The sequence below is a fragment of the Dendrobates tinctorius genome, unplaced genomic scaffold (genome assembly GCF_039654945.1).
Source record: "Dendrobates tinctorius isolate UK_male_01 unplaced genomic scaffold, ASM3965494v1 ptg000028l, whole genome shotgun sequence".
NCBI classification, from domain to species: Eukaryota; Metazoa; Chordata; class Amphibia; order Anura; family Dendrobatidae; genus Dendrobates; species Dendrobates tinctorius.
Window position 1 is genome coordinate 50038512 of NW_027361696.1, and position 72089 is coordinate 50110600.

At 45.2% G+C, this 72089-nt stretch overlaps 3 protein-coding genes across 7 annotated transcripts; 2 read left to right on the plus strand and 1 right to left on the minus strand.

Annotated features, from left to right (window-relative positions):
- Positions 1–3822: 3822 nt before the first annotated feature.
- On the minus strand, positions 3823–12149 carry LOC141085369 (interferon-inducible GTPase 5-like). Of its 3 annotated transcripts, none has more exons than XM_073570664.1 (3): positions 11996–12149; positions 8786–9435; positions 3823–7459 (listed from the first exon to the last, which is right to left on the minus strand). In XM_073570664.1, the coding sequence occupies exons 2-3, from the start codon at positions 9430–9432 to the stop codon at positions 6346–6348; spliced, it is 1761 nt and encodes a 586-aa protein (XP_073426765.1). In that variant the 5' UTR covers positions 9433–9435; positions 11996–12149; the 3' UTR covers positions 3823–6345. The 3 variants fall into 3 exon arrangements, with proteins under 3 accessions (XP_073426765.1, XP_073426764.1, XP_073426766.1); XM_073570663.1 differs by lacking the exon at positions 11996–12149 and adding an exon at positions 10077–10195; XM_073570665.1 differs by lacking the exon at positions 11996–12149 and adding an exon at positions 9593–9734.
- Positions 10252–16637, plus strand: LOC141085368 (uncharacterized). 2 transcript variants are annotated; one of them, XM_073570662.1, is made up of 4 exons: positions 10252–10480; positions 12151–12255; positions 12726–13371; positions 14369–16637. In XM_073570662.1, exons 3-4 carry the CDS (start codon positions 12728–12730, stop codon positions 15411–15413), a joined length of 1689 nt encoding a protein of 562 aa, XP_073426763.1. In that variant the 5' UTR covers positions 10252–10480; positions 12151–12255; positions 12726–12727; the 3' UTR covers positions 15414–16637. The 2 variants fall into 2 exon arrangements, with proteins under 2 accessions (XP_073426763.1, XP_073426762.1); XM_073570661.1 differs by lacking the exon at positions 10252–10480 and adding an exon at positions 10534–10682.
- A 5079-nt stretch (positions 16638–21716) lies between these two features.
- On the plus strand, positions 21717–46660 carry LOC141085370 (uncharacterized). Of its 2 annotated transcripts, none has more exons than XM_073570666.1 (3): positions 21717–21855; positions 43874–43963; positions 45344–46660. In XM_073570666.1, the coding sequence occupies exon 3, from the start codon at positions 45373–45375 to the stop codon at positions 46312–46314; it is 942 nt and encodes a 313-aa protein (XP_073426767.1). In that variant the 5' UTR covers positions 21717–21855; positions 43874–43963; positions 45344–45372; the 3' UTR covers positions 46315–46660. The 2 variants fall into 2 exon arrangements, with proteins under 2 accessions (XP_073426767.1, XP_073426768.1); XM_073570667.1 differs by lacking the exon at positions 21717–21855 and adding an exon at positions 21893–22103.
- Positions 46661–72089: the final 25429 nt, after the last annotated feature.

The window sequence follows — 72089 nt, forward strand, 5'->3', positions numbered from 1 at the left end:
CCCAACCGCTATGTCCAGCTATCGCCCAATATCGCTGCTCCCATTCGCTTCCAAACTCCTGGAGCTGCACCTCCATGCTGAACTTTCTTCCCACCTCTCATCTAAAGCCCCTTCTCACATAGCGAGATCGCCAGCGATCTCGCTAAAGCGTCACCGATTTTGTGACGCAACAGCGATCTCGCTAGCGATCTCGCTACATGTGACACGTACCTGCGACCGCCCCCCCCCCGCTGGATATCGCTGATCACGCTCGAAGGTCCTGGGCCATTTCTTCCTCGTTGGCGTCCCCCTGGCACCAACTAGCGACGCATGGATGCAGGCGGAAGTCATCATTGCTGCCGTGTGACAGGTAAGAGCGACCGCCGTTGGATCTCTTATGCTGCTGCGTCGCTGGTGAGATCTACCTGTTTGTCAGCTCACTAGCGACCATTTAGCGATGCACCAGTGATCCTGACCGGGTCGTATCGTTGTCGGGATCGCTGTTGCATCACTAAATGTAACGGGACCCTAACTTGCTCTTTGGAGATTGTCAATCTGGTTTCTACCCCCATCACTCCACTGAGACAGCCCTGACCAAAATTACTAACGACCTACTTACAGCCAAAGCAAAAAGACATTACTCTATAGTCCTGCTTCTAGACCTGTCCTCTGCTTTTGGCACAGGACCACTACCTCCTACTATAGATCCTCTCCTCCTTTGGCATCAAAGACCTCGCCCTTTCCTGAATCTCCTCATACCTTTCCAACTGCACAGTCAGCGTCTCCCACTCCCACACTACCTCATCATCCCACCCTCTCTCTGTTGGAGTCCCCCAAAGCTCTGTTCTAGGACCCCTACTCTTCTCAATCTATACACTTGGCCTGGGGCAACTCAAAGTCCTACGGATTCCAGTACTACCTTTATGCTGATGACACTCAAATCTACCTCTCTGGCCAAGACATCACCTCTCTGCTGTCCAGAATCCTGGAGTGTATATCAGCCATATCCTCCTTCTCCTCTCGCTTCCTCAAGCTCAGTGTGGACAAATCTGAACTCATCATCTTTCCTTCATCTCACAGATCTTCCTTACCGATCTATCACAATTAACGACATCACGCTTTCCCCCATACCGGAAGTCCGCTGCCTCGGAGTAACCTTTGACTCTGCCCTGTCCTTCAAACCGCACATCCAAGCTCTTTCTACCTCCTGTCGCCTCCAGCTCAAAAATATTTCCAGAATCTGTCCTTTTGTCAACCCTCATTCTACTAAAATGCTTGTGCATGCCCTCATCATCTCCCACCTCGACCACTGCAACATCCTTTTCTGTGGCCTCCCTGCTAACACCCTCGCACCTCTCCAGTTCATCCTTAACTCTGCTGCCCGACTAATTCATCGCTATTCCTCCGCTTCTCCCCTCTGCAAATCTCTTCACTGGCTCCCATTCCCTCAGTGTATCCAGTTCAAATTACTAATACTGACCTACAAGGCCATCTATAACTTGTCTCCCCCATATGTCTCTGAACTAATCTCCCGATACCTTCCCTCACCTAATCTCCGGTCCTCCCAAGACCTCCTTCTCTCCTCCACACTTAGTCGCTCCTCACCCAACCGCCTCCAAGACTTCTTCTGAATATCCCCCATCCTCTGGAATTCTTTGCCCCAACATGTCCGAATATCAACTACATTTGGATCCTTCAGACGGAACCTGAAAACCCACCTCTTCAAGAAAGCTTACAGCCTGCAATGACACCGCTACATCCTCACCACTACCGGAGATGCAGCCTCAACCAACACTAGAACTGCTGCAACCCACCAACGTACTGTCTTCTTCCCCACCATCCTGTAGAAAGCCCAAAAGGGCATAGTCCTCTCCCCTCTGTATCAGTCTGTCATTGTAAGTTTGTTTACTGTAAGTGATATCTGTAATTTGTATGTAACCCCTTCTCATGTACAGCACCATGGAATCAATGGTGCTATATAAATAAATAATAATGTTTATGATTAGAATAATCCATTATCGGTTCTTTCAATTTTCTTATTGACATCCGAAGCACTTACCCTAATATTCATAGGTGACGGCAGTGTGTAAGGCTGATGGGTGGCACCACTTGTGTCTCAGCGATTGTGGAAATTTAGGGTAATCACTCTTGCAAAATAGAAGGGGGGATTAGAGTATGGATCCCATTGGCGGAATTGGGGATGGTGCTTGGCTGTTTTGGTAACTCCCAATTACGTCTCCGAGGCTAAGGTTTATCCAAAGTCTCTGTCCCACTACTGCTACCTTAATGTGGTGTCAATTTGCCCAGGTAAACGTCGAGGATTATGTCCAGTATAGCTAAAGGGGAATTGTCTTTTAAGGTTAAGCTACAGATTAGCAAAACATTCGAAATACTCTAGTCCGGTGGGCGATTTGTCCTTCATGGCAGCAACTCCAGGACTTTCATGCCCACAATCCTCTGCCCGGCATCCAGGGTTCCTTTATCGCTTATTTGGCCTTACATAATGTCATAATTTGGTGGGCGGCCTAATAAGCATCAGAAACACTCAGAATGCCAGGCAGAGGATTACCGGATCAGAAATCAACAGTGCCCTAATCCAGTTGCCACAGATGACTAAAAGGCATGACGAGGTAGCAGAGTTTTGGTAATTTCTAGATTAAACCTTTTTGGCTCCGGTTCCTATTCATTTAGATTGCTTATCGTCCTTGTTCCTAAATTCTGGACAATCATGTATTGTTCCCTGGTGATACTCTAGGTCCTGACACTCTAAACTTCATTTCTGTCTGACACCTTGACTCTTCATCTGACGACAATCACTTCAAAAATTTGAGTCTATTCTGGGGATTACAATCTGGGAATCCTCTGGTAGAACTTCTCAACGGGGTTAAGGGTTAAGTACAGAGGAAGTTTTACACTCCTCATCCAGTCTAGCCTGAATAGTGGTTTGTTTTCCATGTCAAAAAAAGGATTGGGAGTAGAAATTCAACATGTCCCATACAGATTATACCAGAGGAGATTTGAGATGCCCTCATACACATAGCCAACCAAATTCTATCAAAAATTGCAGGTTCGGCCAACCTTGCTCTTAAAAATAAGCTCCTAGGAAACTACTTCCTGTCAGCCATATTATCTCGGTCACCAATGGAGCCCACAAATCAGTGTCTTTATGCCTGTACAAAGTGACCATGTTGGCAAATGTAAAAATAATAAAAGGGTTATCCAAAGTGGTCATTTGCGTCAGCAATATGGAGCTCAGTCACCAATGGTGCCCACAAATCTGTCTTTATGACTGTACAAAATGACCATGTTGACAAATGTGAAAAGGGTCATCCAAAAGCATTCATTTGCTTTACTACTCCAAGCATTTCTGAAGGCGCTTATTTATCCAGTACCCAAACCTGCCCCCATATCCTCCTAAACAGCTCAATTTTGCAAATAGCCTGCCCTCTTACGGCCATGGTGTCTTTGGAAATCCAGGATAGCTATTGGCAACTTGGAGTGGTGATGTCAACTTTATGGCACGCAACCATTGTGGCAATCGGTTACGTAAATACAGCATGTTCACAAAGACCAGAGAGGTTCCCAAAGATTAGCCTGTTTTTTTGGAACGGTCTATAACACATAAAGGGTCCCAATCTGATATTTCTCTCGGTTTTCCACCCCTTTGCAGTCGGAGAGATGAAACTCTCCGCAATCTACAAGACGCTATTTATGGCATCCTGTTTTCTGTAATTAGATGACACCACTCCTTCCCAATTGCAGTTCCTTTGCAGCCCACTAGGTGATCGAGTAAATTAAAGGTGAACGGTGCTGACAACAGTGAGAAACAACCAAAACTCAGACTTCGTTCCATGTTCTTTTATTTTACAAGATCAGATAAATTAAAACAGTTGCTTGCAGACATGCAGTTAGAATTTCCCAACAGAAAGCTGCTGTAGGACAAAGGCTCGACCACCCAATTTCACCGTCTCAGCGGAAACAGCAGGTGGCGCTGGACGTCACAAATATAGCGCAAGTCATAAGCTGCATTTTTAATTAATTAGCGGATACTATACTTCCATCCATTTAATGAAGTGCATTTCTATTACCATTTTAATTACTTTGTACATTTGGGATCTCGGCTACTCGGCATAGAGCTGCGGTATATGGCAACAAATTCCATGTAGTATAATACATTAATAATTATGGCTACGTGGCTTCTCTCCGGTCCTGCGGATGCAATGTAATAAAGCAAGCCTCGTCATGAAGGTGCCCGATTATTAACAGATTATAAACCATGAGAACAAGTTTCGCAAATCCATACAAAGGCGATGAGCGAGGTCTGGCGATATAGTGAATGTATTGGACATTATATAGGGAGGGTCATTGGACGGTATAGCGGCTGATCATGGTGCCCATAAGGTAACCATATAGATTATATAGGGGGGTGTATAGACAAAAATCCGCTGCATATTACAAATCAATGTTAAGTTTGGTCAAAGAAAACCTAAAAGTGCTTAAACAATATGGACACCTTTGTGCATTTTTTTTACTTAAATGCAAGTATTTTAGGCTAAAAATAATTTTTGCAAATAAATTTCATTACAAATTTTGCACCATTTGGTTTTTACAGAATCATAAATTTGTTGAACAATCCTGGTTGCAGAATGAGTTAACTGAGAATCTGTTAGGGATAGGGGCATAATGCTCGTGTTCACAAAGGATGCAACCGCAACAAGGCCAGTACAGGTGGGGGGGCTCGCCAACACCAGCACCAATTTCACCTGGATCCAGCTGATATGTTGCGGTACAGAGACACACTGCCGGCCAGTCAACCATGACGGGCCGCAAATGGCACTGATGACACCACACATTGTGGGAGCAGAGCACAGTAAGAATAATTGTTTGCTTCTTTATAAGATGTGCTGGAGAAGACAGGCAGGGTCCAGGATGGGGGCATTATACCAGGGAGAGGCCCATGATGGGAGACATTGTGAGTGGGGCCCAGATGAGGGGCATTATTACTTGAAGTTACCCAGGATGGAGAGCATTATTATAAGTAGGGGCCTAGGGTGGAGGACATTATTCCTGGGAAGGATACTAAGACTAGGGAAATTATTACATGGGGGAGCAAACTCTCATGTCTTTATAGGGTCTAGAACACTACAAAAGCCCATACATCTGACCAACATGCAGGCGGGGGCTGAGGTCCAAATTTTGCATCGGGGTCCATCGGACTCTAGTTAAACCACTGGTTAGGGAATCTGAATATTTTTTTATCGTTCCCCTCCCGAGCTCCTTTTTACTGATTTAGGACGGCATCAAAGTTCAGCGCAACCTTGATGTGGCCAGTGGTCATAAATCAGCACAACACAGATAGAAGAGCTACAAACCCTCCTGTCGGAACAGCTAGATGGTGGATTCTCTGTGATGTTATTCAAAGAAACAAAGAACCTTCAAAAGCCAATATTTTTAATGAAACCCAATTGTAAAAAAAAAAAAAAATGCACAAAATACATGCATTTAAAAAAAAAAAAAAATGCCAAAAAGTGTATGCATCCTGGTTCCAGATTTCACAATGCAAGCTGCCCACATTATTAACTAGATCTCTGATAATGCTGGCATACTTAAATACTTACTTGGAAAATCTGTCAGAATGATTGTATAATTTTCTTGACATTAAGCTCTGGCTTGGCTTATGAATGCTCATCTTAATATCAAACAAGAACACTTAAAAATAAAAGGAATAAACAAACATTCTAAATTTGATCCCAAAGTAAGTACACCAGTCTCATCAGGTCCAAAATGTATGCAGTTTATATTATAAAATCTGATGTCAGATCCGCTTTAATTTAACAAAATTAGGCTCCTCGTGAAATACTATATACTGGTTAGAAAGATGAAGGAATAGATAAAAGAAAACCTCTCATATCTGTGGGCAGTATTTTATAGAGCAGGAGACGTTGAGCAGATCAATATATAGTTTAGTGGGAAAATATTTAGTATAAGTTGCATTTTGTTCCACAAAAGTGAGGAGTCCAGTAGGCGGTTCTGCTTAGTTTTTAAACAGTCACAGAGGATCACTGATTAGGACCACCCACTGGACTCCCAAGCATAAAAAGAGCAGGTATTTAAAGGGATAGATACCAAGTCATACTAAATTTTTCCCCACAAAATTATATATCAATCTGCTCAGCTCCTCCTGCAGATCGGACACCATGATCAATGTGACAGGTTCCCTGGTCATCTTGCGCCTTTCATCTCACAATATCGTGACACACTACAACCTACATCTATCAGAGCTGCACCTGTGACATTATGAGAAGAAGTGAGCAGCAGTATTTATCATATGCTGTAGCAATAAGCACCATCACAGTAACTTCGGGTCTAAGCAGGTGACTGTGCTCTTGATAGTACTCTCTGGGCATCCACCGCCATAGCCTCTAAACATCGGCTCAGCACCAGGTAGCTAGCATGAAAAGCGATCCCTCCAGTGGCTAAGGGACCTAGAAGAGGAAATTTATGCAAAAAAACTCCTGCCACTTCCAACCCAATTCCTGTAGCTGAACCTAATAATTTCTGAACGAGCTCACGCGTCACTCCCTTTCCTGCAGGACTCTGGATCTCTAACATGAACTTTGGAACCGGCACCCCTGACTTATGGGAAAGGTTGGCCAGCGAATCACCATCCAGACCCAGTTCTTGGCGATAAGTGTCCAGACGGGCAGTGAGCAAGGATACATCGCATGCAATGGCAACTCCAGGGATAGGAACGCTAGCCACCAAGCTGGAGAGAAGTGCCACCTTCCAGACTTCTTGAGAAAGTGCTTCCTTTTTCTTCTCAATGACTTCAGCTGACAGATTTGGGAGAGAGAGCATGAACGCTCGCAATTTGTGACTGGGCAGATTCTTCTCCAGATAACCCAATAATCTATGAAATTCTGGCCCTGGTAGTTTAGCTGGAGATAGTACAAAAACTTCGTTTTCTCTTGGTTCTGGTGGCATCTCATCATCTTCACAATCTTGGATGAAGACGTTCTTCTTCCCTTCCTTCTTTAGCTCGAGAACAAGAGACCTGTAACTACTGGAAGCCTCCTGCCATGGTGTGAGGAACAGCAGAGTGAAGTCGTATCGACTCATGTGAACGCTCTCCAGATACTTTTTTGGCTGAGACTCAAGACTTTCCATTCCAGGAAGATCCCACAAGCTGGCTTTGGGATATTTAAGACTGGCATACTCAATTGGGTTTTCTGGATTTCCACCGTGAGCCGAACCATCCTCTCCATCCTTCAGGCCACGAAAGGAATTCAAGATAGAGTGACGGAAGCCGGGGTTGCCCCCCATTAACGCCAGATCAAAACGGGTGTCCAAAAGGGAGTCCAAACTGCTCTGGATAAATCTGACCATCTCGGAGATCCCTCCTCGTTCTAGTGCAGACTGTAGTTCAGCTATTTCTTCATAGCCGATCACTTCATAACCCTGCTGTGCAAGACACAAGGCTCTGTAGGAAAAGAACATGACATGATAAACTAAGACACCAGATGTGTGTTTCTGCTCATTGTAGTTCCTGTTACAGTATTGTTTCTACACTGTACCAACTAATGGATGTCATCTCCATAAGGCAGAAATCACATATCCACAATTGGATTCAAGGGGAATTGGACATACCGTACAAGGGACAGATTTATATTTCTGTAGGATAAACTTCAGGTTTGGGCTAAAACAGCTGCATCAAAAACTGGTCTTGTGATTTCAGCCCTGTAGGGGTATTCTCAAGTTTGGAAGTTATCCTTTATCTGTAGAAAAGAGGATATCTTCATGATCGCTGAGATCCCAAGTGATCAAGAGACCCAGTGCTCTGAAGTACCCAGTGTGAGAATAGAGCAGTGGTCGATCATGAGCATCCATTATTAATAGGACCAACGGAAATAGCCGAGAGCTGCGGGCAGCTGATCTTTGGCAGTGGGCATGATCGACCACTGTTCCGTTCACATGGGATACTTTAGAGCCCTGGTTCTGAAATGAAGGGAAGTTATGGATAGGGGATAACTTGGGAATAAAGAGCAACAATTTTTATTTTTTTTTTTAATATGCTCTCCCTTCATTACACATCATTTAGCCCTGCAAACCTCCTCCTATCTGCCAGCATCCACCGCATCTCTTCTGATTAGAAAGCGCAGCGTGATGTCATGTGAGAGTTGTGCTGCAGGACCTACTAATCAGAAGAGGCTCCAAGAATACAGCAGATATGAGGAGGTTCGCAGAGCTCTGGTCCACCAGACACAGACTTCCAGAAAATAATTTTTGCTCCTCTCTTCTAAACACAGATATAAAAACAAAAAAAAATGACAAAAAAATTCCATCCATTCCTCCCCTACTAGCCTTCATATCTTTGATATTTTTTGTCTCATTTTACAAACAAAAATGAGAAATCTAGAAATAAAATGTTCTCTGTGTGTCAAAGGAACTCAGTCATGCCCCCCGTTATCCTCCAGTTATGTGTGTGACTGTAATGAAGCTGGCTCCACTAGGAGAGGAAATGGTAAAGCCTCTCCCCCTGTTAAAGCCAGTTACTATCCAAGACAGTAAATGAGTAAATGATGAAAAAGTGGCAAGAGCATCCAAAATGGAAAGTGCCAAGTCTGCCAATAAATGAGCTCAGCGTTGCATACAATAACAGACACAAGGAGCAGTATCAGAGACTCGGCGCTCCCCTTACCAAAGTTTTTTTTCTCATGTTTTCCCATTTGAGTTTTCTATAGAGGTTTCCATTAAACCGCGGTCTACTCCTACATTGTTTGTGCTCAAAGGCCAAGTTTCTACCCACCTGCCAAGTTCTTTTGAGGTCTTTTCTATTTTGGCCTTCAACGATGGCGCATCTAGTTTGTATGGCTCGAAACCAGACATCAGGAAAAGTGGTAAAGCTTCTTTCTTTGCAACATCATTAAATGGCATGAGGACAACCTTCCGCAATGCTGACAATACTTCTACCCTGGAGTACTCTTCCTTCATCCTCCTCCTTAAGGTGTGCAAATCGCAGTCTACCTTGGTGCGCACCAAGCAGAGTCTTTTCCCCTGAGAAAGGGCACTGAGAGCCAAGTCAACATGGGCTTGCGTGAACTGAGCATCAGTGACCAAAAGCAGAAGGTCGGCCTCGGTTATCCACTTTTCCGGAGATCCATCATCTAGTGGGAGCTCCCAGAAGGTTAGACCAGGGTGGGAAGGGTGAAGGTACAGCAATGGACCATCAGGCTTATTAGGATGGAGAAATGCTGCTCTCGAATTTTGGCTATTCTCATTGAAGCCAAGAAGTGCCTGTATCAAAACTGTTTTGCCAACACCTGGTCCTCCTGCAATGGCCACGGAAAAGTCCCAACAGTCTTCAGGAGGAGGATCCTCATGGTGTCCTTCATTTTCATCTTCCAGTTGCTTGAATTCAACCTCCTTCAGGCTCAACTCACTAAATGTCTCCATAACCTGCAAAAGATGGAAAAATTGCAAAATATGAAGAATTATGGCCCGACTAGTTATAGCATAATTTTTTGGTCTAGTTTTTAGGCCTTTTTTGGCTGTTTTTCCTCATTCTTATTTTCATTTGTATGCTTTTTTTTTAATCTATGTTATACGTGTTCACCTGTTTTAGGTTAATTATTATTGACAAGGTTTCTCCATCTTGTCCATTTTTTCAGTGAGCAGAAATCAGACTGCACTCAAATGACATCTGAGTACAGTCCAATGTTTCCAACGGACTCACTGACTTGCATGGTTGAGTGCGATCCGAATATTGAATCAAACTGGGGCATGCAGAGATTTGTCCTATGGACCCTGAGACCAACTTTGGTTTGAGCGCAATCTAATGTTTTGTTTGATTGCACTAGGACCGAAATTCCTCTTGTGTACACCTGCCCTTAAAGGGGTATTCTGGTCAAAGCAAGTTATCACTAATTCAGTTGGCTGGCGATATCAGCTGAATAGGTATGCATACAACCACTGGGACCTCCACTGATGCCATCAGTTCTCTCATAATCACAACACTACAGCCAGGAGGGGGTCGAACCTCAAGCCTGGACAAGCCCTTTAAGAGGCACACACCTCTTAATGAAAATGGTGCATCTTACCCCAGCACACTTCATCTAGATCAGCGATTCCTAAACTCCAGTCCTCACGGCCCCTAACAGATCATGTTTTGAGGATTACCCCAGTATTGGACAAGTGAGAGAACCTGCAGCAATTTCTCATGCCTTGATAATAATTCCATCACCTGTGCAATTCTAAGGAAATCCTGAAAACATGATCCTTTGGGTCATCGTGAGGACTAGCGATTTGGAAACGCTGACCTAGATCTAGTCCCATCGAGGATCCCTGCACTCTTCCAGAGAAGGCCACCGATACACTAAAGGTTTACATAAACTTTGCCCCTTTCAACCAAGAAGTCCCAGAAAATGCACGACAGTTGGCAACTTTAGAAACCACGGTCCGTCTACAGACTGAAATGTGGACTTATGAGCCCGGCCTCATTAAGGTGAAGCACAACTCCCCAGCTGTTAAAAACTACAGCTCTTATCATGCTCCGACAGCTATGGGATGCTAGGTGTTGTAGTCCTTCAACAACTGAAGGGGCCAGAGGCTATTAGGCCATGCTGAATTCAGCAGCTGGAGCGCCACAGATTGGCGATCATTCAAGGGGCACATTTCATTGATGCAGCCGAAAAGGAACCCAAAGAGTAAGGGGGTCCATTTCTACCTCTAAAACAGGTGGAATTGTGCATTTTAGTGAGCTACAGGACTGCAAGGGGCCCATATATTGTTCTTACACAGGGGCCCTTTTTTGTCTGTGTCCACCAGTGCAATCATTACAACTAGTGATGAGCTGTGCGATAAGGCGTTAACTGAGCATGCTCGGGTGTTAACTGGGTGTCTTTGGAGTGCTCGAATAATATGTTCGAGTCCCCGCGGCTGCATGTCTCACGCCTGTTCAATAGTCGTAACACATGCAGAGATTGTCTATTTGTTAGGCAGCCCCCGCATGTGTTGTGGCTGTTGAACAGCCAAGAGGCATGCAGCAACGGGGACTCCAACATATTAGTCGAGCATGCCAAAGACACTCAGCCAGCACATGAGCATGCTCGGATAACACCTTATCCAACCACGTTCGCTCTTCACTAATTACAACAGGGAATATAAAGAGAGGTAGCAGACCTTAGGTCGTGTTCACACAGAGTAAATGCTGCATTTTTTTTCCGCTGCATTTATTAGTTCAAGCACCTCAGATGTGATTTCACGAAAACTCGTGAACTGTGGTATAAAGACTGTCTTTTTTGCTATGTATTTTTCCTCTATTGTAGAACAAAAGGCGTATAAAAAAAAGCATAATTGCGTTAAGTGCAGAATCAAAGATAAACCTGCACTAGTGATGAGCGCGCATCCCTGAAGTGTTATCCGAGCACGCTCATGTCCTAATCGAGTATTTTCGGCGTGCTAAAAAAAACGCTCGAGTCCCCGTGGCTGCATGTCTCGCGGCTGTTCGACAGGCAATTCCTGCTTGTGTTGCAGCAGTCGAACAACCGCGAGACATGCAGCCGTGGGGACTCGAGCACCCTGAAAATACTTGATTAGGACACGAGCGTGCTTGGATAACACCTCATCAGAGACGCCCGCTCATCACTGATCTCTACCAAAAATGCATCAAATAAAGAGGAAAACACTTAAATGCAGCAAAACCACAGAGATTGATTTTTAGTATTTTGGAGCAAAATCAAAACGCAGTCGAAATAGAAAACCCCGCAGCATTTATGCTACATGTGCATAATAATCCAAATCTAGGGATAGGAAAGGAGGCAGTGCAGGGATTAGGTCAGGATCAGATGGGAAGTGGGGAAGAAATGGAAACCATGTTACAAAAGGAGGGTGGAAGGAAACAATGTATTTCTGTAAATATTTGTGGTTACAGTGTATCGCATCGGGGGACATAATGGTCATCAGACAAATGTGGCATGCAGGGGGGATAGAGATGGGGTTGGGGGTCTCCTTTGCTCACTGGTTTCAGGTGCAGCAGATCTCCTGGTGGAAGGAGCCAGCCAGTGGATGTCAGGGCCTGGCCTTGCTCTATCAGCAGCTGATTCAGGGTGTATATATGTATCTCTCCTCCTCCTTCCTCTCACATGTCCCTGTTTTCCTTCCTCCTCTCTGCAGTGACGCTGCTATATCCCCTCCCTGTCCAGCGCTGTATACAGCACAGCGGCCTGCCAGCTGTCATCTACTACTCCCCCTGTCTATTGTGTAGCATCCATACACCAGGCAAGTATATATTTATGCGTCCTTTCAGCCTACCCTTTTGCCCGCCATCCTGACCCTCTGTGTGTAGTTCTGCCCCTTTGTCGTGCAACCCCATTGTTGCCTCGTATTGTTGTCATGTTTGCATTTTGCTATGGCCTAGAAGTGAAGCTGGCAGCAACGCTGGGGTGGCAGCAGGGGCACAAACGCATGATACCATCAGATAGGATAGCCCGAAATTAATCCTATACTAAAGCACATGACAAGTTTTGCCAGGGCATATTTGCAGAAAGTAGAGAATTGCCACTTTGCCACAGCAGATATCCCCTTCCCCGTGTCTCTCAACGACCGCTTTAGCAAAAGTCCTTATAAATCTTTCATGCGATGCTATTTTAGAGATATGTATGTCAGTGCTTTCTCGTGGTGCTTACTCGTTGGGATCTTTTGTTCATTTTTTCAATCTCTTGTTTTAACCTCTTTTGCAAAAAAAACAGAAATGGCCGACGTTGAGATACCTGAAGACGTGGCATCCGGACCACCTGCACTTGAGACACCACCTCCAGAATCTCTACACTTCACCATTGCCATCATCGGACCAAGAGGTTCTGGAAAGACCACACTAGTCCGATCTCTTTGTAACCACACGGAACAATTCGGTCCTGGTTTCCTAGACTCCTACTTTAGGGATGAGAGTGAAGAACATGGGGTTGAGCGGCACACTTATCCATCTTTACCTAATGTTACTCTCCTTGATTGCCCGGGGTATAAACCTGGTGACTCTGCTACGGTATATGTAGACAGCATCAAGCCAGACATGGTGCACTGCCTGGTGGTAACGTTTGGGGAGACCATCACTGATGCAGACTTGCAGATACTGGGGGCCATAAAACACTTAGGGAAGCCCGTCTGTATGGTGCAAACGCATATAGACCTCACTATGCACACAGAAAAGAGACAGCAGGGGAAGGGTTACTGGAGAGGGCAAACACTGATGGGCATGAGGGGTAAAGTGCAGGAACAGCTGGGTGGGCATGGGATGCCAGGGTCCAGTATATTTCTGGTGTCGGGTCTAGAACCACAAAACTACGACTTCCAAGGAATGGTGGATTATATTGAGAAGGAAATTCTGCAATGGAAGAGGTGAGAGATGGCGATCGATGCGACACTTTACATTTGGAGACTGTATATAAAGTTAGAATCTTATAGCCATTAACCCTTTGTAAATTGAAGCCGACCTCTGTGATTGAGATATATGTTGTATGAGGGGGTTCACCATGTAATTCATGGACTCGTGAGCCGGAGTCACCCTCAATCACATCCATATGGCCTGTTTGAAATTTTGGCATGCAGAGAAGCAGGAGGTTAAACTAAAGGTACACTTATCCCGACAGTGGCTGTATTATATCATTCCCTTTAGGGTTAGTGTAAGGCCGGGGTAATACTTGCAAGTGCAATGCGAGAAACTTCCCTCAATTCCCAGCACTGCCGCCGGCACTCGAGATCGGAGTGTGCTGCTGCATGTCGCAGCTGAATGCTCCTGTCCGAACCGCCGGTGGTAGTGCCAGGTATTGAGGCAAGAGACTTGCACTCGCAAGTGTGACCCCAGCCTATGGCAAAAATACGCCATTGCTTCATGGCGCAGGCGCGGACCTCCATCCACACAGCAGGGGTGCCAGCTGTGTTATACATCTGGCACCGAAGAGTGACCGTAATCTTTCACTGTATACTGCCATACTGAAGTATCATAATATAGAGAGCAAGCGACCAAACTCAACTAAAAAAATGAAATGTAGAAAAAAAATACATAGAAAATTTGAATCTCCTTTTTTTGTAGATAATATTAAAAAAAAATTTTGGTATTGCCGTCTCTGTAAAACATGACTACTTTCTCCCGGAAACACACCTGTTCATAGGTTGTGAGTGGTATTGCAGATCACGTTTTAATAATGTCTAATTATGAACAGGGTAAATAGGACATCATTTTGAGGGGCAGAAAGTGGGAAAGTCTTGTTTGTCTTTATATGAATGTGAATTACCCACTGGATACAATCCAATCGATTCCTCTTTATAAAATGCAGTCTGATAAAGCGCCAATGAGACCCCGGCCTTAAAGTAACTTGTCTATTTTTGTTTTCAGGCCCGTCCCTTTTACTACTGAACCTCACTGTCAAGAACTAGTGTCAGTATTTGAGGTCCAATGTGACCAAGAAGGACTTTCAGAGTTCTGCTCTCTCCTCAGCATCTTCTTAGATAACCCCCCGCCTGTGTCCGCCGTGGTGGGTGTGACTGGCAGCGATAAAGAAGCGACGGTCTCCGCTCTCTGTGAGCCCCCACTTTCTGGTCTTGTAGTGAAGCCGCTCCCTGGGCCAGGGACACCCCCCATGTCTGTGGAGCAGTATCTACAGAACTTGCAGTCGGAGGCCTGTGATGTCTACCTGATTCTAGGCTCGGGGATGGACAACAGCTCCCGCGCTATACTGGTTGAAGCCTTGGTGGCAGCTGGCAAACACTGTATGCTGATCGGCGGAGAGGGAGATAGGAGACACAAACATGATGCCAATGGGCAAGAGGGGGGCAGTAAAAAATGCCATGCTGGCACTGACCTACCTGGACTTAGGGTAGCATTAGAGAAGGGAGCTCCACAGTTGGTCAGGGAAAGGCTCCTGCATGCCATTCCCACCATAATTGTCCAGCTGGTAAGAAGAGAGCGGAGAAGACTTATGATGGGCATATATGATGTCTCTTTAGATGTATGTGCCAAGTCAAGTCAAGGGCATTTGCAAGATGCCCTGGCCACCCTTTCCTCCAAGTTGTCGTCGTTACGCGCCCGCTTTGGTTTGGATGAAGATTCCCTGACTCTAATATCACAAGTGACAGGGTGCAGTCCTGAGGACTTGCGTGCGGAAATTCAGTGCCCCCTGACACAGGATCCAACCGAGGACCAACTGCTTCAACTGACGTCGCAACCACTTTCTCTGACGGAGCTCGTCTGGAGTTACGTACCCCGCTGGGGCGGAGGAGAAGAGTCTTCCTCTAAACTGTCTGCAGACCGTACCTACCATCTACTGGTGGAGGCCGTATGGGGCATGGCGGAGGATGCGGAGAGGGTACTGCTACATGGCTGTACGAATCAAAAGGTGGCAAAAGAAAGGACTGCCTTCTGCCACTGGCCTTGCGTGTGATTGTTGTCATGTAGAGCTGTGGCCCCCTAAATACATATTTATGCTTTGATGTATCTCTATCTGGGCGGCAAGCTTGGCATCGCCCTTAAATCTTGTAAGAGCAAAACCTACCAGAGAAACAATCTGTGCACCAAGTATTAGCATAGACGAGGAACAAACCAATCTAGTGCACTGTCTGTTGTCGGCTTTCTCCATATGTCGCTTGCCCTACCGTATACCTGGGCATTAGCCGTTTCTGATATCTAATGTATTATACATGCATGGAGTTTCTTCTGCGTACATGCCAATGTGATACCCGGGTGTTGTGTAATAAAGCAGTAATGTGTATGCCAAACTCCGTATCATCCTATAAGCATGGATGATATGATAATAGGATGGTGAATGGGAACAGCTGATGGCAGCAGTGTCCTGTGATGTCATGTTTAATAGGGGGACCCCATAAAACAATTTCTGTTTGTCAAGAAACCTGTTTGTTGCCTAAAGATCACGTAGAATAACCACACAATATGCCGTATCGTAGTACCAATGTGCCACTCACTAATGTTCTTGCAGCATAATTAGAGATGAGCATTAAGATTCACTCTACCCTTTACCGGCAGCCACTTCTGTGCTCCATTGTAGCCGGACCAAGGCACTATGAACTTCTTTGCCTGGCACTTGAATGCCGGGAACCTTGCAATGACTACACTCCCGTGACTTTCATAATATTGTGGGGGTATAGTAATTGCAAGAGGCGTCAAGAATGCCAATATTCGAGTGCCGGGCAAGGAAGACTGCACTGCCACAGTGACTGCCCCCATTTCCCCCCACCTTTTTGGAGAAGGCATTTGACTTTTAGATATGCTGCAACGGGACGACTCAGAAATAAATCGCACGCACTTTTGGGCAATCTAATATATGTATTCCTCTGGTACACAAGCAGGAGAATGACAACTTGTTTGCACTGATTGATTGGAAATTGCATTGTGCGATAGTAAATAGCTGCAATTTGCATATGTGCATTAGCACTATGACTGCCATAGTTTCTATCGGCTCATCAGAATAACGACTTCTCCACAGTTGCGTGGAAAAAAAAAAAAAAAAAAAAAAGCATGTTATAACAGCGTGTCATCCGGAGTGCTCACAACAGGTGTGAACAGGTGTAAGCTCTTATCGACATGTCTGATTACCATCTCGTGTCTTGTTTTCATGACTTGGCTAATAAACGGGTTGTTGTCGCACAAATTCTCATCATGTTCTTTTACTTTCTGCGCGGCTGGGACATGCGGGTGTTGATCCGGTGATCACACATGTCATTGTTATGGAGCTTATAGATTTTTACGCAGCACAGCAAAATACGCTTTCCCATGCAGAAGGCCACCACAAAAACCACCTAAGGGTATGTGCACACGCTGCGGATTCTGCTGCGTTTCCGCAGCGTTTTTGGCCGCTGCGGACCCGCAGCAGTTTTAGCTGCGGTGTACAGTACCATTCAAATGAGTGGTAAAAAAAAACGCTGTGTAGACGTTGCGGAAAAATCCGCGCGGATTTGCTGCGGTTTTGAAACCGCAGAAAGAAGTGACATGTCAATTCTTTCTGCGGAAACCGCAGCGGGTTCCTATCTCCACCATTGTGGAGATGGTGAATCCGCAGGACCAAACCGCAGGCAAAACCGCAGATAATCCGCAGGTCTTTTGACCTGCGGTTTATCTGCGGTTTTTGCAAAATCCGAGCGGATTAATCCGCAGCGGATTCCACAGCGTCTGCACACACCCTAACCGGTTTTACAACGGCGGCCCTATGGTCATCCAGACTTTTTGACGTCTTCCTTATGAGTGAACCACTGACCACTACTTATCTCAATCGCAAAGGTCTACCAAAACCCAGTTGGTACTATTGTAAGTCTAAGGTCAGGTGCACACCACATTTTCTGTCTGAATGCGATCCGGCAAAACATTGGACACCCAGACCAATGCTATTCTATGGTGCCGATTTTTAATCTTTTTTCCTTAAACTGAGCTGGCCCGAGTTTGATCCAATTATCGACCATGCAAGTCAATGAGTATGTGGGAAACATCGGACTGCACTTGTATGACAACTGAGTGCAGACCGATTTTTGCTCACTGACACAATGAAGAAGATGGAAATTTTGTTCTCCATCTTCTCACACTTTGCTCCAATTCTCTCATCCTAGAGCAGTGTTCCCCAACTCCAGTCCTCAAGAACTACCAACATGTCATGTTTTCAGGATCATGCACAGGTAATGGAATTCTTGCCTGTCCTAATGATGCAATTATCACCTGGGCAATACTAAGGAAATCCTCAAAACATGACCTGTTGGTGGCTTTTGAGGATCGTAATTGGGGAACATTGTCCTAGAGAATCAGATCATACCATACTGACACTCATATCAGAGTTTTATCAGGCTATCATTTGCATCATCAGCCCAATTTTCTTATCTGAATCTATGGCCGTCTAATCCTACCCTATTGTTGCCAGGGCGGACATCTCCCCTATTGTGCACCCTTACAAATCATCCACATCGCCTTCTAGTTTCTCCTACACAGCTTCATGCACATGGCTCAACTAAGAATCTCTACTGTTTGGCAATAGAGATGAGCGGACCAGAACTTTATAATAATGAGTTTATTTCTATAGCGCCGACATATTCCGCAGCACTTTACATTTTAGAGGGGACTTGTACATACAATGGACGTTACAGTGTAACAATAAACACATAGATCAAAACAGATACCAAGAGGAATGAGGGGAGACACGAAAGGTAGATGGTAACAATTGCTTTCGTTGTTCTTACCAGCCAAAGTGTAAGAATCGGGTGTTCATGTAATGCTGCATTAACCAGTTATCAGCCTAAGGCCGGTCTCACACAGCCAGATAATTCCGGTACTGGAGCTATCCGTGTCCGTGTGGACATGTCGTACCTCAGTGTGGCACACGTGTGGCAACCGTGTGCCGCACGTGAGCAGCATCAGGACCACATGGACGGCGCCGGGAAGAAGCGCTACAGTAAGCCCTGTTCCCGGCGGCTGGTGCTGATTACGGCTGTCATTCTTCTCTCCTGCTCTGCCGGCAACAGCAAGCAGGAGAGAAAGAATGAATGAAAACTCGACGTGGGGTCCCCCTTAGTTTATGAACCAACCAGACGAAACTTATAGCTGGGGGCAGAGCAGGAGAGCAGAATGACAGCCGCGATCAGCACCAGCCGCAGGGGAACAGGGCTTACAGTAACGCTTCGTCCCGGCGGCCACAGTGAGCACGGACGAAAGTGTGAACTGTTCTCCGTGTACACGTGTTCAGCATTTTTGCGGACAGTGCGCTCCCACGAACACTGACATGTCTCCGTGTTTTTGTCAAGGACCGTGTGTCCGTGACAATACGCTGACATGTGCATTCATTTTAATGTGTCTACGTGTGTCAGTGTCTCCGGTACGTGAGGAAACTGTCACTACACATATCGGAGCCACTGATGTGTGAAACCGGCCTTAGTATGTAACAATACATACGCAGAGGGCTTTTAAATGCATAAAGTGTGTGAGAACATAATACGAGGAACCTGGATATGGTAAAAATTTTGAATGGGCAACACAGGGATAGTTAGGTTAATGCGTTGAGAAGGTAGGCAAGTCTGAACAAATGCGTTTTTAGGCCATGCTTAAACCTGTGGGGATTGGGGATTAATCGTATTAACCTCGGTAGTGCATTCCAAAGAATTGGCGCAGCACGTGAAAAGTCTTGGAGACGGAATGGGAGGTTCTGATTATTGAGGATGTTAACCTCAGGTCATCAGCAGAACGGAGGGCACGGGTAGGGAGGTAGACTGAGACAAGGGAGGAGATGTAGGGTGGCTGAGCCATGGCGTTCATACCAGACACTTAGTGTCTGGTGTAGTGTCCGATGCTGAACTCTGAACATGGACTTCTCCCAAACTTTTCAGCGTTCCAGGGGAAAGTTGAGAGAGAGAAAATTTTCAAGCTCCAAAGTTGGAGTCCCCATACATTTCAATGGGGTACAGGTTCATGTTCAAGTTTGGGTAAAGTAATGATACCTGACTGAACTTAAGACCTAAAGTTCGGTCGTGTAACAGAAGAACCTGAACTTCCACCAGGCCGTTCATCCCTACTTGGCAACTGTTCACAATTTTCCAGGAATCCTGGGCATTTGTTAAACCCTGACCAAAAGTGGGCATTTTGGAGAGGACCCCCATATGACCAGAAGCAGGGTTGGTTAAAATTGCAAAGTGCTAACAATAACAAGCAGCTTTGCAACTTATTTGTTACTGAAAATCTTCAAGAACGGTGAAGTTTTTAAATTTATTGCGTACTACTTGTTGCCTAGGTTGCTGACCACCTCTGGAGTCTACAAGAGGTGGCTGGTCTCCTAGTCAAGGATGGCAGTGCTTACAAAATCTTTCCAATAAAGCAGGTTGGGATCACTGAATCCAGCCAGCTCCAATGCAACTGCAAATATCCTATACTACTGAGGCAAAGCAGCCTCCGCTTGCAAAATCGAAGCGCGCAGTTTACACTAGCGACGTGACCAAGGTGCTGGTTCGTACTGTCATGTGTCAGGAATGCACTCCCTCTAGCAAGGCGCTCTTGTTTGAGATCATGAAACAACCCCTTTAAACGTCACCAACCCTAATACTCGTAATTGCCAACTTTTAGGGGTGCAGCCGAAACTTTTCCCATATAGCCTCGCTCCCTTTTAGAGGCCAACCCAGTCTGTGCCTATGTAAAGCGCCTTTCACGCCTCCTTCACCTCTCCTGAAAATGCGTTTGGACAAAGTGCTTTGTAGAACAACAGACCGTCCTAGGGTCACATATCAAAAAACTTTCCAACTTTGCCAACTTTTTTGGGAGCCCAGTTCTCATATTTTTTCCAGAAGATCGTAATATGGACCCCCATGGTAACTGTGATTATACCCCATTTTCTTTGCTTACGGATTCTGCGTCAAGTCATGTCGCATATCTTCTCGAAGCACTGCTGGTGGAGCGGAATTTGGGGCGTCAGAGAGTCATCAAATAGCGGCACGTGAATTGCGTTGAAGTGTCCAATATGGACTCTGCGTGTCCTCATCCAGGGCCTGCGCAAACATTTTAAAACCCTTCGGACCATAAAAATGAATTCCTAATCTAGAAGTCACTGACACAAAACATGTAAAAAACAATAACAAACATGAAAAACTAAAACTTTGGCTCATTTGGTTCATCATTTTCAGTTTTTCCCCCATGTCATTTTGGTTTTTGTTTTTGACTTTTTCCTTTTGCACTGGCAGATTTTGCATCCAATACATCAAAATGGTGCACAATGTTTGACAAATTTGTCACCGATCCCCAAAGATGTTTTATTTTTGCTTTTTGGCGGCCTTTTTACGGTGTGTGCACACGCTGCGGATTCTGCGGTGGATCCGCAGCAGTTTTTGTTGCGGTGTATAGTACCATAATATCCTATGGATATCAAAAACCGCTGTGCAGACGGTGCGGATTTTTCCGCGCGGATTTGCTGCGGTTTCTAAACTGCAGAAAGAATTGACACGTCAATTCTTTCTGCGGATTTCGCTGCGGTTTGCCTTCTCCATTGTAGAGATGATAAACTGCAGGGCAAAACCGTAGGTAAAAACCGCAGGTCTTTTGACCTGCAGATTTACCTGTGGATTTTACAAAATCCGCGCAGCCAAATCCGCAGAGCATTCCGCAGTGTGTGCACGTACCCTTAGAGTAAAATGTCACAGAACCGAAATGTCTCACGTTAGTAAAAATTTTTGAGAGATTTCTTAAAAGTTTGAAATGCATGCAGTACATGATGTGCCGGGTCGCGGTAACAACAGCGTAGCTGGAAAACCCGTGCTAAAAATTGCTACGGAACATGAAACCGTGGCACACGGCAACGAATGTAACAAGGGGCAACGTCGCAGTGTACGGTATATTCACAGGTAACGGCTGCGGCCATGTTTTACAACTGCAAAGTGCGGTTGTAAAACATGGCCACAACCGTTACCTGTGAATATACTGTTCACTACGACGTTGCCCCTTTTACGTAACACGTCAAAATCTGCGGTGAAAGTGGTCAATATCGCACAACGTTTAATCATACATTGATATTTATTAGTAGATTTGTATTGGGCATAGTGTTCCAGTCATAAAATGGAAGCAAAAACATATTTCTACATTTTGCAACTTTAACCTTATAGGATATAGAAATTATTTTGACCTTTTTTTTTTTTTGTGTGTAATGCCTCCTGCAAGATGGCCGCTGCAGAGGGACGATCACATGACGGGACCGTCTTCCTGTTTTCGGCAACCGGTGACGTCACAGGCAGCATAACGTGCTCCTCCCATTGGTTGAGCATCATCTGTGCGGGATCTTTTTTTTCCTCTTCTACTTGGTTGTGATGGAAACGGCGTTGAGGCGCTGACCTCTGAGGTTTGCCCGGAGGGACGAGGTGAGGAGTGAGGTCATGTGACCAGAATGGTGGTGGGAGATGGTGGACTGTGACGTGTGACACTAGGGACCGGTTCTGGTGAGGGTCGAGCTGTGCTGCTTAGGGGACGGAGACCACCCAGTCACGTGACGTCTGCAAACAGGAGACTGTGCAGATACTGCACATAGAGGAACCTCCCATCCACTTCAATTGGGGAGTGACCAGGCTTAAAGGGATTGTCCAGGATGGGGGGGGGGGGAATTTCACTGGTGAGTGTTATTGTTTATTTTTTTTTTTTTGCATTATTTACATTTATTATTATTTACCTTTCTTTAACCCCTTAATGATCAGGCCAAATCTCACAATTCTGACCACTGTCACTTTGAGGTAATAACTCTGGAATGCTTCCATGGATCCAGGGCCGGTTTTAGGCAAAATGGGGCCCTAGACAAAGTTTAAAATGGAGCCCCAAATGCTAACATATTACACATCACACAGAAGCATTTCGGTTGTAGTTACATGCGCTGAGTTCAGGCCGCTAAATGAGTGTGATCGACAATATTGAAATCGTTCAACACTTGTTTCCCGGCCTCTTTATGCCATCTGAGAAAGAATGATGGGAACAGAACGATCACTAATGGATCAATCTGTCCCCATACAGTATCATATTATCAGCAGCACATCTACAGTTTACACCCCATAGTCCTCCATATAGTATAATACACTCCTCAGTCCTCCATATAGTATAATACACTTCTCATAGCCATCCATATGTTAAAATACACTCAGTCCTCCATATAATATAATACACTCCTCCATATATTAAAATACACTGCTCAGTCCTCCATATAGTATAATACACTCCTCATAGTGCTCCATATAGTATAACACACTGCCAGTCATCCATGTAGTACAATTCACTTCCCATAGTATAATGCACAATATAGTTCTTCATATAGTATAATGTATTCCCCATAGTCCTCGATACAATATAATGCAGCCCACATATAGTATAATGCAGCCCCGCCATACAATATAATGTAGCCCCCATAGAATATAATGCAGCCCCCTCTTATAGTGTAATGAAGCTACCTCTTAGAGCATATTGCAGCCACCAGACGGAATATAATGTAACCCCGAATAGAATACAGCCTACCTCCCCATAGAATATAATGTAGCCCCCATATTATATAACACAACCTCCCCCATAGAATATAATATATAATGTACCCCACATAGTATATAACATAGCCCACATGGTATACAGCACAGCACCACATGGTATACCAGACAGCACCACGTGGTATATAGCACAACCCCACATGGTATATAGCACAGCCTCACATGGTATACAGCACAGCTCCACATGGTATACAGCACAGCACCATAGTGTACAGCACAACCCCACATGGTATACAGCACAGCACCATGGTATGCAGCACAGCACCATGTTATATAGCACAGCCCGCATCTCTCTCCCCCCCCCCCCCCCCCAGAGAATGGCCCCACAGTCCAGTACTCATTGTTACATTAAAAAAAATACACACACTCCTCACCTTCTCCTCGTGCCTGCGCTGCTCCCAGCTCCTGTCTCAGCCTGCTCTGCCTGGCACACAGTGAGTGCGCGATGACATCATCGCGCACCCGCAGTGTCAGAGGCAGAGCGGGGAATGATGGGAGAGGGAGCGTCAGCTTACACTCTCTCCTCCATCATTGCTTTGAACTGACGCCGGTATAGTTCAATGCGGGAGAAGGGGCAGTCGACGCTGGCGGCAGGCGGGCCCCCCTGCCTCACAGGCCGCATAGCAGCTGCGTGATGTGCCGCTAGCTGGGGGCTACTGGGGGAGCGGGGGCCCTAGGCAACTGCCTGCCCCTAAGGCTATGTGCACACGTTGTGGATTTTGCTGCAGATCCACAGCATTTCTGGCCCTGCGGGTCCGCAGCAGAATCTGCTGCATTGTACAGTACCATTTTACTCTATGTAAAATGGAAACCGCTATGCAGACGCTGCGGAATTTTCCGCGCGGTTTTGCTGCGGTTTCAAATCCGTAGAAAGAAATGACATGTCACTTCTTTTCTGCGGATTCCGCTGCAGTTTGCCATCTCCTCCATTGTTGAGGTGATAAACCGCAGGGCAAAACCGCAGCCTAATCCGCAGGTAAACCGCAGGTCTTTTGACCTGAAATTTACCTGCGGATTTTTACAAAATCTGCGGGGACAAATCCGCAGCACCAAAAAATACGTGTGCACATACCCTAAAGCCGGCCCTGCATGGATCCTGGTGATTCTGAGATTGTTTTTTCGTGACATATTGTACTTCATGATACTGGTAAAATTTCTTTGATCTGACTTGCGTTTATTTCTGAAAAAAAAAAAAAATTTGGAAAATTTTGAAATTTTCAAACTTTTAATTCTTATGCAATTAAATCGGAGAGATATGTCACACAAGTAACATTTCCCATATGTCCACTTTACATCAGCACAATTTTGGAAACAGAATTGTTTTTTTTGTTAGGAAGTGTGAGGGATCTCGCAGGGGAAGGGGGGGGGTCGACTTTGCTCACCTCGAGGGGAGGGGAGAGAAGGACCTAGTAGGAGTCGGCTCTATGACGCCACCACGCCCCAGGTCAGTCAGGGAACGGCATCAAGGGCAAATAGTCGCCGGAAAGGCTTCCCTTATAAGTACGAGTTGGGCTAGGTTCAGATTTGCGAATGTCAGAGCTGTGGAGGGCTGCGTAGTTCTTCCATTCAGCTCCGCCTATGTCTGCATGCGGCCTGCGTACCTATCTTTAACGTTGGGTACGCAGGCCGTGCAGATGTATGCTGATGCGTCCACATGCATCGTTTTGACGCTTCGGCGACTGCAACAAAATGCAACATGTTGCGTTCGACGCAGGTCGCTGCAGCATCAAAACGATGCATGTGGACGCATCAGCATACATCTGCACGGCCTGCGTACCCAACGTTAAAGATAGGTACGCAGGCCGCATGCAGACATAGGCAGAGCTGAACAGAGGAGTTGTGACAGTGGGCGGAGCTTCATGGAGGAACTACGCAGCCCTCCACAGCTCTGACATCTGCAAATCTGAACCTAGCCTTAGTGAGACACTCCCAGTGGGGGGGGGAGATATACATCACCAGTCCAGGCTGGGGATATATATATATGTATAAACCCCCCGGCCGTCACTGTCAGGGCTCCTCACTAACACAATACGGTATTCTGCCACCAGTTCCTCGTTTGAAATAAGCCCCGACTGACAACAGGCTTATATCGGGTCAGGAACCAACCCGGTAGCGTATCATATAACCAGCCGAGCGTACAGACGTGGGGATTCGTGGATCGAGATAAAAGAGCAGCCCAATATTAATTTTATATTTAATCGCCTAAAAGGCGCACTAGAAATATACAAGCATATATTTACAGAACAATATACAAGTATGCAGTCAGGGGAGTAGTACAAGGATAGGGTATAGATAGGTTGCAATTACTGTGTTATGTAGCATGTGACCACAGGGAGGCGCTGATGGATCACAGGTCCAAAATTTATTTACAGGCTTTCCTGGCTCTGTCTGATAACGGGTCCTCCAGCCAGAAGAAAGCTGGGCCTGGGCTCCAAAATGAGGTGCTGACACTTATCTCCTTGGCTGCTCCTCCCGCGCTCTGCACCCACCCCTGGGCTTGTGCAGCCTCTCTCCTCCCATCTCTGAGAGTATGATTTCCAGTCCAGAACCGTGAATGGTCCACAACTTTCTGCGTGAAGCTCTGAATGGATTGGCAGCAGTGCCACTGGATTTGGCTCGATTTTATCTGCGCAGAAAGTCCAAATATGCCTACCGTATGTAATTCCGGGTGGCTAAGCTTTATAACTCCCTAGCGCAGAGTGCTACCATTGGCTGCCGGGCACCTACGTATGGGGAAAGGAACGCCAATTCGGGTGATGTGCTCGGCTCTGCTCAGAGATATTGCATTCTGTTATTATAGGTCATTTTCCAGATTTAATACCTCATAGCCTTGCTGTGATTTGTTGTATGATGAGGCATATCCATGTGTTTCAAGTAGGGCAAAAGTCTTCAGTTTGCCTGTAAGGGTACCGTTACACTTAGCGATGCACCAGCGATCCCGACAACGATATGGATCACTGGTGCATCGCTAAGTGGTCGCTAGTGAGCTGCCACACAGGCAGATCTCACCAGCGACATAGCAGGGGTCGCTACTTACCTGTCAGACGCAGCGATCCTGATGTCCTCCCGCCCGCCTCCACGCGTCGCTCGTCGACGCCACAGGAAGCACCCGGCGAGAAATGGTCCAGGACGTTCTCGCGCGACCAGCGATGATCAGCGGGGGAGCCGGTCGGAGGTAAGTATCAGACACAGCGATATCGCTAGCAATATCGCTATAACGTCACAAAAACCAGTGACGTTATAGCGATATTGCTAGCGATATCGCTATGTGTAACGGACCCCTAACTTGCAGGGGATTTCGTGCCTTTGTGTTATGAGCTTCAAAGGATTTGTTCTTGGTTTTTAATTAAAGATGATCACTGCATTGCTTTTTATGGCCTTGGGGGATGCCAGGGTGGGGGCACATTTCAGGAGTGGAGAGAATTGTACTTCGTCCTTCACATGATGTTATAAGGGTTAAAAGTTGACCAGCGATTTCTCATTTTTCCAACAAAATTTACAAAACCATTTTTTTAGGGACCACCTCACATTTCAAGACCCAATACCCAAAAGTGCCACCATTCTAAAAACTGCCCCCCTCAAGGTGCTTAAAACCAAACTCAAGAAGCTTATTAACCCTTCTGGTGCTTCACAGGAATGTGGAATGAAAAAATAAACATTTAACTTTTTTCATAAATTTTTTTTTTTTACTTTAGACCCAAACATTTTTATTTTCACAAGGGTGCCAAGGTAAACTTGACCCATAAAATTTGTTGTGCAATTTGTCTTGAATACGCTGATATCCCATATGTGGGGGAAATCCACTGTTTGGGCGCACAGCAGAGCTCGGAAGTGAAGGAGCGCCATTTGAACGCAAAATTGGCTGGAATCGAGAGCGGACGCCATGTTGCACTTGGAGAGCCCCTAATGTGCCTAAACAGTGGAAACCCCCCACAAGTGACACCATTTTGGAAACCACACCCCTCAAGTATTTTATCCTGGGGTATAGTGAGCATTTTGAACCCACAGGTACGACACAGAATTTGAGAACATTAGGTGTACATATTGAATACACTGTCATTAGCATTGAGCGCAAGTCCTGGCCACACCAGTTTGCATCGGGTGCTCGGGTATGCACCGAATATCGCGGGTGCTCGTGTGACAAGCCCGAGTTCATGCCCCACATGTTTCGTTGCTGTTGTACATCCCCCCCAATAAATTTGTAGATCCGCGATACTCCGTGCATACCCAAGTAGCGAACACTTGCGCTCAGCACTAGCTGCCATATTGTCATCTTTTTTTTTTTTTTTTTTCTACCTATTTACAACAATTTAAAACAACAAATCTAACTGCAAAAAATGGAAAAAAAATATATTTTTTAAATTTTTATAATTTTTATTTAACTAAGGAGGTGATAATGAGGGATTTGATTTACTATTTTTTTTAATCACTGTGATAGTGTTTAATCACAGTGATTAAAAGGAACCAATAGGAAAAATTTTGCCGGGTAGCGGCCATCAGACCTCGGCAGGCACACTGGATATGCACCCGTTTTTTCAGAATTTGACGTGGAGGACCGAGGGACAGAGCAGGAGGGTCCGGGGATGGTGCAGGTATCGAGAAGGCATGGAGGACTCCATTTCTCTTCTCTCTGATATGCTAGATCATATTAGAGGAGAGAGAAATTATTTTTTTTTTTGTGATTGTCGTTATTCTATTCTGTGATCACGTGATAGGAGATCATAAAAACCACCTGCTTCCCTGGGAGCTGAGATCCCGGAGATTTTCCGACGCTGGGGGGCGCTATACCCTTATTTCTCAGCACCATTAAAAAGCAGTGCTGAGGAGTAAGTACCCTAATTACCGTCATTTAAAGGCGTACCTGCGTTCGGTAAGGGGTTAATCCTGTTATTTTGGGATTCAGAGCCTTTGAAGAGATTTATTATTGGGTTCTTTTGTGTTTTTTTTTTTTTTTTTTTTTTTTCTCATGTTTTCATTTGCACCTTTTTTCGTTTTATTTTGTGTCTATTTTACGAGTTCACCTGTTTTGTTTCTTTTTTTTTTTTAACATAAGTCACGTCGAGCAAAGTTTTGTATCCAGTCGACTCATCAACTTTATATGAAGTTGCATTATTTTTGGCTCAAATGTCATTCCCTCCCACCTACCCCGGCGTGATTTTATACATGTCTGTCTGTACATTTTTTGTTCTAGAAAAATGCAACAAAAAGGGGTAAAAGATTAAAAAACAAACGGTAGAATTGCATTAATGAATCACATGCGCCATGTTGACAAATTTGGCACAAAAAAGATCAACAGTTAAAATATTAAAAAAGATAAAAAAACAAAACACAAGTGATGACTTTAGGCCATTGATGTTAATGATATTACAACCCAAATTCACTATTAAATAAAATAATGGTCACCAATGCCATTCATTAATTCCAGCCGTCCGGGATCGGAGAAAAATGATGATACTGCTCGTTTTCAATGCCTTAAGGTGCTGCAGTCAGTGGTTACCGCAGCATCTAGGTGGTTAGACAGAGGGAGAGGCTCCCTCAGTTATTGAATCCTCTCACGCTCGATCCCGGATTCCTAGATCTTGTCCGTTGCGGACAGTGTGTGCAAGCACCGTAGTAAAGAGCTTGTAAGCCCTAGGAGACGATCTACAGTGTGAAGACACCTAAACAAACAGCACCCCGTGTTAGGGTTACTGCTATGCGAGGCTTCATATTATTTATGGTATATGGGAACATTTAAGGTCCTTTTTCTGCGATCAGCCCTCTTCTAGGGATCAGTCTTGTATCTTTCTAGAGGGGAAAATTGTGGATTTGCTTAAGGCCATGTGCACACGATACAGATTTCCAGCGGATCCACAGCGGATTTTACCACGCAGAGACGCTGCATATCCGCATTGTGATGTACAGTAGCATGTTAATCAATAGAAAAAAAAAACGCTGTGCAGACGCTGCGGATTTTTCCGCGCGGTTTTCTAGTTCAAAATATGCAGCATGTCACTTCTTTTGTGCGTTTTTCCACCTGCTCCATTCTCCAAATCCGCACGAAAACCGCAAAAAAACAGGAAGAAATCCTCAGGAAAAATGCAGGTCATTTGACCTACGGATTTCTTCAATTCTGCACGGAAAAATCCGCAGAGCAAAAAAGTACGTGTGCACTTAGCCTAATAGTTCCTCCGGTAAATGTCCGACTGCTGCATATGAAACCCTCAACTGCAAAGACTTTGGGAAGTAAGACCCCAATCGTAACACCATCAGGAGCTCTAGCAAAGACAAGGTAGTGTGTGGCACAGGGGGTTCACGATCCATGTATGCGACAGTGTGACACCAATTTAGCAGGGTTGACTTTTGACGAGTGCACTGGCTGGAATAATATGCCCCAAACGCATTGTATTTTTATTTTTTTTTATTTATGAATTTGGTGTACGACGGTCGGTGACTTGAGTACATTTCTGTCGTAATTTACGATACTATTGTGAAATAAATTATGATGAATTTGTCGGCAGCGCTCTGGCACGCACCCTCTCGGCTGATTTTTGGAAAGCTGGCAGAAGTGGATACGACTGGCATAAAAAAAGCACCACAAGCTTTTGCACTCCTACGAGCTTTTCAAAAACTTTGCAACTTTTCAAACAGTTTTACTCCTGAATTCTTGCACAAACTGATGAATTGGGGCTGAAATAAGCTATATATGTATAGACCCATTATTACTTACAGATTTTCCTCCCGATCCCATACACATGCACACTCGTCTCAACTGAATGTGCATGTGCTTGAAAAAGTGAGAAACCTCTGTCACAAGCTTATCCTTCTTGAGAACAAAATATGGGGCCCATTGGAATCCAGCATGCTTGACCTTTTTTTTTTTTTTTTTTTTTTTTGACGACTTCTCCCTCTGGAGATATATTGTACCCCACTATACATATAAAATGGGTTTCTGGTTCTGCCGAAATTAGTGGGTTTTGTACAAGTTGGGTATGACCATAGCCATACTGACCTGAAGAATCATATGTCCAGGTCAATTTTACCAAATAATACACTGTAAAAACAAAAAAAAAAAAGGCAGAATTGCTGTTTTTTATTCTACAATTTTTCTCATTTTTCAGTTCATTTCAGATTAAAATGCATGGTGTCATTCAAAATTACAACTCATCCTGCAAAAAACCCCCAAAAACTAGCCCCTCACATGGATGGAAAAATAAAAAAAAGGTTACGACTCTTGGATGAAGGGGGAAAAAGCAAAAATGAAAAGTTGATGAGCTCTTGGAGGTTAGAAGGGTTATTACCGCCAGCTCATTTTTGTAAGAAGAGCAGGACGAGCCTTTGGCTTAAACTGAGGCTTCAGCTAAGGGCCCCTTGAATATCGCAGCACGTTCACGGCCTGCATTTGTATTCACGTTTAGCCGCCTCCATATATTTTTCTAGAAAGTAGGAGTCTCGCTGTCATCAGTGAGATGAGATTATTTCCTTTCCTGGACGGCGCACAATATAAGCTCCTGATTTGTGCACAGAACGTGTCCCGTCTGTAGATGCGCAGTAAAACTTGTCGTCTGCACCGTATCAGAATAGGTGATTTACGCTACTCCCTTCCACAGGGGAAAATTCTGTAACATCTAGACGGCCATCGTGCAACTGGAAAATTGCAATTTTTTTTTCTGTATTCTTAGAGATCGTTCACGTCTAACAAGTCCGTAGAACTCACATGACCATGAAGAGCTGATTACTGAGCAGTAAAGGGGACCTGTCTGCTCTCCTGGCATGCCTGTTTCAACAAATACTATTACTCCCCCTGAATTTTAGATGATTTAATGGATTTCAATAGGTCGGGGCCAACTAAAAAGAAAAATACACCTTCCCACAATCTTTATACAAAGGATAGCAACGGTGGAGGGCGCACTTGCTTTACTGCCACTTCATCCCTGCAAAGTAATACACAGCTACGCTTACACCACAACTGCCAGGATTGAAGAAATCGCTGATCCGGTAGTTGACGCTCTCAGTTGCGTGATCATTACAGGGTGGACCACCTTGTGGCTGTTATTACCGGTAGATGACACAAAACGTGATTAACTGCAGCGGTGACATGCACTGTAGGTGTAATGTCATTGTTGCAGCTTGTATACTAAAACCAGTACAGCAGCAGAGCGGCAGCTCTGCACCCAGGGATGGTATGTGGGAGCTCTTCTAATTATTTTAATCAAGCGAATTGAGTCAAGAAGATTATACCTCGAAAACCCAAGATTGTCGCATTGACGCAAATATAAATTTTTGAATGGTTAGATGAAAAATGGTCCAATTTTAAGAGATTTAAAAGGTTGTCCACCCTTTCCCCCTTTTAAAATAACCTTTTGATACTCCACTGCTTCTCATAGCGCTGCAGGAGTCTCCTGCCGGTCTTGGTTGCCTCTTGTTTCGTATGTGACCTCTGTGGCCACTAACTTACAGTAGCGGTGACATGACTGACCTGACTGTATTGGAATGGGTGTCTGTACGTACCTTTTCCGTTCATATGGTCATGTGATCGCTGCAGCTTTGACTCTTTGTAGAGGATGCTGCAATCACATGCCCGTCCCGGACAGAAAGGTAAGTAACGAGACCGGCTGAGGACTTCAGCAGCGCTAACGAGGAACTGCAGGGGATCGGTAGGTCAGTCCAATTTATTCTTCGATCATGCCAGGCCTGGTTTTGAGGAGTGGGAAAAAAGAGGTGGACAAGCCCCTTAATATTACGATGGAACAAAAGAATATAAGCCCCTGAGTTAAACATTCCATCATAATTATTTTGTAAACTAAGAAAAGAAAGTTGCTCAGATCTTTGAGAAAGTGAAGAAAGATAAACCCAGGCCGACATCTCAATGTCCGTCACCCTTCCGGTTTTGTTTTTTTTTTGAAGGAGCTCAAGTGTGAATTTTTATGAAAAAAAACCTCGACTGCACCAACCAAGAGCTGGCTTTATATCATATTTTTCTGCTTGTGACTGAACCGTGAAATACAATAATTACCCTGGCCAGCTAACCTTACAGGAGATTGCCCTCTTCACTGGCCACTATCAGATTTTTTTTTAAAGGCTCACAAATCGTCAGTGCAGGAATTGAAGATTAACATTGTGTCCGGATGTTATAAGCTATATGAGAAATTAATGGGCAGGCAAAAGAAAAGGCATCAATTCTATCCCGTTATGGATGGTCAAAGCGTATGAAGTAGACCTCCCGTCTATTTCCACAAAATGATATCCAAAATAATAACATTAATGTAAGAAGAAATATTATAGGAAAAGGGATGCATGCTATGAAATACTGTCAGTACAAGAATATAACTACTATAATACTGCCCCTATGTACAAGAATATAACTACTATAATACTGCCCCTATGTACAATATAACTACTATAATACTGCCCCTTATATACAATAATATACAGTGGGTACGGAAAGTATTCAGACCCCTTTAAATGTTTCACTCTTTGTTTCATTGCAGCCATTTGGTAAATTCAAAAAAGTTCATTTTTTTCTCATTAATGTACACCCTGCACCCCATCTTGACTGAAAAAAAACACATTTTTGCAAATTTATTAAAAAAAGAAAAACTGAAATATCACATGGTCGTAAGTATTCAGACCCTTTGCTCAGTATTGAGTAGAAGCACCCTTTTTAGCTAGTACAGCCATGAATCTATTTGGGAATGATGCAACAAGTTTTTCACACCTGGATTTGGGTATCGTCTGCCATTCTTCCTTGCAGATCCTCTCCAGTTCTGTCAGGTTAGATCGTGAATGTTGGTGGATAGCCTGGTCTCTCCAGAGATTCTCAATTGGGTTAAGGTCTGGGTTCTGGCTGGGCCAGTCAAAAATTGTCACAGAGTTGTTCCAAAGCCACTCCTTTGTTATTTTAGCTGTGTGCTTAGGCTCATTCTTTTGTTGGAAGGTGAACCTTCTGCTAAGTCTGAGGTCCAGAGCACTCTGGAAGAGGTTTTCATCCAGGATATCTCTGTACTTGGCCGCATTCATGTTTCCTTTATTGGCAACCAGTAGTCCTATCCCTTCATCTGAAAAACACCCCCATAGCATGATGCTGACACCACCATGTTTCACTGTTGGGATTGTATTGGGCAGATGATGAGCAGTGCCTGGTTTCTTCGTCTCATCAGGTCAGAGAATCTTATTTCTCATCGTCTGTGAGTCCTTCATGTGTTTTTTAGCAAACTCTATGCGGGCTTTCATATGTCTTGCACTGAGGAGAGTCCTTTGGGCCACTCTGCCATAAAGGCCCGACTGGTGGAGGGTTGCAGTGAACTTTGTGGAACTTTCTCCCATCTTCCTACTGCGTCTCTGGAGCGCTCAGCCAGAGTGATCTTGGAGTTTTTATTTACCTCTCTCTCACCAAGGCTCTTCTCCCACGATTGCTCAGTTTGGCTGGACGGCCAGGTTTAGGAAGACTTTTGGTGGTCCCAAACTTCTTTCATTTAAGGATTATGGAGGCCACTGTGCTCTTAGGAACCTTGAGTACTGCATAAATTATTTTGTAACCTTGGCCAGATCTGTGCCTTGCCACAATTCTGTCTCTGAGCTCCTTGGCCAGTTCCTTTGACCTCATGATTCTCATTTAGTCTGACATGCACTGTGAGGTCTTATATAGACAGGTGTGTGCCTTTACTAATCAAGACCTATGAGTTTAATTAAACACAGCTGGACTCCAGTGAAGGAGTAGAACCATCTCAAGGAGGATCACAAGGAAATAGGCAGCATGTGACTTAAATATGAGTGTCTGAGCAAAGGGTCTTTTTTTAATAAATTTGTAAAAGTTTCTACATTTCTGTTTTGTTTAGTTTTTTTTCAGTCAAGATGGGGTGCAGAGTGTAGATTAATGAGAAAAAAATGAACTTTTTTGAATTTACCAAATGGCTGCAATGAAACAGAGAGAAAAACTTTATAGGGGTCTGAATACTTTACGTACCCACTGTAACTACTATAATACTGCCCCTATGTACAAGAATATAACTAGTATTATACTGTCACACAACACCAGTATAATCTAGATATACTCTTATATTATCATATTTCTGATGCTGAAGCTAATGCTTTGAGTTCGGCTGCAAATAGCCATATGGGCTTAGTTTGGGTTCACCCGTTCCTCTCTGTGTTTTGTGCCTGCTAAATGTAGGGATAAGCTACTGATGGTAGACAGCTACTTAAATGTAAGTTCATGTGGCAATTTGCTAATTCTCTGGCACATTTGCTAGAAAAAGGAAAAATGCACGCAAAACATGTATCATCTAATTATATACCACTCACAGGAAAGCAATATACAGTACAAGCCTTATACAATTCATGGCAGGCTGACCTTGTTAATGTGGATACAAAGAAAAGGGGGACAATTATTATATTTTTGATTATTTAGTCCTCACATACATTTTCAATTTTGGAAATCATTTGTGCAGGCAGAACTTATGGCGGTAATGAGCCCGCTTCCCTATTCCGTAAGACAACATTTGCTTAGTAGAAACCGTGTGATCGTCTTATTGACTATCCGGCAGACAACTGTGAAAATTAGCCTGGGAATGGTAGTGTTGTAGTGATGTATTTCATGCTGTCATCTGAGCCCTCTTAATTAGACGCGTTCCTAAGACAAGACGCCTTGCGTCGCTCCATACAAGGACCTGTTTGATGTGAAGACATAAGGAGCACAAGTATCCGTATAAATCGTCTATACTGTGACCGGCAGAACAGCCTCGGCGTCAGTCTTGTGTTGAAGAGGCAGCTAACAAGGATTGTATATACCAGGGGTAGTTCATATGCAGAATGTACGCAACGCCACAACACAGCGGAAATGTCTGAGGCTCCTCCTTCGACAACATATTTATATATGCCTTTAACCAGAGAAGGGCCACCAAACAAGAGTCCCCTTTATAAGCTGTAGTCAAGAGGTTCTTCCCGTTTTGGAGAGCATAGTCTGGCAAGATAAACTCCATGTCCATAGTGGACATCCCAGTTCATGTTAGGGTAACAGCTGGGAGATACAAGGCTGAAGTTCCGAAGTTCTGTTTCCTTTGAAATTTTTTGGTTGAGAGGAGACATATATTATTGTAGATTTTGGAGCCATTCAAGGAGCCAGCCCTCAGGAATTTCAAAAGAAAGCCTTCAAGAAGAGAGAGGATCCTCTAGGACTTTCCTAGGCTTGTTTGGCTACTCGATCTTGTCTAGCCCTACTTTTAGGGTTAGAGCTTGTCTGCTTACGAAGGTCCTCCTATAATACACAAATAATAGGTGTTTAGCACTCCCTCGGGTGAAATGGAGAATTACACTATATAATTACATTAATTTGCTATCTGTGTAAGGAATGTAGTGGGTGGGTTCCTCCTGTACGTGCTGATTTTTGGCTATCTCTGCACTGACTGATAGATGAGGGTCCTATATCAGCCACTTTGCAGCATGAAGATGGTTTTAGTGGCTCCTTTTCTTGAAAGTCTTTTTAAAGACTAATGGGTACCTTTCCCAGTGTTACTGCAGATAGGGAGAAATGCAAGATTTTATATCTTGGCAAGAAAAATGAAAATTACATCTATAGAATGGGAGGAATAGAACCAAGCAACAACACGTGTGAAAAAGACTTGGGTATACTAATAGATCACAGACTGTACGTGAGTCAACAGTGTGATGCAGTAGCAAAAAAGGCTTACACGGTTCTAGGATGTATTAAGAGAAGCATAGAGTCTAGATCACGTGAAGTAATTATCCCCCTCTACTCCTCCTTGGTCAGACCTCATCTGGAATACTGTGTCCAGTTCTGTTCACCACATTTTAAAAAAGATAATGGAAAACTGGAGCAAGTGCAGAGAAGAGCTACCAAGATGGTGAGCGGACTGCAAAGTATGTCCTACGAGGAATGGATAAAGGATCTGGGAATGTTTAGCTTGCAAAAAAGAAGGCTGGGAGGAGACCTAACCCCTTAACGACCGCCGATACACCTTTTAACGGCAGCAGTTAGGGGTACTTATTCCTCAGCGCCGCTTTTTATTGGCGCTGAGAAATAAGGTTATAGTGCCCCCCAGCGTCGGAAAATCTTCTGGGTTCTTGGCTACCGGGGGTAGCTGAGACCCCGGAGAACATGATTCGGGTCGGTTTTTACCGACCACGGTGTTGCGATCACCGTTATTCACGGAATAAAGGCAACCGCAAATAAGAGTTTGATTTCCTGTTTATTTCTCTCTGATATGATCTAGCACCTTAGAGGAGAGAGAAATGCGGTCCACCGAGCCCCCCCTCCCGGCACCTCCTGCATCCCCCATTCCTGGCCCTCAGCGTCTTCTTCTGGGCACCTGGTAACAATAAGAGATTTCTTCTATTGGTTCATTTTGATCACTGTGATAGACCCTATCACAGTGATCAAAATATAAAAAAATACTAAATCAAACCCCCCTTTTTCACCACCTTAGTTAGGTAAAATTAATAAAATAAATTTTTTTTTATTTTTTTCCACTAGGGTTGGGGATAGGGTTGTGTTGGGGTTAGGGTTTGGGGTGTGTTAGGGGTTGGGGTGGGGTTAAGGCTGTGTTAGGGTTGGAGTTAGAATTGAGGGGCTTCCATTGTTGAGGTAAATCATGGGGTCTTCAAACGCGACATGGCACCCAGCCAATTTTGCTTTTAAAAAGTCAAACAGTGCTCCCTCCCTTCTGAGCTCTGCCATGCGCCCAGTGGTTTTTCCCCCACATACGGAGTATCGGCGTACTCGGGAGAAATTGCACAACAAATTTTGTGGTCCATTTTCTCCTGATACCCTTGTGAAGATAAAGTTTGGTTCCAAAGTAAATTTTATGTGAAAAAAGTAGAATGTTATTTTTTTTCATTCCACATTGTTTTATTTCTCGTGAAGCACCTGGAGAATTAATAAACTTCTTGAATGTGGTTTTACGTACCCTGAGGGATGCAGATTTTACAATTGTGTCACTTTGCAGTATCTTCTGTTATATTGACCCCCAAACTCACTTTACATGTGATGTGGTCCCTAAAAAAATAGTTTTGTAAATTTTGTTGGAAAAATGAGAAATCGCTGGTCAAATTTTATCCCTTATAATGGTCCTAACAAAAAAATTGCAAAATTTTCAAAATTTTTGCCAAATTTCCGTTTTTAACATCAGCACAATATAGCGCTGCCAACATTTGTGGCTGTCCCCAGTGATCATGTCGCTGAGCGGATGATGTGGTGGCAAAGGAAGAGGTATCGTTGTCTAACCACTTGGATGCTGCATTTGCTATTGACTGTGGCATCTAAGGGACTAATTAGCAGAGATCAGAACTCTGAATCCAGTTATTTGTAAAACACAGCCACCTGCCGCCATGTATAGATCCATATGTGCACAGTTCATACTGTATATATGTACCCAACTAGATAGAGGCCCGATGCTATTGCATCGGGAGGGCGGTATTGTCACGATGGAGGCAGGCTTTGCAGTGTTAAGAATCTCTGCCTCCTATCCACTCTCTCTTTCCCCATGTGCTGACTTCTCCCATCTGTGCTCTCTTCTTTGATCTGTCTACCCTATGTGCTATCCCCCTTGTCTGCTGTCTCTCTCCTTCCTGTGCTGTGTTCTCTCCTCATGTGCTGTCCCGTTTGAGCTGTCTCCCCCCTGTGCTCGGTCTCTCTCACCCCTATGCGCTTTCTCTCTCCCCCATCTGCTGTCTTCTTCTCTCATGTCATCTATTCTTTGACCTGTGTTCTCCATGTGCTCTCCCCCTTGTCTGCACTTCTTCTCCACCACTAACAGTGTGTGTGGTGCGTACGGCGTATACAGTGTTTGTGTGTGTGTGCTGCGTACGGCATAAACAGTGTGTTGTGTGTGTGTGGTGCGTACGGCATATACAGTGTGTTTGTGGTGTGTACGGCGTATACAGTGTGTGTGTGTGGTGCGATGGTGTTCCGCTGATGGTACCGCGCAAGAGTCTGGAACCACCAGCAGTTTCCATATTGGGACACCCATCACTTGGGTGTCCCAATATGGCAGTCGGTGAACTTCCGCTGCTTGGAATTCCTGGATCTTATGATTGTGATTGGTCTTTGCAACTGCCTACTGAACCTGAGAATAAATAGACATTCCCTTCTCCATTTTCCTGTTGTGAGTTCATTTTCCCCTTCATTACTGAGGCCCGAGGAACTCCCTCTTCTGGTAAAGAAAGGTAGTGAGCCTGATTATCAAACACCTGAGGCTGATGATGACGACTGGCTGAGTGGAGTTACTGACTGGATATAAGGCTGCCGATGCCCTTCTGCCCTGCGGGTGATTTCTCTGTGGGATCCTTGGAGACCAGTCTGAATTCCTGCTCCTCTAAAGCTAAGTTTGCTGCTCGGCCTTTTGCTTTGGTGCTTTGACTTTGTTTTGCTTTGTTTTTCTGGATTTCTTCCATTCCCTGCTGGGGTGTGCTGAATTCATTTAGCTCTGTCTTCTGAAAATACCTGAGTGCTGATTTAGTTTTTGAAGCCTAGCTGCTTCAGGGCCTTTTTCATATCAGCTTGTTGGCTTATGTCTTTGATAGGGTTTTGGCAGATTGCAGACAGCAGCCTTCCTGTCCTTTCCTATCTAGGTAGTTTTGGGCCCCGTCTTTGCTCAGTCTATCTTTCTGTCTGTGTTAGTATTTTCTTCTTGCTTCACCGTCATTATATGTTGGGGGCTGCCTATTGCTTTGGGGTCTGCTCTGGGGCAGTTTAGATTTCCCCTTTCTTTCTTTAGGCCTATGTAATTCTCCGGCTGTGATCGAGGGGTCTAGGGCATCGTAGGAACCCCCCACGGCTACTGCTAGTTGTGTTGATAGGTTCAGGGGTCTGCAATCTGATAGTTGCCAACTTCTCTGGTTTTCTGGACTTAGCTTGTATTTCTGCTTTTGCCTCCTACGGTGACTCATTCATAACATTTTCCCCTGTAACAGCACATTGGTATCTGCTGTGCAGGGAAACTGCAGCTGATGAATGTTCATTCCTGCACAGCTGAACTTTGAAGAGTATAGAGCCTTTATACTAGTGCTGAAGCCCCTTCATTGGTGGAGGTCCCCCCAATCATAAAGTGATGGCATAGCCTGGCAACATGCTATCATACTCCTTTAAGCCGCCTTCAGTCTTGAGAGCTGAAGAAAGACAACTATACAGTTGGCAGATACTCTACATGTAGGACGGACACGTAACCGCGGCTCATAATTGCTCACAGCTTGATCAATCAATTACAGACATGAATCAATATTGCTTTGTTTGAATAATGTGCCTACTTTACATTCTACACGGGGGAGCGAGATGGAACATGAAATACTTCACAAAGCATTAACTGGGAGACGGAGCCGCTGGAAACAGGGATAGTCATGGTTTTATGTATAAAAGACTTTGATGGATTCCAAGTAAGCACCTGCCTCCATGCTCTGCAATCACTTTCTTATATAACGCTGCCAGCTTATTCCATTGGTGCAGGACACTATCTCCAGAAATACAATTAGAAAACCAAAAAGGTAGAATTTTTTTTCCCATGTGTATATTTCTACCAAAGAGCCCCTGCCTAGTGAAAGTGCACCAAATGTGAGGTGTTCACAGATGCAAGAACGATGGTGGGGCCAAGAGCCTGAGTTCACAACTTCATAGATCCCCTAAGTGACTCTCGGACCCCCTGCAATCAGCGGAACTCTTTGGGGAACCTGACAACATGAGTTCCGTTCTCCCTGCAGCACCACCACATTCTAAATGAAGAATTACATGGTTCTCATTAAAATTAATGGTCTGTCAAGGTAATGAGGGGGACACTCTTTACAGTCACTCCCGACTCCGGCTAGGTGATGGAGGTACAGACTAAGGGACTAATACAATGGTAAAACCCTGGTATATTATTCATACACTTCTGGGAGGAATAATAGAAAAAATATACAAAGCTAAAGTGCGAGAAAATATTTAATCAGGTATATAAGTATAGTTGACAGGTATATTGGGACAGATGACAGATCCTCTGTGTCGTTTTTGTCATGATCCAGTCCGAGGTTTTTCTGCTATCCTCTCCCTGGACTGGTCATGCGGGGTTTAATCCCCTCTGCCTCGTTTTGGAGCTGTTTTTTTATTTCAGTTCACTGCAGCCTGCATGCGACGTCCGTGATAGTTCATGCTTCCAGGCTAGAGCAACTGATCCGTATACCCTAGTGATCCTTCTATCCCTGACTTTGTGTACTTTTGGTGATTTTCCTCTGAACCCCGCTTCCTATTTTTCTGTCTCTGATACCACGTTACCAACCGTCTTATCACTGGCTTGTACCCTGACTCCCCTTTCCATCTCACATCTTGGATACCACGTTCCCGTATGGCTCTGACTTCTGGCTTGTCCATGACTACGTGCATTGCTGTGACCTCTGATACTTTGTCTTCCTGTTTTTTGCTGATCCAGCCTGTCTGATTACTCTGCCGCCTCCTAGTGGCGGCCTGCACGTCTGCACTGTGATGCTGCACGGTGAGTGCAACCGATTTTCCCTTACCAGCGCCCCCTGGTGGAGGTTGCACTCTACTGCTCCGCAGTTGTATTACATTTTTAGGAAGCTTTGCGTAAATCAATAATACAAGCAAATAAAAGTGTCTCATAAACGCATTTCTTTTACACCCTGCCCCTTGCCTCTTAAAATCTTCATAATAAAGCTTCTAAAATCAAAAACTGCTCAATGAGGGATATGGGTAAAGCTGCACTTTGCAGTGCATGAAGAGGGGAGACATGTAGAGTAAGAGAAGGAAGAACAGACAGGGACAGTGTTGCTGGTTGTTGTGAGTGTTTTATCTATGTCTCCGTGGAGTTGGATTCACAACTACAATGCTTGGTACTAATATAATGTTCTCCATTCTGCTGCTAAGTTTGCACATTTCCACCCACAAGCAAAGAGACAAGGCGTGGGGTCAGCAGAGGGGATGTTAGATGAAAAAAATCCAGAATTTAAGTCAAATATGAGCCAGAAATAGTGATATTACTTATGACAGCTTATCTGAAAAGTAAGCTGAAGTAATGGGTATGCTTTTACTAAAGTTGAAGGAGATGATGCAGAATCTGCAGAGAAACCTCCCACAACCTCCCCTCTCCCCAAAATCCCCACATATATTAGTATTCTGTGGTCTATGTCTGAGCCTTATTATTAGCGATGTGCTTTGTGCCTCCAGAGTTTGCGCACACCTTTTATCTGCAGCCTTACCAGTCCCTTGATACATCCACTCATTTTCCCTGCGGAAGCTGCTCCTCTGTTGGGTATAAATCCCTCGGCCGCCGGTGCCGAGCTTGTGATTGTGCAATATTGGCAATGATTGTTTGTACAACATGTACGGAGTGTTTGGATACTCCGAGACGTGTGTTACAGACCAGGAGGCTTCATTTAGTATGTGCAGCCTGCACATCGCGATTAACTGATCAGTGAGTAATACCGTGAAATGAGAGACAATGGCGTTATCTCCTTTGTTAGTATAGCCATATGGCTCATCCCGATGTTCTTCAATAGTTTAGTCAGGAAAACTTCGGAAGAATGTTATAGATTTATTTGTCCTTTTTTTTTTTTTTATTTTGCTAAATAAAAAAACAAAAAAGTTCCCTACTTGGTTTATTAGCTATGAAATGCCTGAGTATGATCAGGCAGCCATCTAACAGCGCAGAAGGGAGCCAGTCATAATACTGGCCCGATTTCTATACAACCAGTTATGTCACCTGTTCATCTTACTCCTGTACAACCAGTGATGTCACTGACGCATCTTACTACTGTACAACCAGTGATGTCACTGGCCCATCTTGCTACTGTACAACCAGTGATGTCACTGGCCCATCTTACTACTGTACAACTAGTAATGTCACTGGCCCATCTTACTACTGTACAACTAGTAATGTCACTGGCCCATCTTACTCCTGTACAACCAGTGATGTCACTGGCCCATCTTACTCCTGTACAACCAGTGATATCACCTGTCCATCTTACTCCTGTACAACCAGTGATGTCACAGGCCCATCTTGCTACTGTACAGCTAGTGATGTCACTGGCCCATCTTACTACTGTACAACCAGTGATGTCACTGGCCCATCTTACTACTGTACAACTAGTGATGTCACTGGCCCATCTTACTACTGTACAACTAGTGATGTCACTGGCCCATCTTGCTACTGTACAGCTAGTGATGTCACTGGCCCATCTTACTACTGTACAACCAGTGATGTCACTGGCCCATCTTACTACTGTACAACTAGTGATGTCACTGGCCCATCTTGCTACTGTACAACTAGTGATGTCACTGGCCCATCATACAACTAGTACATCTGTACAACTAGTGATGTCACTGGCCCATCTTACTACTGTACAACTAGTGATGTCACTGGCCCATCTTACTACTGTACAAATAGTGATGTCACTGGCCCATCTTACTACTGTACAACTAGTGATGTCACTGGCGCATCTTACTCCTGTACAACCAGTGATGTCACTGGCCCATCTTACTACTGTACAACTAGTGATGTCACTGGCCCATCTTGCTACTGTACAACCAGTGATGTCACTGGCCCATCTTGCTACTGTACAACCAGTGATGTCACTGGCCCATCTTACTACTGTACAACTAGTGATGTCACTGGCCCATCTTACAACTAGTACTAGTACATCTGTACAACTAGTGATGTCACTGGCCCATCTTACTACTGTACAAATAGTGATGTCACTGGCCCATCTTACTACTGTACAAATAGTGATGTCACTGGCCCATCTTCCTACTGTACAACTAGTGATGTCACTGGCGCATCTTACTCCTGTACAACCAGTGATGTCACTGGCCCATTTTACTACTGTACAACCAGTGATGTCACTGGCCCATCTTACTACTGTACAACCAGTGATGTCACTGGCCCATCTTACTACTGTACAACCAGTGATGTCACTGGCCCATCTTACTACTGTACAACCAGTGATGTCACTGGCCCATCTTACTCCTGTACAGCCAGTGATGTCACTGGCCCATCTTGCTACTGTACAACCAGTGATGTCACTGGCCCATCTTACTACTGTACAGCTAGTGATGTCACTGGCCCATCTTACTCCTGTACAACCAGTGATGTCACTGGCCCAGCTTACTACTATACAACTAGTGATGTCACTGGCCCATCTTACTCCTGTACAACCAGTGATGTCACTGGCCCATCTTACTACTATACAACTAGTGATGTCACTGGCCCATCTTACTACTGTACAACTAGTGATGTCACTGGCCCATCTTACTACTGTACAACTAGTGATGTCACTGGCCCATCTTACTACTATACAACTAGTGATGTCACTGGCCCATCTTACTACTGTACAACTAGTGATGTCACTGGCCCATCTTACTACTATACAACTAGTGATGTCACTGGCCCATCTTACTACTGTACAACTAGTGATGTCACTGGCCCATCTTACTACTGTACAACTAGTGATGTCACTGGCGTATCTTACTACTGTACAACCAGTGATGTCACTGGCCCATCTTACTACTGTACAACTAGTGATGTCACTGGCCCATCTTACTCCTGTACGACCAGTGATGTTACCTGCTCTTCTTTCTCCTGTACAACCAGTGATGTCACCTGTCCATCTTACTCTTGTACAACCAGTGATGTCACTTGCCCATCTAACTCCTGTACGATCAGTGATGCCACCTGTCCATCTACAAAGTTGAAAGGTTGTGTTGAATGTTGATGACACCACCATTAATTGTGCTCCTCAAGAAAGATGGCTGCCGGCATCCATAACTGGATTCAGGATTATATAGACTGGATTATTGTTATTTTGTAGGCCTGTGATGGCAACTATGGCACACCTTTATGCATCCAAGACTAACCAGTCCTTGTTTTTTTTTTTGTAGTCTCTTCTGGCACCATTATTCCATAAAGATATCTGTATCTGAAGGACGCAGCAGAATCTTCCTGGAAGGTGAAGACTAAACAAGACCTTGGTAAGCTTACATTATAAGCCACTGCAGTACTGCCATGCTGCATTACTAAAAAAGGACGTACATTTATCCCACGTCAGACAAAAACATTTACTAATTACAACTTCTTAAACTTCTTAAAATGCTTAGATTTTTGTTCCTCAACATTCCTCAACATTTGCAAGATCTGAAAACATATCCTGATTACGTCCGGCTCGATACACCACATGGATCCATAAACCCATGTGAACTGGACTGGGATGGGACAGATTTTCGGAACGTTTTCATTCACTGGCAGCAAGCAGAGATGTTGAAGTGGAGAGGAATTAAAATGCACTTGTGTAGCTATAAAATGACTCCATTTCACACACGATTGGGTATAAATGAGTATCGGATCGCCGGGGATCCCACCGATCAGTTGATCCTCCGTTCTTACGGGAATGAATAGAGGAATGGCTACGCATACTCGTGTCCGAAATTACAAGCACATTTATCAGTATAACTGAGTTTCTAATAGCCGATCAGATCGCATGGCTCTGGTTTAGAAAAAAATGGGACTGCAAAAATCATATACGATACATTCTCCCTAATTAACATTAATGAATTCTGATTCTGCCACCGACGTATATGGGCATGAGTATAATTGCAATCTGTTCTTATTATCAGCTGCTAAATTCTGCTCAACTGCAGATCTCAACGGAGGAAACTCAGCTAATTCCACAGCGACGTCTCCACAAGGAAAGTCTAAATAATTGATGTCTTTGTTTATAAATTTCATCACAGAAAGTGATGTCACCGGGGACGGCTTTGCCAATGGGGCGGGGTGACGTTCCTGGTCTTTCAGAAGTACGCCATCAGATCAGACCGACGTGAAAATGCAAATCACACAGTAAAAAATTAGAGCAAAAATCTGCTTGTTTCATTAAGGCCTCGTGATCCGACTGTAAATGCGCAAGTAAGTGCTGATCCAGAGCGGCTGGGATTGCCTCTGTAGTGCATGCATCCAAAATAACAAAGCGGCTTTGTAAATAATCTTAATTAAACATCTATCATTTTGGGTATACAGATCTAATGCAGATCTGTGTGTCTCCTTGGTAACAGACTAGAAAAAAAATACTGTGTAGTCTGAATCTGCAGTCATTCTCAGTCCAATGCATCATCTACTTACATACAGCGTAAGATTACAGGAGTGCAGTTTTATCCTCCCCCAACTGCCATTCTGTCAAAATATATTCCACATTCGGCTTAGGTATAGTCCCTGAGTACTATAATTTTGAGTGCAGCTTTCACTGTGAGTGGGGTAAAGTACAGTGGATGATTCACATCTAAACAGTACATAACTTTTTGATTTGTCTCCATGAATTAATGCCATCCTTTTAACCGCTGTTCACTATTGTGCTGCAGACCCTTTGGAGGACAGTTCAGGCTCCCACATGGCCCCTGAGGACTCCCCACCTCCTCCGTGCCCCGACTGTGGACGGACTTTCCAAACTCTACGCGCACACAAACTCCACAGGCGCAACCATGCCGCCGATCTCTCTTACACCTGCAAGGACTGCGACGTGGCCCGAGCTGGGGCTACTGAGGGAAGTGAGAAGCCTTATTCTTGCTCTGAATGTGGCCGCCGCTTCTGCTGGCTTTTGGCCTTGCACAGTCATCACGAACAGCACACCGGCCAACGTGGCTACCAGTGCTCACAGTGTGGAAAGCAGTTGTCCAACCATCCAGCCTTCCGCAGACACCAGCAAGCTCATCGCAAGGATCGAGTTTGCGTTTGGTGCGGGAAAGCGTTCAACTGCTCGGCCAAACTATCCCGTCACATACGTATCCACACTGGAGAAAGGCCATACCAATGCCCCGAGTGCCCACAAGCGTTCACACAACTAGAGACTCTGCGAGTCCACCAGTGGGTGCACGAAGATCCTAAGCCCTTCCAATGTCAGGACTGTGGGCGAAGGTTTCATGTCCAACGCACCTTCGAAAAGCACAGAAACTTGCATATCTCCCGGAAGTCTCACGCTTGCCCCATCTGTGGCAAGACTTTCTTCTTCTCATCTCGCTACAAGCGCCATCTTCGGATTCATACAGGTGAAAGACCCTTCCAGTGCCAACAGTGCGGAAAAAGCTTTAACCAGCGTTCCAACTACCAGAGGCATCGGGCTGTCCATGCCGGCAAGAGACCGTTCCCTTGTAACCTGTGCGAGAAAAGTTTCAGCCAAGCGTCCAACTACCGACGCCATCTTCAGACCCATCGGAAGGAGAGGGGCAGGTGGGAAGAGAAAGCAGAGTATAAATGTATCGAGTGTGGGGTACGCTTCACAGAAGAAGGAGGGCTCCATGAGCACTATATACAGCATGCCAGGGGGGAGCTATGATACGTGACAACAAGGAAAATGACCATGTAAATCTACACATGATCACATTGTACAAGTACTGTATATCTGTCCTGTGTAAGGTAATATGTGACTCCGGCCACTAGGGGAGCTAATCAGAAGCTATGGAGCCCAGTGGACATTCAGTTATATCTTTTTGGCATGGTCCACAGTGGAAAACGTGCCACCTGAGCCTGTACTGCACTCACTCTATATACCGATGAAATAGCCACTTCTGCATTTTAAGAAAAGCACTTTTTTTTCTGGGTGTGGAAAGTAACAGCATTGTTCTGTATTTGAATGTTGCTCCAAAATTATTAATCTAGAAAATAAATTGTGTGTAAGAGCATGTGTCATTGGATATGGCAAAATCATTTTAAGCGTTACCATGCTGGTAAAAGGCAACACCTGATTGTTGCAAAGGGGAGGTGCATGGGGTTACAAGTGGTTTCTGATCCTGACCAGGGCAGATTGAGCCCCATTGCAAAAGTCAAATCGATTTCTCAAAAGGGTACTAGTTAAGAAATGAGCTAATCAATTAGTAGGACCGCAGTCCAGAAGCGACATCTGTAGTCCTTGGCTGTTGGACGGAATCCTTGCGGCATGATATACTCATGACATCACCCCAAAGTGGCTAATTAAGAGAAGCTGACTCGTGGGAAGCAAATTGCAGGGATCTCATCCAGCGACCATGGACTACTTACAGCTGGAATACCCCTTCAAAACTTCTAGATTGATGGTTGACCCTCTGTTGGGACCTCCACGGGTCACGAGACCAGGGCTCTTCTGTGCCCCGCTAGAGTGGAGCGGGAGCAAGTACGTGAGCTTTGCGCTCGGTTTTCTCCAGTTGTCACATTGGAAATGTGTGACGCGGCAGCCGAGTATGTGCTCTGATGTTCTGATAAACTTGCTGTATTCTTACGATCTATGGTTGGACCACCACTGATTTAGAAGTCTCCTCTGGGTAGGTGGTAACTAATTCCAACTAGAATAACTTCTTAAGGGATCATTTACTTACTTTTTTTGTGGGTTTCTTTATCTGATTTTCTTTTGCCCATACACCATAGCTGGTCAATGTTTAATTTGTGAAAAATATTGTCTTGTGGATGTGGTCTTAGAAAACCCTTTTAAAGTAGTAAGTGCTAAGAGCTCCATTTCTACACCAAGATTCAGGCTATGTGCACACGATACAGATTTGCTGCGGATCAGCAGCGGATTTTTCCGCGCAGAAACGCTGCAGATCCGCACTGTGATTTATAGTACAATGTAAATCAATGGAAAAAAAAAAAAAAGCTGTGCAGATGGTGCAGAAAAATCAGTGCGGAATTGCTGCGGATTTAAAAGAAGTGCATGTCACTGCAGGAAAACCGCAAAAAAAAGGAAGAAATCCGCAGGAAAAATGCAGATTTCGTAAAATCCGCGCGGAAAAATCCACGGGACGATCCGCACTGTGTGCACATAGCGTAAGAGGCTGTATACTGTGGCAGGCATGCAGCTGAAAAGGATATGTGGGAGGAGCATTGTCAGCTTACTGATTGGCTGATGATGCTCCTTCCATATGTCCTTTCCAGCTGAATGCCAGGCATAGTATGTAGCCTCACAAACTCTGTAGGATCATTATAGATGCAGCTCTTGGCACTTGCCAATTTAACCCTTTTTTAGGCAGATGTAGATCTTAATTACTTTTATTCTATGACAGCGGCACAGATAAGACTTTAATGTCTTTGACCAAGATGTGCAGTCGGCAGCATCCGTGATTATAAAGCCATCGCACCTCCCAGACAGGATTGCATGGATCCGACTCCATCTGTAACACTTGAACATGAATATGCAAAGCGGCGCTCGTCCCAAGCCCTGGCATCGTCATCATATAATAAATGCGGATGAGCCTGTATCATCCAGGCACCATGTCCGTAGTGAATACCCTTCCGGCACCAAACAGTTGTTATAATGGCAGCTGTAATTGCTCGCAGTGAGTGACGCTCTGCTCTCCTGGATCCAGATCTGCCTTCATTTGGATTCAGCTCCGCGCGCCCCTCACAGCTCCGTACGCCTGTAGTTACCTTGGTCTGGTGCCTCGGTATTTGGGGAAGAAAATTACACAGTTTTGTTTGGCTTTCATTTCAGTTCTCTGAAGAGTCAGAACATTGCGTTTTGCATGGCAGGTTCACTTGAAAGGTTCTGTTTAAAGGAATATGGAGTCTAAATCCTTATATGTATGTATATATCTATGACTATACACACCTCTGCAGGTTTAGTGCTCTGCGAGTCACAGCGGCTGCTGCAAAAGCAAACAAAATCCAGAGATGAAGACGAATACATAGAGAAAGCAGCGGAGCATCTCCTTCTGTGAATCGCTGATCAAGCCCCCAACATGGGGGAGAAAGAGATGAGAGGGTTAATGTCTATCTATCTATTATCTATCATATATCATCTTTCTATCTATTGTCTATCATCTAGTTACCTATCTATCTACATGAAACAAAAAACCTGACCAGAACCTCCATATAGTGTGAACAGGTGCCCACGGCAATCTGCATAACTTGCAAAAAGGAGAGACGCAGCAGCACTCTATAGAGACCAATATATATGCAAACACAAATTCTAACATAATTGCTGAATAAACTGTACTAAAAAATGTATTTTATTTTTTTAAAGTACGGTACTTACAAAAATGAAGGTTCTTAGCGCATAAGTTGGTCAATTCATGAAAGCCCATTAACCGCGACAAGGTGACAGTTCTTTGATGGGTCCTATCATCTAAAACACGCCACTCTTGGGCTTTAAGCCTGCAGTGTGAATGGGCAACATGCCTCTCCTGGGTTATAAATCTGCACATTTAAAAGGGCTGGTAGGAACCAGAGCTAATTAAAAACACCCTTGGGTGGCGTGCAGATTCAGAAACGAGGTAGTCACAACCTCCAATGGCAAACTGCATAGAGAAAAACCTGACCAGCACGTCCACATAGTGTGAACAGGTGCCCGCTGCAATGATGGCATAACTTGCAAAAAGGGACGCAGTAGCACTCTGTAGAGACCAATATGTATGCAAACACATATCATCTATCTATAATCTATCATCTATCTACCGTATTTATCTATCCATCTGTTATCTATGAGTTACAGTGCCTTTCGAAAGTATTCGGCTCCCTGGAACTTTTCAACCTTTTCCCCACATATCATGCTTCAAACATAAAGATACCAAATGTACATTTTTTGGTGAAGAATCAACAACAAGTGGAACACAATTGTGAAGTTGAACGAAATGTATTGGTTATTTTAAATTTTTGTGGAAATTCAAAAACTAAAAAGTGGGATGTGCAATATTATTTGGCCCCTTTAATTTAATAATTTGTTGCCCCACCTTTTGCTGCGATTACAGCTGCAAGTCACTTGGGGTATGTCTATATCAGTTTTGTACATCGAGAGACTGAAATTCTTGCCCATTCTTCCTTGGCAAACAGCTCGAGCTCAGTGAGGTTTGATGGAGATTGTTTGTGAACAGCAGTTTTCAGCTCTTTCCACAGATTCTCGATTGGATTCAGGTCTGGACTTTGACTTGGCCATTCTAACACCTGGATACCTTGATTTGTGAACCATTCCACTGTAGATTTTGCTTTCTGTTTGGGATCATTGTCTTGTTCGAAGACAAATCTCTGTCCCAGTCTCAGGTCTTTTGCAGACTCCTTCAGGTTTTCTTCAAGAATGGTCCTGTATTTGGCTCCATCCACCTTCCCATCAATTTTAACCATCTTCCCTGTCCCTGCTGAAGAAAAGCAGGCCCAAACCATGATGCTGCCACCACCATGTTTGACAGTGAGGATGGTGTGTTCAGGGTGATGAGCTGTGTTACCTTTACGCCAAACATATCGTTTGGCATTGTTGCCAAAAAGTTCGATTATGGTTTCATCTGACCAGAGCACCTTCTTCCACATGTTTGGTGTGTCTCCCAGGTGGCTTGTTGCAAACTTTAAATGACACTTTTCATGGATATCTTTTAGAAATGGCTTTCTTCTTGCCACTCTTCCATAAAGGCCAGATTTGTGCAGTGTACGACTGATTGTTGTCCTATGGACAGACTGTCCCACCTCAGCTGTAGATCTCTGCAGTTCATCCAGAGTGATCATGGGCCTCTTGGCTTAATCTCTGATCAGTCTTCTCCTTGTTTGAGATGAAAGTTTAGAGGGATGGCCGGGTCTTGGTACATTTGCAGTGTTATGATACTCCATCCATTTCAATATGATCGCTTGCACAGTGCTCCTTGGGATGTTTAAATTTTTGGAAATCATTTTGTATCTAAATCCGGCTTTAAACTTCTCCACAACAGTATCACGGACCTGCCTGTTGTGTTCCTTGGTCTTCATGATGCTCTCTGTGCTTCAAACAGAACCCTGAGACTATCACAGAGCAGGTGCATTTATACGGAGACTTGATTACACACAGCTGGATTATATTTATCATCATTAGTCATTTAGGACAACATTGGATTATTCAGAGATCCACAATGAACTTCTGGAATGAGTTTGCTGCACTGAAAGTAAAGGGGCCAAATAATATTGCACGCCCCACTTTTCAGTTTTCGAATTTCCCCAAAAATTTAAAATAACCAATAAATTTCGTTCAACTTCACAATTGTGTGCCACTTGTTGTTGATTCTTCACCAAAAACTTACATTTGGAATCCTTATGTTTGAAGCATCATATATGAGAAAAGGTTGAAAGTTCCAGGGAGCCGATTAATTTCACAAGGCACTGTATCTATTATATATCTATCATCTATTACACAGGTCTACAAAAAATATTTTTTGTAATCGTTGCAGGTTACTTTGTACTTTTCTGAATCATCTTTTTGTCCTGATTTCAAAAATGTATATAGTTTTTCTGTAGCACATATAGTTTCCATGGAGCAGCATCATAATTATAAGGTGTAGGGAATATACTGTCAACATTAAGAAAACAGTAATCTACATATCAGAAAAAAATTGTTCACCTTACAAAACAGTTTTTATTGAACCAAAATAATTTCACATGCAAAATAGAAACCAAAATATGAGCAGAAATTAAAAGTGCTTGACATTAGACTGTCGTTGTTACGGTTTTTCAGGGTTGTCCATATATAACATCCAACAGTAATCTGCCATCATTCAGTCATTCCAAAAACCCTGGATAGCGGTGTTCCATTATTTTAATGTCCTGTGAAACTGCTCACCTTGTGAAGCAATCATTGGTTGACTGCACTGTCAATACTCTTTCCCATAAAGCTCACTAAAACCTTTACTGATGTTGTCCCTGTAAGAAAATTCACAATTAAGACAAGCAAAGAAATGGGAATAACACAGGAAAAACCATATACCGTATTTTGCGGATCATAAGACGCACCGGATTATAAAACGCACCCCAAATTTTGAGGAGAAAAACAGGAAGAAAAAAATATTTTTTTAAGTAAAATGGTGGTGCTTCTTATAATCCATGCGTCTTATTGCTTACCGGGGGGGTGGTGGCTGCAGTGGAGCGGGGTCCCAGGGTCGCCACTGGAGGAGGCAAGAGTGGAGCATTGCTGCAGGCCGCAGGCTGGGATGAGGGGGTGTTCGAATATGCGGTGCGGCGTGCCGCTGCGGATGTTCGGTGCTCTTCGGCTTGGTTTCCAATGCGGTAGACTGGACTCCGGGAAAATGGCTGCTGGCCAGGGGTAACACATGAACAGATGGAGATCTCGGTACTAAGATCTTGGGAGGTGAGATCTCTTCTCCCGTGATCTTGGTGCAGAGATATCCATTTGCACATGCGCCGTCCACCGGCAGCCATTTTCCTAGAGTCCAGTCCACCACATAGAAAACCATGCAACTGCGGGGGCTATTGGTTTTCACAAGATATCGGAACAGCCCCCGCAGAAACGAATATTCGCAGCACCAAAGACCCGCAACGGCGCGCCGCACCGCACATCCGAACACCCTCTCATCCCAGCCTGCGGCCGGTAAGGTATATCCGCATTATAAGATGCACCCATATTTCCCCAAAAAGTTTTTGGGGAAAAAAGTGCGTCTTATAATCATAAAAATACCGTACATTGAAAATGCAGAAATAACGTAATAGCAAAAATACTTCTATCTCAGAAGCATTGTGATAGAGCAAAACTAAGCATAGTTTTGGAATCAGCACACCAAACTCCATAAAACAGACATATTACCTTTGCTGATGATTTTTTTTTTGTGTTGACCAGTGTTATCTATCTATCTATCATCTATTCTCTATCTATCTCTTATTTATCTATTATCTGTCTGTCTATGTGTTATCCATTATCTATCTATTATCTATCTAGCTGCTGCAGAACATCATAATACACCTAAACTGTCAGGTTCTTCCCATTCATTACACCTGAAGTTTATGGTATCCCATCATCAGAACAAGCTGTAATCATCTTCCCATCAGTGAACATTCCTAATAAAGAGTTATTGTCCAATGCAGAGAGAACCTTTGTCATAGAGTGAAATTAAAATCCATAAGATCTCTCCATGAAGGTACATGCCCCCTTCACGTTAAACATATGGGAAAGAGAGAAAGCTAGTTATAGCTAAGTAACAGATGGACTACTTAAAACAAGAGAAAAGAGAACAAGCAAACGCCACAGCTCAACAGAAGAAGCGGTCCACTGCAGTGTCCAGGTAATTAAGACCAGAATTTCTATTTTGGGGACCAGATACCAAAATGGACATTCATTTACACAGGTAACTCTTCCTCTCATCAAGGGAAAACTGGACAATGGCAATAATAATCTTTATTTTTATAGCGCCAACATATTCCGCAGCGCTTTACAGTTTAACAGTTCCAAAACACAAGTCATAAGTAACAACGTTAACAATACAATAATTAAAGCAAAATAAGATGACCCTGCTCGTGAGAGCTTACAATCTACAATGAGGTGGGGGAGATACAAAGTACAGGTGTATCTATTTACAATGATGGTCCAGCCATCTTGAGGGAGTGAGGGATAGATGGAGATGGTGAATGGGCTACACACACACACTTACACATAAAATTACTTTGATTAGTGAATATGATATGCCACTCTGAACAAATGTGTTTTGAAGGCATGCCTAAAACTATGCAAATTGTGAATAGTCATTTCTTGGGGTAGAGCATTGCAGAGGATTGGCGCAGCACGGGAGAAACTCCTTGAACAGCATGTCCATGCTCAACTTTCAACGTTCTCAACTTTCCTCCCACCTCTCATCTAACTCCCTCCTTGACATCCTCCAATCTGGCTTCTGCCCCCACCACTCCACTGAAACTGCCGTGACCAAAATTACTAATGACTTACAGCCAAAGCTAACAGACAGTTCTCCATCCTCCTCCTTCTCGACCTGTCCTCTGCCTTCAACACAGTCGACCACTGCCTACTGCTACAGATTCTTTCTTCCCTTGGCATCAAAGACATTGCCTGGTCCTGGATTGCCTCATACCTTTCTGACCGCACATTCAGCGTTTCCCACTCCCACACTACCTCCTCATCCCGCCCTCTCTCTGTTGGGGTCCCCCAAGGCTCTGTCCTGGGGCCCCTACTTTTCTCAATCTATACCCTTGGCCTAGGACAACTCATAAAGTCCCATGTCTTCCATTACCACCTGTATGCGGACGTCACTCAGATCTACCTCTCTGGCCCAGATGTCACCTCTCTGCTGTCCAGAATCCTGGAGTGTCTATCAGCCATATCCTCCGTTTTCACCTCTCTCTTCCTAAAACTCAATGTAGACAAAACTGAACTCATCATCTTTCCTCCATCTCACGTATCTTCCCTACTCGATCTATCTATTATGGTAAACGGCATCACGCTCTCTCCCGCACCTGAAATCCGCTGTCTCGGAGTAACTCTCGACTCTGCCCTGTCCTTCAAACCACATGTCCAAACTCTTGCCACCTCCTGTCACCTCCAACTCAAAAATATTTCCAGAATCAGTCCCTTCTTCAGCCCTCAATCTACTAAAACTCTTGTACATGCCCTCATCATCTCCCACCTTGACTACTGCAACACTCTCCTCTGTGGCCTCCCTGCTAACTCTCTTGCACCACTCCAGTCTGTCTTCAACTCTGCTGCCCGACTAATCCACCTCTCTCCTCGCTACTCCCCTGTCTCTCCCCTCTGCAAATCCCTCCACTGGCTCCCAATTCCCCAACGAATCCAGTTAAAATGACTAACACTGACCTACAAAGCCATCCACAACCTTTCCCCACCCTATATCTCAGAACTAGTGTTGAGCGATACCACCCGATATTGAAAAATATCGGATAGGATTGGATCGGCCGATATCCAAAAAGTATCGGGTATCGCCGATTCCGATCCCGGAAGTCCCATTCAAGTCAATTGGACAGAAATATCGTAATTTAAAAAAAACCCTTTCTTTCCTTGTAGGTTAATTCTACATGAAGAAAAACAACTAATAATAATGTAGAATGTATTGTGGGGGGTGTAGGAGACATTAAAGCCATAGAGGTTTAACCCAATCAAATGGAATAGCAGGAATTATTTTTTTTTTTTTTTAAAGTAGTTCGGAGTTACAAAGATATTGACTATGTTAACCTCTTTTATATTTTGTCAGATATGTATGTTTCACTACTTCCATGCTCTTCACCTTTTTTACTTCTCCCACACTTTCTCCTTCATCATCCTCAGCAGCAGCATCGTTTTCATCAACTTCTTCACCTTATTCACCTTCTTCTTCACCTTCTTCCTATTATTCTTTTTTTTTTACATTCTTCACATTCTTCTTATTCAACTATTATTCTTCTTCATATTCTTCTTCTTCATCTTCTTCCTATTCTTCTTCTTCATCATATTCTTATTTGTGACAGGCATTCCTGTAGTTGTTATCTATAAAAGTTTGAAGATTACACCTTCCGTTCTGCCTGTCACAAAAGATTTACCACAGGATTTGTCCGCGTTCAGTTTGGCCTGCAGCAGCAGGCATTTTCCAGGGGCACCACGAGGAGGAACGGACTCACCCCCATACACTGCTTATTCTTCTTCTGCTTATAATTTAGATAATATCATTTGCTCTGATTTTTAGTCTTATGCTTAATGTTCTTCTGCTCTTGGTTTTTCTGCTTCTTGGTCTTCTGTCTCTTGTTGTTCTGCATCTTGGTGGTTGTCTTCATGTTCTTTGTCCTCTTGGTCATCTTCTTCAGGGTCATCTTTTTGGTCTTCTTCGGTGTGGTCTTCAGGGTCGTCGTCAGGGAGATCCAGAGTGAGAACCAAAAACCATTTCCACAAGCTCGAACTTGGAAAAGTAGAAGAAGGCTGAGGAACTGCTGAGAACCAGCTGACGGTACTGGACCCTGGATGGTTAGCAGAAGGAACAAGAGCAAATGGAACTAGGGAGGACCAGCTGACGGTGCTGGAACCCAGAAGGGCAGCAGAAGGAACAAGAGCCAATGGCACAACCGTGGACCAGCTGATGGTGCTGGTTACTAAGCAGGAGGTACCTGTGCTACAAAGCACTACCAAGGACCAGCAGACGTTGCTGGAACTCGGATACCGAGAAGGAGGCACCTAGGCCAAAGGCACTGCTGAGAACCAGCTGATGGTGCTGGAACCCGGATGGGTAGCAGAAGCTGCAAGAGCCAATGGAACTAGCGAGGACCAGCTGACGGTGCTGGAACCCGGAGGGGCAGCAGAAGGAACAAGAGCCAATGGCACAACCGTGGACCAGCTGACGGTGCTGGAACACAGTTACTAAGCAGGAGGTACCTGTGCTAGAAAGCACTACCAAGGACCAGCAAACGTTGCTGGAACTCGGATACCGAGACGGAGGCACCTCGGCCAAAGGCACTGCCGAGAACCAGCTGACGGTGCTGGAACCCGGATGGGTAGCAGAAGGTACCCATGATAAAGACAAAGTTGCAAGGCCACGAGCAGGCCGCAGTTACTGAAACCCACAGCCCTACAGGGGGTGCTTGTCCTATTGGCACTACGGAACCAGCCTTTATTACCAGAACCCGCAGCCCACATAGGAAGCACCTAAACTGCAGGCATCATAGACTCGGCTAACCCGACCGCAGCACGACCGGACAACGAGTCGGTGGCAAAGTGATGTTGACACTCCCCGGAAACAGCAGGCGTGCTGGAACCAGGATGGGGAGGAGGGAGTACCCGTGCCAAAGACACTTCTGAGCAGCAGCTGGCGATGTTGGAGCCCAGGGTCAATCAGGGTGTAGGCTGAGGGCTAATTTCATCAAGTTTAATATCTGTTGTAGACTACTACTGATTTTAAATGTGCTCCAACTAGGCCTCTGTCTCCACTCTGTCTCTAGTATTTCCCCTGGCATCCAACCCCGCCAGTTGCTGCTCAGAAGTGGCGTCTGCACAATCAACACTTGTTCCTGTGTTACTGGGGTTCAGTAACGTCAGCTGTTCCCCTGATGTGTGTCCGGCAATGTCTCCTGCTCTGTCCACATTCCCACTACTAGTAGTGGGAATGTGGACAGAGCAGAGAAATTGCCGGACACACATCTGGGGTTCAGCTGACGTTACTGAACCCCAGTAACAGGAACAAGTGTTGATTGTGCAGACGCCACTTCTGAGCAGCAACTGGTGGGGTTGGAGGCCAGGGGAAATACTAGAGACAGAGTGGAGCCAGAGGCCTAGTTGGAGCACGTTTGAAATCAGTAGTAGTGTGAATGTGGAGGCAGCAGGAGATATTGCCGTCCACACAGCAGGGGAGCAGCTGGCATTACTGAACCCCACTAACACTGGAGCATGTGTTTCTCTCTGTGCAGACGGCACTTCCAAGCAACAACTGGCTGTGTTGAAGCCCAGGATCAGTCATGGAGCAGGCTGAGGCCTATTTGCAGCAAGTTTTATAGGTGATGTAGTTTGAATGTGGAGGCAGCAGGAGAAATTGCCGTCCACACAGCAGGGGAGCAGCTGGCATTACTGAACCCCACTAATACTGGAGCAAGTGTTTCTCTCTGCAGACGGCACTTCCAAGCTACAACTGGCTGTGTTGAAGCCCAGGAACAATCATGCAGCAGGCGGAGGCCTACTTGCAGCAAGTTTTATATAGGTTGTAGACTACTACTGATTGTAACCTTGCTCCACTTCGGCCTCTGGCTCCACTGTCTCTAGTATTTCCCCTGGCCTTCAACCCCACCAGTTGCTGCTCTGAAGTGGCGTTGGCACAATCCACACTTGTTTCTGTGTTACTGGGGCTCAGTCACGTCAGTTGATCCCCTGATGTGTGTCCGGCAATGTCTCCTGCTCTGTCCACATTCCCACTACTAGTAAAGGGAATGTGGACAGAGCAGGAGACATTGCCGGACACACATCAGGGGATCAACTGACGTGACTGAGCCCCAGTAACACAGGAACAAGTGTGGATTGTGCAGACGCCACTTCAGAGCAGCGACTGGTGGGGTTGGAGGCCAGGGGAAATACTAGAGACATTCGAGCCAGAGGCCGAAGTGGAGCACGGTTACAAATCAGTAGTAGTTTGATTGTGGAGGGAGCAGGAGACTTTGCCGTCCACACAGCAGGGGAGCAGCTGGCGTTACTGAACCCCACTAACACAGGAGCTAGTGTTTTTCTCTGTGCGGACAGCACTTCCGAGCGACAACTGGCTGTGTTGAAGCCCTGGATCAATCATGCAGCAGGCTGAGGCCTACTTAAAACAAGTAGAAAATCGGATGTTGTGTCAATGTGGAGGGAGCAGGAGACTTTGCCGTCCACACAGCAGGGGAGCAGCTGGCGTGACTGAACCCCACTAACACAGGAGCTAGTGTTTTTCTCTGTGCGGACAGCACTTCCGAGCGATAACTGGCTGTGTTGAAGCCCATGATCAATCATGCAGCAGGCTGAGGCCTACTTGGAACAAGTAGAAAATCGGATGTTGTGTCAATGTGGAGGGAGCAGGAGACTTTGCCGTCCACACAGCTGGGGAGCAGCTGGCTTTACTGAACCCCACTAACACAGGAGCTAGTGTTTTTCTCTGTGCAGACGGCACTTCTGAGCGACAACTGGCTGTGTTGAAGCCCAGGGATTACAGTTCTGGTGGTTGAAACATGAACACAACAGGAGACCTGGATACTGTTGCCAACCAATTATTTATTCTGGAAGAGGACTGGCAAATTCTGGTGAGATCCAGGCCTTGTTCATTTTCAGAAAAGTAAGCCGGTCAACGTTATCAGAGGATAGTCGCGTGCGACGGTCTGTTAGTACACCACCTGCGGCACTAAAGACGCGTTTCGATAATACACTGGCAGCAGGGCAAGCCAGCACCTCCAATGCATACTGGCTAAGCTCTGGCCATGTATCCAGCTTAGAGACCCAAAACTTGAAGGGGGAAGAACCGTCTGGGAGTACACTGACTGGGCAAGACATGTAGTCTGTCACCATCTGATGGAAACGTTGCCTCCTGCTGACTGGAGCCGTCTGTGATGGTGTAGACATTTGTGGCGGACACACAAAACTGTTATGATGAGTCACCGAAGGAGGAAAAAACAAAATACCAGCTAAGTCCAGAAAAACCAGAGAGGTTGGCAGCTATCGGATTGCAGACCCCTGAACCTATCCACAACAACTAGCAGTAGCCGTGGGGGGTTCCTACGGTGCCCTAGACCCCTCGATCACAGCCGGAGAGCTACATAGCCTAAAGACAGAAAGGGGAAAAACTAAACTGCCCCAGAGCAGACCCCAAAGCAATAGGCAGCCCCCAACATGTAATGACGGTGAAGCAAGATGAAAACACTAACACAGATAGAAAGATAGGTTGAGCAAATGATGGGGCCCAAGCTAACTACATAGGACAGGATAGGAAAGCTGCTGTCTGCCATCCGCAAAAACCCTATCAAAATGAGCCAACCGACTGATAGGAAAAACAGGCCCTGAAGTCGCTAGGCTTCAAAAGACTATATCAGCACTCAGGTATATTCTGAAGACAGAGCTAAAGATCAACAGATCAGAGACAAAAATGGAAAACAGCTCACCCCCGGCCGGGGATGGCAGAACTCCCAAAAAAACAAGGCAAAACAAAAACAAAACTGAAGAGTACAAAGCAGAGCAGAAAAACTTAGCTTTGAGATGCAGGAATCAGACTGGTCTCCAAGAATCCAGCAGGAAAATCACCAGCCAGGAAGAAGGGCGTCGGCAGCCTTATATCCAGTCCTCAATTCCAGCCACCCAGTTATCATCTAGTTGCCCAGGTGTTTGGTAATCAGTCTCACTACCTTCCTTCACCAGAGGAGGGAGTTCATCAGACCTCAATGATGAAGGGAAAAATAAACTCACAACAGTACCTCCCCCTTGAGGAGGGTTCACCGAACCCTCATCCATGCCACCAGGGCGATCCGGGTGAGCCCGATGAAAGGCACGCACCAATCTTTCGGCATGAATATCAGAGGCAGAGACCCAGGAATTATCCTCCTGACCATAACACTTCCACTTAACCAAATACTGGAGTCTCCATCTAGCCAGACGGGAATCCAGTATCTTCTCTACCTCATATTCCATGTTACCTTCAACCAATATAGGGTCAGGAGATGCCACCACAGGAACTACTGGTTCAACAAACCTCTTCAACAAGGACTTATGAAACACATTATGAATTTCAAATGTGACAGGAAGAGCCAACCGAAAAGAGACCGGATTAATAATCTCCAAAATCTTGTAAGGTCCAATAAATCTAGGCTTAAACTTAGGAGAAGCCACCTTCATAGCGATATTTTTTGATGACAACCAAACCATATCACCCACCTTAAACTGGGGACCAACGGTCCAACGCTGATTGGAAAACCGCTGGGCCTTTTCCTGGGAGAGAGATAACTTATCCACTACTTGGTCCCAGATCTGGTGCATTTTCTCCACCACAGTGTGAACACCTGGGCAGGCAGAAGGCTCCACCTGCCCTGAAGAAAATCGAGGGTGAAAACCAAAGTTACAAAAAAAAGGTGACATCAAAGTGGCAGAACTAGCTCCATTATTTAAAGCAAATTCGGCCAAGGGCAAAAATGAAACCCAATCATCCTGATCGGCAGAAATGAAACATCTCAAATACGACTCCAAAGTCTGGTTTGTTCTCTCCGTCTGCCCATTGGTCTGAGGGTGAAACGCAGAGGAGAAGGACAACTGAATTCCCAGCTTGGAACAGAAAGTCCTCCAAAATCTAGACACAAACTGAACTCCTCTGTCAGATACAATGTTCTCAGGAATCCCGTGCAAGCGAACCACCTGTTGCAAAAACAAGGGCACCAACTCAGAGGAAGATGGCAACTTAGGGAGTGGTAGAAGATGGACCATCTTAGAGAATCTATCACAAATCACCCAAATAACTGTCATTCTCTGAGAGACAGGCATATCAGAGATAAAATCCATTGAAATATGGGTCCATGGCCTCCTGGGCACCGGCAAAGGCATCAACAAGCCACTAGAGCGAGAACAAGGTTTAGACCGGGAGCAAGTCCCACAGGACTGCACAAAATTCCTGACATCACGAGACAAGGCGGGCCACCAAAAAGACCGACTCACCAGATCTCTAGTACCAAAAATACCTGGATGACCAGCCAATGCAGAGCAATGAACTTCAGACATCACTCTCTTCCTCCACTGGTCAGGAACATACAACTTTCCACTGGGACAATGCTCAGGTTTGTCCTCCTGAAACTCTTCCAGAGCACGTCTCAAATCGGGCGAGATGGCAGAAAGAACTACCCCCTTGCCTAAGATGGTAGCAGGCTTAGTCACAACAGTAGAATCAGCAAGGAAACTCCTAGAGAGGGCGTCTGCCTTGACATTCTTAGTGCCCGGAAGAAAAGAGACCACAAAATCAAAACGTGTGAAAAACAAGGCCCACCTAGCCTGTCTAGGATTCAAGCGCTTGGCCGACTCCAGGTAAATCAAATTCTTGTGGTCAGTAAGGACCACGACTTGGTGTTTGGCTCCCTCCAACCAATGTCTCTACTCCTCAAATGCCCATTTCATGGCCAACAGTTCCCGATTCCCCACATCATAGTTACGTTCAGATGGGGAGAACCTTAGGGAAAAGAAAGCACAAGGATTCATTTTAGATGTCACAGGATGTTTTTGGGACAACACCGCTCCTGCACCTATCTCAGAAGCGTCCACCTCCACCTGAAACGGGAGTGAGACATCAGGTTGCCGCAAAACCGGAGCAGAAGTGAATCTTCGCTTCAGCTCCTGAAAGGAAGAAACAGCCTCCGGAGACCAATTCAGCACATCAGCACCCTTCCTAGTCAAATCCGTCAATGGCTTGGCAGTACCAGAAAAATTAGCTATAAATTTCCGATAAAAATTTGCAAAACCCAAAAACTTCTGGAGGGCCTTCAAAGAAGTGGGCTGAACCCAATCATAAATGGCCTGTACCTTAGCCGGGTCCATTTCAATAGTTGACGGAGACAAAATAAATCCCAAAAATGAAACCCTCTGTACCCCAAAAAGGCATTTCGATCCCTTGACATACAGGGAATTCTCCCTCAAAATCCGGAACACAGTCCGAACATGTTCCATATGAGAGTCCCAATTCTTGGAGAAGATCAAAATATCATCCAGATAGATAATCAAAAATGTATCCACAAAGTCTCGGAATATACAGTATCGTTCATGAAGCACTGGAAGACAGAAGGGGCATTAGTGAGCCCAAAAGGCATCACCAGGTACTCAAAATGTCCCTCCGGAGTATCAAACGCCGTCTTCCATTCATCCCCATGCTTAATGCGAATAAGATTATACGCCCCCCTGAGGTCCAGCTTGGTAAACCAGCAAGCACCTTTAACTCTGGAGAATAGATCAGAAATCAGGGGTAACGGATACTGATATTTAACAGTAATTTTGTTGAGGGCACGATAGTCAATACAAGGCCTTAATGAACCATCCTTTTTAGCCACGAAAAAAAAAACAGCACCTAAGGGTGAAGAGGATGGTCTAATATGACCCTTCTCCAATGCCTCCCTAATATAGGATCGCATAGCCTTGTGTTCGGGTACAGATAAATTGAAAAGCTGACCCTTGGGGAATTTACACCCCAGGTTCAGCTCAATTGCACAGTCATAACTCCTATGAGGAGGCAAAGACGCAGACTCATTCTCACTAAATACATCATAAAAGTCAGCCAAATAGTCAGGAACATCATGCGACTGGGGAGAGGTGGAGAAAACAGGAGAATCACTAAGGGCACACCGACAAGCCCAACTCACCACAGACAAAGATTTCCAATCCAGAACTGGATTATGGATTTGCAACCAGAGAAACCTCAGAACAATGGTATCATGCAAATTATGCAACACCAAAAATCTGCAATTTTCTTGATGGTCTGGGGCGACCCGCATTACCACCTGGGTCCAAAACTGAGGTTTATTCTTCACCAAAGGAGTAGCATCAATACCCCTCAAAGGGATAGGCGTCCGCAGAGGTGTCATAGGAAATCCACAACGTTTAGCAAAATCCAAGTCCATCAGGTTCAGAGCTGCTCCTGAATCCACAAAAGCCTTGGCGGAAAATGTGGACAGGGAGCAGATCAGAGTAATTGCCAGAAGAAACTTAGGTTGAATACCACTCACAGAAAATGTGTGTACACAATGTTTCTCTCGTTTAGGGCAGACAGAAATAATATGCGAGGCATCTCCACAAAAAAAACACAGCTTATTACGCCTTCTGAACTCCTGACGTTGCACCCTAGACAAAACTTTATCACATTGCATAGGTTCAGACATTTGTTCAACAGGTGGCAACATGTCTCTTGTAGTTTTGCGTTCACGTAAAACGCCGATCCACCTGAATGGCTAATGACATAGAATCGTCAAGACCAGAGGGAACAGGAAATCCCACCATAGTATCTTTTACAGTTTCTGACAAACCCTTCCGAAAGAGGGCTGCCAAGGCACCATCATTCCAGGTAGTAAGGACCTCCCACTTTCGGAATTTTTGACAGTACAACTCTGCCGAATCCCGACCCTGGCTTAATGCCATCAGAGTCTTTTCAGCCTGATCAATAGCATTAGGTTCATCATACAACAACCCCAAGGCTTGAAAAAATGCGTTCACATTATTCAGAATAGGATCATCAGGTTTCAAAGAAAACGCCCAATCCTGGGGATCGCCGCGCAGCAAAGACATGACAATTTTAACCTGCTGCGCGGAGTTCCCCGACGAGTTAGGTTTCAAGGCAAAAAATAATTTACAATTATTCTTGAAATTCAAGAATTTAGACCGATCCCCAAAAAACACATCTGGAGTAGGAATCTTTGGTTCAGCGGAAATTCCCCGCACTTCAGCAGCGAGCTGTTCCACACGATCAGACAATTGCTTAATCTCCATTGAGAGAAAAATTCCCCCTACGGCCTCAGAGATATAGAGGAAAAAATATGCACACAAAAAAAAAAAAAATTCTGACACTTTTTACTTTTTTTTTTTTTTTTCTTTTTTACAATTCTCTCCTGCTATTGAGTACCCTAGGGTCTGCGGTATGGCTGGTGATTCTGTTATGATGAGTCACCGAAGGAGGAAAAAACAAAATACCAGCTAAGTCCAGAAAAACCAGAGAGGTTGGCAGCTATCGGATTGCAGACCCCTGAACCTATCCACAACAACTAGCAGTAGCCGTGGGGGGTTCCTACGGTGCCCTAGACCCCTCGATCACAGCCAGAGAGCTACATAGCCTAAAGACAGAAAGGGGAAAAACTAAACTGCCCCAGAGCAGACCCCAAAGCAATAGGCAGCCCCAACATATAATGACGGTGAAGCAAGATGAAAACACTAACACAGATAGAAAGATAGGTTGAGCAAATGATGGGGCCCAAGCTAACTACATAGGACAGGATAGGAAAGCTGCTGTCTGCCATCCGCAAAAACCCTATCAAAATGAGCCAACCGACTGATAGGAAAAACAGGCCCTGAAGTTGCTAGGCTTCAAAAGACTATATCAGCACTCAGGTATATTCTGAAGACAGAGCAAAAGATCAACAGATCAGAGACAAAAATGGAATTCAGCTCACCCCCGGCCGGGGATGGCAGAACTCCCAAAAAAACAAGGCAAAACAAAAACAAAACTGAAGAGTACAAAGCAGAGCAGAAAAACTTAGCTTTGAGACGCAGGAATCAGACTGGTCTCCAAGAATCCAGCAGGAAAATCACCAGTTAGGAAGAAGGGCGTCAGCAGCCTTATATCCAGTCCTCAATTCCAGCCACCCAGTTATCATCTAGCTGCCCAGGTGTTTGGTAATCAGTCTCACTACCTTCCTTCACCAGAGGAGGGAGTTCATCAGACCTCAATGATGAAGGGAAAAATGAACTCACAACACAAAACTTTGCCACATTTGGGCCATACTGTTCTTGCCTTGTGCTGAGGCGCTGCCTCTGCTCCCTCTTTGTGCAGAGCTTCCTCCACTGCCTCGACGCACCGAGCTGCTTTGTAAAGCACTAGCAGCACTGCTGTCGGGTGGAATGGAGAACATGATGGACTGCACCAGTGTGTCTTGGTACTCCCGCATTTTATGCTCCCGGCTCAATAGTGGTATAAGGCTTTGTAAGTTGTCCCGGTAGCGAGGATCTAGGAGGGTGTACACCCAATAATCAGCCGTGTTGAGAATGTGGGCGATGCGGCGGTCGTTTCTCAACACTGCAGCATGAAATCAACCATGTGCTGCAGACTCGCACCTGCCAAAGAAACGCTGTCCCCTGCTTGAGGCGTCATCTCTGCCTGCTCTGCATCACCCCACCCTCGCTGTACATACTGGCTAGAGCATTGTGTACCTCCCTCCTCTGGAGAGATGTCTTCCTCCTCCATTGACTCCTCCTCATCCTCCTCCCAAAGTGTCCCCTGCCTAGGCCTTTGTGAGGAACCACGTAGCGCAGACTGTCCAGAAGCAGATGGAATTTGTGACTCTTCATCCTCCACCTCTTCCAAAACCTCCTCCCTTAGTGCTTGCAGTGTTTTTTTTTAAGCAGGCAGACAAGGGGAACAGTCATGCTGACTAGTGCATCATCTGCACTCGCCATCCACGTGGAATCATCGAAGGCACGCAAAATGAGGCAGATGTCCTTCATAGAGGCCCACTCAGTGGTGCTGAAGTGTGACCGGCGCACAGTGCGACTTGTTTGCGCCTGATGCAGCTGGTACTCCATTACTGCTGCCTGCTGCTCACACAACCGCTCCAACATATGTAACGTTGAATTCCACCTGGTGGGTAGGTCACATATGATGCGATGTTCCGGAAGGCGTAATCGGTGCTGCAGAGCAGCAAGGCGTGATCTTGCCGTGCTGGAACGCCACAAGTGAGCGCACTCTATGCGGACCTTGTGCAGCAGTGCATCAAGATCCGGATAGTCCCTCAGAAAGCTCTGCACGACCAAGTTCAGCACATGTGCCAGACATGGGATGTGAGTGAGGTTGCCTAGGCCCAGAGCTGCCACCAGATTTCGGCCATTGTCACACACTACCAAGCCTGGCTGGAGATTCGCTGGCAGAAACCACACGTCGCTCTCCTGCTTGATGGCATTCCAGAGCTCCTGCGCTGTGTGGCTTCGATTCCCCAAAGAAATTAATTTCTGTACGGCCTGTTGACGTTTGGCCACGGCTGTGCTCATATCGGTCGTAACAGGCTCCTGCAGCGCTGTTTCTGAGGAACTTTAGGAGGAGGAGTCAATCTGTACAGACTGGATTCCTGCAATCCGTGGAGTTGGCAGAACACGTACAGCGCCAATCTCCAGATCTGTGCCCGGCTCCACAACATTGACCCAATGGGCAGTGAGGGAAAGGTATCGTCCCTGTCCATGGTTACTGGTCCACGCATCGGTGGTCAGGTGGACCTTGCTACTGACGGCGTTTACTAGCGCATGTTTTATTTTTCCCTCCACATGCTTTTGCAGGGCAGGGACGGCGGTGTATTGTGGGACTGCCAATGCAATGAAGTTCCGGAAGGTGTCAGTCTCCACCAGCCTGAATGAGAGCATTTCAAGGGCCAGTAGTTTGGCAATGCCAGCATTCAGAGCCTGTGCTCGGGGATGGTTTGCCGAGTATGGCCGCCTTTTATCCCATGCCTGTGCTACCGATAGCTGTAGAGTGGCCTGGGAGTGTGAGGATGACTGGGAACGTGGTGCTGTGGGTGGAATGTCACTGGGTCTCCGGACAACAGTGCCAGAGGTTCTTCCTTGGCGATCCTGTGAGGAAGCCGAACCAGCTGTGTGTGAACTGGAGGAAGAGGCCCCAACACGAGCTGAAGAGGTGGTAGGTGGTGCTGTACGTTGGGCTACGTCTTCAGTGTGTCTGTGTAACTCCAGCTCGTGCTTGGTCCGCACATGTTTCCACATATTTGTGGTATTGAGGTTGCTGACATTTTTCCCTCTTTTGACTTTCTGATGACACAGCTTGTATTTGACAAAGCAAATGTCATCTGCAACTGTGTCAAAAAATGACCACGCACTGCAAGTCTTGGGAGCGCCCGTTTTGGCTTTTGGAAGTGGAATGCTCCTAACGGGTGCCGAAGTGGAGGCTACAGGCAACCAAGTCTGCCCCCTCCCTCTCCCTCCTGTTTTGGCCATTCGGGGAATCTCTTCCTCAGAGCTGCTCCCACCACCTTCCTGTTCCTCACGCCATGATGGGTCAAGGACCTCATCATCTACACTCCCCTCTTCAAACACCTGCTTCTCCTGGGTAGTCTCGCCAGCTCCGTACGCACCAGAAAGTGGCACCTGAGTCTCGTCATCTTCTGATGCATACTGAGGTGTGCTGACCATAGGCACTAGCCCACCCGCCTCTTCAGATTCAGAGGGACAAAGAAGTTGTGCATCACTGCATACTCCCTCTTCTTCACATTCTTGAATGCTGCTTGGCTGGCCCCCTCTTTCCAAGCCAACAGATTCAGAGAACAGCAGTAGAGACTGTGATGGCTCCTGTCCAGGGCTCTCTGACTGCCTGGGCACTTTGGCAGGTGGTGAAGAGACAGATGGTTGCTCTTCAGTGCTCTGGCCCTGAGAGGATGTGGAAGTCATTGAAGTCTATGCGTTAGCTGCCATCCATCCGACAATGGCTTCAATTTGTTCCTCCCGCAGCAGTGGGGTACGGCGAGGTCCTACAAAGCTGCGCATAAAGGACTGTTGCCTGCTAAAACTGGGGGATGCTGACTCACTGGTGCCCACAGCAGGCACAGAAACCCCACGTCCTCATCCTGCAGAATCCCCACGTCCTCTCCCTGCTGAAACTCCACGCCCACGTGCCTTACTCCCTGCCTTCTTCATCTTGGTAGACTGATAAAGATAGGCAGAAAAGTACAAAGGGGGGGGGCTTAGTGTGCTTATTCCTGAACAGCTGGTAACAGGTATAAGAAACACTAATTTTATGAAGTGTGTGTGTGGACTACACTTTAATATGAGCTAATGTGGCCTACACAACTGTCAAATGGAGTGTTTGGTGAACTTTATTTTGGTTTTCTTTTTTCAAAAAAACTAAAAGGATGTGACCAAAGATTTGAAAGCGATAGTATCACAAACTTTTTGGAGCTATTACAATGCAGGAAGGTAACCTACAATGCAAAAGATGAGGCTCCAAAAAATATGGTAATACTAATCTGGCTGCAGCTGAAGGGCACAAGCCAGAAAAAAGGCTCCTCTATCTACTCCTATATAGTGTTTGCAACCAACCAATGTAGATGGATACGGATGGATGCACACTAATAGGAGAATGAAAAATGAGCTGCAATAAAAGAAAAATAAGTGTGAGGCAGTGACGCACGCTGAGCGGCCTACAACCAGACGTAGCTGTAGGACACACTACAGCGTGAGCTGCACTCACACACAGAGACCTCTCAGACAGCCGTGAACAGTGCAGATAAGTGAGCACTAGCACTGAAAGGCTGCAGAAATGCTCCGCTGTCTACTCTAGTGTTTGCAACTAACATATACGGATGGATGCACACTAGGGTGACCGGATCTCATATGGGGGGAAAAAATGTCAGAATCTTGTTCGTCTGGACCCCACAAAACGATTCCCCTTTCCAGACATTGAAATAGCCAAAATTTGAGCTCGATCAAACGACGTTAATCCGTGCCGCTCGTCGCTCAAAGTTTGAAAAAATCCAAATTGAGGTATTTTAAGATTTAGGTATTTTGCATAGTCTGTTAGACTATAAAGAATGTGACAACAACATTGCAGAAATAGCCCTGACCAAATTTTCGAACCATTTGTGGTATTTGAATGCAGAGTTGGTGGGATTATCATTTTTTGATCCCACCATTACAGACAATGAAAAGTTGTTTATGGCTAATAAATTGCTCAGTAGCACAGATGAACCATCAGAGCACGCTAACCTACATGAGTTGATAATTTTACATAGTTATCTAATCTATTCTAGAGCTTTTGTTAAAGTAGTTTTTGAAACGTCAGAATATAATGCTCGGCATTTGCTTACAACTTGCAGGACATATTGCTTTTGTTCTTCATCTTTTGTCAGAAGGTCGTTAAAGTCGGTTACTTCCTACCTCTTTTAATTTTTCTTTCCTAACTTTTGGATTTACAACCCTAGCGTGCTCTGATGGTTCATCTGTGCTACTGAGCAATTTATTAGCCATTAACAACTTTTCATTGTCTGTAATGGTGGGATCAAAAAACGATAATCCCACCAACTCTGCATTCAAATACCACAAATGGTTCGAAAATTTGGTCAGGGCTATTTCTGAAATGTTGTCACATTCTTTATAATCTAACAGACTATGCAAAATACCTAAATCTTAAAATACCTCAACTTGGATTTTTTCAAACTTTGAGCGACGAGCGGCACGGGTTAACGTCGTTTGATCGAGCTCAAATTTTGGCTATCTCAATATCTGGAAAGGGGAATCGTTTTGTGGGGTCCAGACGGACAAAATTCCGACATCGATTTTTTGCGGTCACCCTAATGCACACTAATAGGAGAATAAAAAATGAGCTGCAATAAAAGAAAAACATGTGTAAGGCAGTGACGCACGCTGAGCGGCCTACAACCAGACGTAGCTGCAGGGGACACTACTCAGCATGAGCTGCACTCACACACAGAGAGCTCTCAGACAGCTGTGAACAGTGCAGCAAACTGGGCACTAGCACTGAAAGGCTGCAGAGAGGCTCCGCTGTCTACTCCTACAGTGTTTGCAACCAACGCATATGGATACGGATGGATGCACACTAATAGGAGAATGAAAAATGAGCAGCAAAAAAAGAAAAATATGTATGAGGCAGTGACACACACTGAGCGGCCTACAACCAGACGTGGCTGCAGGACACACTACTCAGCGTGAGCTGCACTCACACAAACCTTGCAGACAGCTGTGAACACTGCTGCAAGGCAAAAGAAAGCTACAGTGGTGGATTATGTAGCCTGGGTAAAGCACTCTATGATTGTGAAAATCGCTATCTCTAACTGTCCCTCACAGTCTTGAACAGCAGCCTGTCCCTAACTGAATTCACAGCAGAGTGAACCCGAAATGGCGGCGGAGGCGGCTTTTATAGTGCATCATGACATCATTTCAGCAGCCAATCACAGCCATGCCATTAGTTAACATGCCTACTTGCCTAACAGGATGTGCCCACACTTCTGAGGATTGTCATTGGCTGAATCAAATCAAACTGGCTCATAGCATTATGGGAATTTCTGATTCCGATATTCGATATGCTAAAAGTATCGGAACTCAGTATCGGAATTCCGATACAGTGAATATTGGCCGATACCCGATACTTGCGGTATCGGAATGCTCAACACTACTCAGAACTAATCTCCCAATATCTTCCCTCACGTAATCTTCAATCCTCCCAAGACCTCCTACTCTCCTCCACACTGATTCGTTCCTCACACAACCGCCTCCAAGACTTCTCCCGAATATCCCCCATCCTCTGGAATTCCATGACTCAACACGTCTGATTATCCATCACCCTCGTATCCTTCAAACGGAACCTGAAAACCCATCTTTTCAGGAAAGCTTACAGCCTGCAATAACCATTCTGCCGCCTCACCACTGCCTGAGCTGCCGCTTCATCACCACCAGAGTTGCTGCACCCCCGACCTACTGGCTTTACCCCACTATACCGTAGAATATAAGTCCGCAAGGACAGGGTCCTCTCCCCTCTGCATCAGTCTGTCATTGTAAATTTGTTTACTGTTAACGATATCTATAACTTTGTATGTAATCCCCTTTCTCATGTACAGCACCATGGAATTAATGGTGCTATATAAATAATAATAAAAAAAGTTTTGGAGTTGGGAGTGGGAGGTACGGATTAGGGCAGAAGTTAGTTGAAAGTCATTTGCAGAGCGCAGCGGTCGGTTAGGCTGGGGTCATATTGCGTTAAAGAGGTGCGTTTAATGCATCCATTACATAGTGGCATTAACGCTATGTAACGGATGCATTAACACACCTATAGACTGCTATTGACTAGCATATCGTTAACACGTCATAATCGGCATGCGTTAGCGATGTGCCGTCATTCTGTGACGGACCCTCGGACGCGGTGTGCAGCGCCCTAGCCTTAGGCCGATAGACAGAAATGAGGAGATGTAGGGGGGTGCTGCACTGTGGGGAGCTTTGTGGGTGAGAACAAGTACTTTGAATTGGATCCTCTAATGAATGGGCAGCCAATGTAACGACTGGCAAGAGCGGACGCATCCGAGTACTGATTAGCCAGATGGATGACCCTGGCTGCTGCATTAAGTATGAACTGGAAAGGGGAAAGTCGAGTAATGGGCAGGCCAATTAATAAAGCGTTGCAGTAGTCCAGGCGGGAGTGGATCAATGTGACAGTGAAGGTTTTTCATTGTTTCCATGGTGAGAAAAGGGCGGATTCTAGAGATGTTCTTTAGGTGTAAGAGGCAAGACCGGCAATACCCAGACAGCGCGCCTGCTGCCGGGGTCTTAATATGGTACAACCCATGGAGAGTGAAATGTCAGATTTAAGGGGTTAGTAGACAGCAGGAGCAGAAGTAGTTCAGTTTTTGAGAGGTTGAGTTTCAGATAGAGAGCGGACATGATGTCGGAGACTGCAGACAGTCACTGGCATTCTGGAGTACAGCTGGGGTAAGGTTGAGGGATGACGTGTATAATCTTTTTGTCTCTGATGGCCAGTGATGAATATTGGGCTTTGTATTGATTTAATATTTATGGGATATAGAAATTTGATGTTGTAGCGAAGGGACGAACAGAACACATTCACTCATATCACTGTAGGGCCATTAGATCTGCTCCAACTTAATAACGAGCCGGTAGATGATGCGCAGCAGGCCATGTTTGATCTCAATGTATTGTGTTATGAACGGGTAGCCGAGGAGGAAATAAAAAACACCACAAGATAAAGCCTCAGAAAACCAAAGAGGTTGGTAACTATGCAGACTGCAGACCCCTGATCCTAACACGCAACTAGCAGCAGTCGTGGAGCGTTCCTACGGTGGTCCTAGACGCCTCGTCACAACCAGAGAAACTAAATAAGCCTAAAGCAGGAAAAGGGGAAAACTAACTGCCCCAAAGCAGACCCCAAAGGACAGACAGCCCCCCACATGTATTGACGGTGAAAAAAGATGAAAACACAAACAAAGGCAGGAAAATAGGCTGATCAAACGATGAGGCCAGACTAACTAGAAAGGACAGGAAAGGAAAGACACTGTCTGCAGTCTGCCAAAAAACCCTACAAAATGTCCAACACAACTGATAGCAAAATTAACCCTGAAGTCACTAGACTTCTCCCACTGTAAACTGGGTACCCTGGTCCGAGATAATCTCCCGGGGAAATCCAACCCGTGAGAAAACCTGGAGCAGGGCGGCCG

Excerpts from the sequence above, each read along its gene's own strand:
- LOC141085368 (XM_073570661.1), top strand. The coding sequence starts at position 10,658 with ATGCAGCCGAAAAGGAACCCAAAGA. Across the intron at positions 10,683-12,150 it reads GCCGAAAAGGAACCCAAAGA|TGACGCTGCTATATCCCCTC; the intron begins GTAAGGGGGTCC and ends TCCTCTCTGCAG. Across the intron at positions 13,372-14,368 it reads GAAATTCTGCAATGGAAGAG|GCCCGTCCCTTTTACTACTG; the intron begins GTGAGAGATGGC and ends TTTTGTTTTCAG.
- LOC141085370 (XM_073570666.1), top strand. The coding sequence starts at position 45,373 with ATGGCCCCTGAGGACTCCCCACCTCCTCCGTGCCCCGACTGTGGACGG.
- LOC141085369 (XM_073570663.1), bottom strand. Across the intron at positions 7,460-8,785 it reads ACCTCAAAAGAACTTGGCAG|AGCCTTGTGTCTTGCACAGC; the intron begins GTGGGTAGAAAC and ends CTTTTCCTACAG.